The following is a 66,015-nucleotide window of genomic DNA, read 5'->3' on the forward strand; positions in this document are numbered from 1 at the left end:
TTATTTGAGATGTTTTGTTTCTGCTGATCAGGATGATTGGGTGACTTTTTTGCCATTGGCCGAGTTTGCCCTTAATAATCGGGCTAGTTCTGCTACCTTGGTTTCGCCTTTTTTCTGCAATTCTGGTTTCCATCCTTGTTTTTCCTCGGGTCAGGTTGAGTCTTCTGACTGTCCTGGGGTGGATTCTGTGGTGGATAGGTTGCAGCAGATTTGGAGCCATGTGGTGGACAATCTGAAATTGTCACAGGAGAGGGCTCAGCGCTTTGCCAACCGCCGCCGCGGTGTGGGTCCCCGACTTCGTGTTGGGGATTTGGTGTGGCTTTCTTCTCGGTATGTTCCTATGAAGGTCTCATCTCCTAAGTTTAAGCCTCGCTTCATCGGTCCTTATAAGATCTTGGAAATCCTTAACCCGATGTCTTTTCGTTTGGATCTCCCGGCATCGTTTGCCATCCATAATGTGTTCCATAGGTCTTTGTTGCGGAGGTATGTGGTACCTGTGGTTCCTTCTGTTGAGCCTCCTGCTCCGGTGCTGGTCGAGGGCGAATTGGAGTACGTGGTGGAGAAGATTTTGGATTCTCGTATCTCTAGACGGAGACTTCAGTATCTGGTTAAGTGGAAGGGCTATGGTCAGGAGGATAATTCCTGGGTTGTCGCCTCTGATGTTCATGCGGCCGATTTGGTTCGCGCCTTCCACGCAGCTCGTCCTGATCGCCATGGGGGTCTTGATGAGGGTTCGGTGACCCCTCCTCAAGGGGGGGGTACTGTTGTGAACTCTATTTTTGGGCTCCCTCTAGTGGTCACAAGCGGTACTGTGTAGTGTTGTCTTTCTGCAGGTTGGCTTCATCAGCTGGTTCGTTATCCTTGGTTGGTTTCCTATTTAGCTCACTTGGATACTCAGTTCCTTGCCTGCTATCAATGTATTCAGTGCTCTTCAGATTCCTTGTGACTACCTTGCTCCCAGTCTCTCCAAGACAAGCTAAGTTCTTGTTTGTTCATTTTCTGATTATCAGCGTTCATCATGTTTTTTTGTTCAGCTTGTTAAAATGTGATTTCTTACTTGCTGGTTGCTCTAGGGGACTGAGTTTCTCCCCCCACACCGTTAGTTGGTGTGGGGGTTCTTGAAATCTCAGTGTGGATATTTTGTAAGGGTTTTTTACTGACCGCATAGACCCCTTTTCTATTTTCTGCTATTTAGAATTAGTGGGCCTCTTTTGCTGAATCTGCTTTCACCCCTATGTATGTGCCTTCCTCTTACCTCACCGTTATTATCTGTTGGGGGGCTTCTATATCTTTGGGGATTATTTCTCTGGAGGCAAGAGAGGTCTTTCTTTCTCTCTAGGGGTAGTTAGTTCCTCAGGCTGGCTCGAGATGTCTAGGATTTTAGGCACGTTCACCGGCTACCTCTAGTGTGGTTGGATAGGTTCAGTTTTGCGGTCAGTCCAGTTTTCCACCTCCCTAGAGCTTGTCCTATGTTTAGTCACCTTGCTGGAGTAATTTGTGATCCTCAACCACTAAGGATCATAACAGTATAGCAGGCCAAAAAAGTGTTTAATGCATCGCAGAAGTGGGATTAAAAGAAGACCTGAGTACATTTTTTTTTTTTTTGTGCTGCAGTCTGTCTAGCTTCTTTCATCCCCTTGAACTCTGAGTGGTTTTGAGCTCTGCTGCAGACATTGATGTTCGGACTCTGACTTCTAGTGTGGATCATCTTGCTGCACGGGTGCAAAGTATTCAGGATTTTGCTATTCATAGCCCTATGTCAGAACCAAAGATACCCATTCCTGAGTTGTTTTCTGGAGATAGATCTAGGTTTCAGAATTTTAAGTTATTTCTATCTCTGAGACCTCGTTCCTCTGGTGATTCCGGTCAGCAAGTAAAAATTGTTATCTCCTTGTTGCGTGGCGAGTGGCGACCCTCAGGATTGGGCTTTCTCTCTGGCGCCAGGAGATCCTGCATTGCTTAATGTGGATGCATTTTTTCTGGCTCTTGGACTGCTTTATGAGGAGCCTAATTTTGAGAATCAGGCAGAAAAAGCGTTGCTGGCCCTCTCTCAAGGGCAGGATGAAGCAGAGGTGTATTGTCAAAAATTTCGGAAATGGTCAGTGCTTACTCAATGGAATGAGTGTGCCCTGGCTGCAAATTTCAGAGAAGGTCTTTCTGAAGCCAGTAAGGATGTTATGGTGGGGTTCCCCACCCCTACAAGTCTGAGTGATTCTATGGCTTTAGCCATTCAGGTTGATCGGCGTTTGCAGGAGCGCAAATCTGCTCATCCTTTGGCTGTATTTTCTGAACAGAGACCTGAGTCTATGCAATGTGATCGAACTCTGACCAGAATTGAGCAACAAAGTCATAGACGTCGAAATGGGTTGTGCTTTTACTGTGGTGATTCTGCTCATGTTATCTCAGCATGCTCTAAACGCTTAAAAAAGGTCGCTAAACCTGTCACCATTGGTACTATACAGCCTAAATTTATTTTGTCTGTTACTTTGATTTGTACTTTGTCGTCCTACTCGGTTATGGCCTTTGTGGATTCGGGTGCTGCCCTGAATCTGATGGATTTGTCACTTGCCAGGCGCTGTGGTTTTGTCCAGGAGCCTTTGGAATTTCCTATTCCTCTGAGGGGAATTGATGCTACGCCATTGGCTGAGAATAAACCTCAGTATTGGACGCAAATGACCATGTGCATGACTCCCGTTCATCGGGAGGTGATTCGCTTTCTTGTTCTGCATAATTTACATGATGTTGTCGTTTTGGGTCTGCCATGGCTGCAGGCTCATAATCCAGTTTTAGATTGGAAAGCTATGTCTGTGTCTAGTTGGGGTTGTCAGGGAATTCATGGCGATACTCCATTGGTGTCTATTGCTTCTTCCACTCCTTCTGAGGTCCCTGAGTTTTTGTCTGACTACCAGGATGTATTTGATGAGCCCAGTTCCAGTGCCCTGCCTCCTCATAGGGATTGTGACTGTGCTATAAATTTAATTCCTGGTAGTAAATTCCCTAAGGGACGACTTTTTAATTTGTCTATACCAGAGCATGCCGCGATGCGGAGTTATATAAAGGAGTCTTTGGAGAAGGGACATATTCGCCCATCCTCTTCCCCTCTTGGTGCAGGATTCTTTTTTGTGGCCAAGAAGGACGGTTCTTTGAGACCGTGTATTGATTATCGCCTTCTGAATAAAATCACAGTCAAATTTCAGTATCCTTTGCCATTATTGTCTGATTTGTTTGCTCGGATTAAGGGTGCCAGTTGGTTCACCAAGATAGATCTCCGTGGTGCGTATAATCTTGTGCGCATTAAGCAGGGAGATGAATGGAAAACAGCATTTAATACGCCCGAAGGCCATTTTGAGTACTTGGTGATGCCTTTTGGACTCTCTAATGCTCCTTCTGTCTTTCAGTCCTTCATGCATGACATTTTCCGAGAATATCTGGATAAATTTATGATTGTTTATCTGGATGACATTTTGGTCTTTTCTGATGATTGGGAGTCCCATGTGAAGCAGGTCAGGATGGTGTTTCAGGTCCTGCGTGCTAAGGCTTTATTTGTGAAGGGCTCAAAATGCCTCTTTGGAGTACAGAAGGTCTCCTTTTTGGGTTTTATTTTTTCTCCTTCTACTGTGGAGATGGACCCAGTCAAGGTCCAGGCTATTCATGACTGGACTCAGCCCACGTCTGTTAAGAGTCTTCAGAAGTTCTTGGGTTTTGCTAATTTTTACCGTCGTTTCATCGCTAATTTTTCTAGCGTGGTTAAACCTTTGACGGATTTGACCAAGAAGGGCTCTGATGTGACTAATTGGTCTCCTGCGGCCGTGGAGGCCTTTCGGGAGCTTAAGCACCGGTTTTCTTCAGCTCCAGTCTTATGTCAGCCAGATGTCTCTCTCCCCTTCCAGGTCGAGGTTGATGCTTCCGAGATTGGAGCAGGGGCTGTTTTGTCGCAGAGAAGCTCTGAGGGCTCTGTGATGAAGCCGTGTGCTTTCTTTTCAAGAAAGTTTTCGCCTGCCGAGCGAAATTATGATGTTGGTAATCGGGAGTTGTTGGCTATGAAGTGGGCATTTGAGGAGTGGCGACATTGGCTCGAAGGAGCTAAACATCGTGTGGTGGTCCTGACTGATCACAAAAATCTGATTTACCTCGAGTCTGCCAAGCGCTTGAATCCTAGACAGGCCCGTTGGTCATTGTTTTTCTCCCGTTTCAACTTCGTGGTCTCATACCTGCCTGGTTCGAAGAACGTGAAAGCTGATGCACTTTCTAGGAGTTTTGTGCCTGACTCTCCGGGAGTTTCTGAGCCGGCTGGTATTCTCAGAGAGGGAGTGATTTTGTCTGCCATTTCTCCAGATTTGCGACTAGTGCTGCAGAAATTTCAGGCAGATAGACCTGACCGTTGTCCACCAGAGAGACTGTTTGTCCCGGATAGATGGACCAGCAGAGTTATTTCCGAGGTTCATTCTTCGGTGCTGGTGGGTCATCCTGGGATTTTTGGTACCAGAGATTTGGTGGCTAGGTCCTTCTGGTGGCCTTCCTTGTCGCGGGATGTGCGTTCCTTTGTGCAGTCTTGTGGGATTTGTGCTCGGGCTAAGCCTTGCTGTTCTCGTGCCAGCGGTTTGCTTTTGCCTTTGCCTGTCCCGAAGAGGCCTTGGATGCACATTTCCATGGATTTTATTTCGGATCTTCCAGTATCTCAGAGAATGTCTGTCATCTGGGTGGTGTGTGATCGTTTTTCCAAGATGGTCCATTTGGTGCCCTTGCCTAAGCTGCCTTCCTCCTCCAATTTGGTTCCTCTATTTTTTCAGAATGTGGTTCGCTTGCATATTCCTGAAAATATTGTGTCTGATAGAGGATCCCAGTTTGTGTCCAGGTTTTGGCGAACTTTTTGTGCTAAGATGGGCATTGATTTGTCTTTTTCGTCGGCCTTCCATCCTCAGACTAATGGCCAAACCGAGCGAACTAATCAGACGTTGGAGACTTATTTGAGATGTTTTGTTTCTGCTGATCAGGATGATTGGGTGACTTTTTTGCCATTGGCCGAGTTTGCCCTTAATAATCGGGCTAGTTCTGCTACCTTGGTTTCGCCTTTTTTCTGCAATTCTGGTTTCCATCCTCGTTTTTCCTCGGGTCAGGTTGAGTCTTCTGACTGTCCTGGGGTGGATTCTGTGGTGGATAGGTTGCAGCAGATTTGGAGCCATGTGGTGGACAATCTGAAATTGTCACAGGAGAGGGCTCAGCGCTTTGCCAACCGCTGCCGCGGTGTGGGTCCCCGACTTCGTGTTGGGGATTTGGTGTGGCTTTCTTCTCGGTATGTTCCTATGAAGGTCTCATCTCCTAAGTTTAAGCCTCGCTTCATCGGTCCTTATAAGATCTTGGAAATCCTTAACCCGATGTCTTTTCGTTTGGATCTCCCGGCATCGTTTGCCATCCATAATGTGTTCCATAGGTCTTTGTTGCGGAGGTATGTGGTACCTGTGGTTCCTTCTGTTGAGCCTCCTGCTCCGGTGCTGGTCGAGGGCGAATTGGAGTACGTGGTGGAGAAGATTTTGGATTCTCGTATCTCTAGACGGAGACTTCAGTATCTGGTTAAGTGGAAGGGCTATGGTCAGGAGGATAATTCCTGGGTTGTCGCCTCTGATGTTCATGCGGCCGATTTGGTTTGCGCCTTCCACGCAGCTCGTCCTGATCACCATGGGGGTCTTGATGAGGGTTCGGTGACCCCTCCTCAAGGGGGGGGTACTGTTGTGAACTCTATTTTTGGGCTCCCTCTAGTGGTCACAAGCGGTACTGTGTAGTGTTGTCTTTCTGCAGGTTGGCTTCATCAGCTGGTTCGTTATCCTTGGTTGGTTTCCTATTTAGCTCACCTGGATACTCAGTTCCTTGCCTGCTATCAATGTATTCAGTGCTCTTCAGATTCCTTGTGACTACCTTGCTCCCAGTCTCTCCAAGACAAGCTAAGTTCTTGTTTGTTCATTTTCTGATTATCAGCGTTCATCATGTTTTTTTGTCCAGCTTGTTAAAATGTGATTTCTTACTTGCTGGTTGCTCTAGGGGACTGAGTTTCTCCCCCCACACCGTTAGTTGGTGTGGGGGTTCTTGAAATCCCAGTGTGGATATTTTGTAAGGGTTTTTTACTGACCGCATAGACCCCTTTTCTATTTTCTGCTATTTAGAATTAGTGGGCCTCTTTTGCTGAATCTGCTTTCACCCCTATGTATGTGCCTTCCTCTTACCTCACCGTTATTATCTGTTGGGGGCTTCTATATCTTTGGGGATTATTTCTCTGGAGGCAAGAGAGGTCTTTCTTTCTCTCTAGGGGTAGTTAGTTCCTCAGGCTGGCTCGAGATGTCTAGGATTTTAGGCACGTTCACCGGCTACCTCTAGTGTGGTTGGATAGGTTCAGTTTTGCGGTCAGTCCAGTTTTCCACCCCCCTAGAGCTTGTCCTATGTTTAGTCACCTTGCTGGAATAATTTGTGATCCTCAACCACTAAGGATCATAACAGTATAGCAGGCCAAAAAAGTGTTTAATGCATCGCAGAAGTGGGATTAAAAGAAGACCTGAGTACATTTTTTTTTTTTTTTGTGCTGCAGTCTGTCTAGCTTCTTCCATCCCCTTGAACTCTGAGTGGTTTTGAGCTCTGCTGCAGACATTGATGTTCAGACTCTGACTTCTAGTGTGGATCATCTTGCTGCACGGGTGCAAAGTATTCAGGATTTTGTTATTCATAGCCCTATGTCAGAACCAAAGATACCCATTCCTGAGTTGTTTTCTGGAGATAGATCTAGGTTTCAGAATTTTAAGAATAATTGTAAGTTATTTCTATCTCTGAGACCTCGTTCCTCTGGTGATTCTGCTCAGCAAGTAAAAATTGTTATCTCCTTGTTGCGTGGCGAGTGGCGACCCTCAGGATTGGGCTTTCTCTCTGGCGCCAGGAGATCCTGCATTGCTTAATGTGGATGCGTTTTTTCTGGCTCTTGGACTGCTTTATGAGGAGCCTAATTTTGAGAATCAGGCAGAAAAAGCGTTGCTGGCCCTCTCTCAAGGGCAGGATGAAGCAGAGGTGTATTGTCAAAAATTTCGGAAATGGTCAGTGCTTACTCAATGGAATGAGTGTGCCCTGGCTGCAAATTTCAGAGAAGGTCTTTCTGAAGCCATTAAGGATGTTATGGTGGGGTTCCCCACCCCTACAAGTCTGAGTGATTCTATGGCTTTAGCCATTCAGGTTGATCGGCGTTTGCAGGAGCGCAAATCTGCTCATCCTTTGGCGGTATTTTCTGAACAGAGACCTGAGTCTATGCAATGTGATCGAACTCTGACCAGTCATAGACGTCGAAATGGGTTGTGCTTTTACTGTGGTGATTCTGCTCATGTTATCTCAGCATGCTCTAAACGCTTAAAAAAGGTCGCTAAACCTGTCACCATTGGTACTATACAGCCTAAATTTATTTTGTCTGTTACTTTGATTTGTACTTTGTCGTCCTACTCGGTTATGGCCTTTGTGGATTCGGGTGCTGCCCTGAATCTGATGGATTAGTCATTTGCCAGGCGCTGTGGTTTTGTCCTGGAGCCTTTGGAATTTCCTATTCCTCTGAGGGGAATTGATGCTACGCCATTGGCTGAGAATAAACCTCAGTATTGGACGCAAATGACCATGTGCATGACTCCCGTTCATCGGGAGGTGATTCGCTTTCTTGTTCTGCATAATTTACATGATGTTGTCGTTTTGGGTCTGCCATGGCTGCAGGCTCATAATCCAGTTTTAGATTGGAAAGCTATGTCTGTGTCTAGTTGGGGTTGTCAGGGAATTCATGGCGATACTCCATTGGTGTCTATTGCTTCTTCCACTCCTTCTGAGGTCCTTGAGTTTTTGTCTGACTACCAGGATGTATTTGATGAGCCCAGGTCCAGTGCCCTGCCTCCTCATAGGGATTGTGACTGTGCTATAAATTTAATTCCTGGTAGTAAATTCCCTAAGGGTAGACTTTTTAATTTGTCTATACCAGAGCATGCCGCGATGCGGAGTTATATAAAGGAGTCTTTGGAGAAGGGACATATTCGCCCATCCTCTTCCCCTCTTGGTGCAGGATTCTTTTTTGTGGCCAAGAAGGACGGTTCTTTGAGACCGTGTATTGATTATCGCCTTCTGAATAAAATCACAGTCAAATTTCAGTATCCTTTGCCATTATTGTCTGATTTGTTTGCTCGGATTAAGGGTGCCAGTTGGTTCACCAAGATAGATCTCCGTGGTGCGTATAATCTTGTGCGCATTAAGCAGGGAGATGAATGGAAAACAGCATTTAATACGCCCGAAGGCCATTTTGAGTACTTGGTGATGCCTTTTGGACTCTCTAATGCTCCTTCTGTCTTTCAGTCCTTCATGCATGACATTTTCCGAGAATATCTGGATAAATTTATGATTGTTTATCTGGATGACATTTTGGTCTTTTCTGATGATTGGGAGTCCCATGTGAAGCAGGTCAGGATGGTGTTTCAGGTCCTGCGTGCTAAGGCTTTATTTGTGAAGGGCTCAAAATGCCTCTTTGGAGTACAGAAGGTCTCCTTTTTGGGTTTTATTTTTTCTCCTTCTACTGTGGAGATGGACCCAGTCAAGGTCCAGGCTATTCATGACTGGACTCAGCCCACGTCTGTTAAGAGTCTTCAGAAGTTCTTGGGTTTTGCTAATTTTTACTGTCGTTTCATCGCTAATTTTTCTAGCGTGGTTAAACCTTTAACGGATTTGACCAAGAAGGGCTCTGATGTGACTAATTGGTCTCCTGCGGCCGTGGAGGCCTTTCGGGAGCTTAAGCACCGGTTTTCTTCAGCTCCAGTCTTATGTCAGCCAGATGTCTCTCTCCCCTTCCAGGTCGAGGTTGATGCTTCCGAGATTGGAGCAGGGGCTGTTTTGTCGCAGAGAAGCTCTGAGGGCTCTGTGATGAAGCCGTGTGCTTTCTTTTCAAGAAAGTTTTCGCCTGCCGAGTGAAATTATGATGTTGGTAATCGGGAGTTGTTGGCTATGAAGTGGGCATTTGAGGAGTGGCGACATTGGCTCGAAGGAGCTAAACATCGTGTGGTGGTCCTGACTGATCACAAATATCTGATTTACCTTGAGTCTGCCAAGCGCTTGAATCCTAAATAGGCTCGTTGGTCATTGTTTTTCTCCCGTTTCAACTTCGTGGTCTCATACCTGCCTGGTTCGAAGAACGTGAAAGCTGATGCACTTTCTAGGAGTTTTGTTCCTGACTCTCCGGGAGTTTCTGAGCCGGCTGGTATTCTCAGAGAGGGAGTGATTTTGTCTGCCATTTCTCCAGATTTGCGACTAGTGCTGCAGAAATTTCAGGCGGATAGACCTGACCGTTGTCCACCAGAGAGACTGTTTGTCCCGGATAGATGGACCAGCAGAGTTATTTCCGAGGTTCATTCTTCGGTGCTGGCGGGTCATCCTGGGATTTTTGGTACCAGAGATTTGGTGGCTAGGTCCTTCTGGTGGCCTTCCTTGTCGCGGGATGTGCGTTCCTTTGTGCAGTCTTGTGGGATTTGTGCTCGGGCTAAGCCTTGCTGTTCTCGTGCCAGCGGTTTGCTTTTGCCTTTGCCTGTCCCAAAGAGGCCTTGGACGCACATTTCCATGGATTTCATTTCGGATCTTCCAGTATCTCAGAGAATGTCTGTCATCTGGGTGGTGTGTGATCGTTTTTCCAAGATGGTCCATTTGGTGCCCTTGCCTAAGCTGCCTTCCTCCTCCAATTTGGTTCCTCTATTTTTTTAGAATGTGGTTCGCTTGCATATTCCTGAAAATATTGTGTCTGATAGAGGATCCCAGTTTGTGTCCAGGTTTTGGCGAACTTTTTGTGCTAAGATGGGCATTGATTTGTCTTTTTTGTCGGCCTTCCATCCTCAGACTAATGGCCAAACCGAGCGAACTAATCAGACGTTGGAGACTTATTTGAGATGTTTTGTTTCTGCTGATCAGGATGATTGGGTGACTTTTTTGCCATTGGCCGAGTTTGCCCTTAATAATCGGGTTAGTTCTGCTACCTTGGTTTCGCCTTTTTTCTGCAATTCTGGTTTCCATCCTCGTTTTTCCTCGGGTCAGGTTGAGTCTTCTGACTGTCCTGGGGTGGATTCTGTGGTGGATAGGTTGCAGCAGATTTGGAGCCATGTGGTGGACAATCTGAAATTGTCACAGGAGAGGGCTCAGCGCTTTGCCAACCGCCGCCGCGGTGTGGGTCCCCGACTTCGTGTTGGGGATTTGGTGTGGCTTTCTTCTCGGTATGTTCCTATGAAGGTCTCATCTCCTAAGTTTAAGCCTCGCTTCATCGGTCCTTATAAGATCTTGGAAATCCTTAGCCCGATGTCTTTTCGTTTGGATCTCCCGGCATCGTTTGCCATCCATAATGTGTTCCATAGGTCTTTGTTGCGGAGGTATGTGGTACCTGTGGTTCCTTCTGTTGAGCCTCCTGCTCCGGTGCTGGTCGAGGGCGAATTGGAGTACGTGGTGGAGAAGATTTTGGATTCTCGTATCTCTAGACGGAGACTTCAGTATCTGGTTAAGTGGAAGGGCTATGGTCAGGAGGATAATTCCTGGGTTGTCGCCTCTGATGTTCATGCGGCCGATTTGGTTCGCGCCTTCCACGCAGCTCGTCCTGATCGCCATGGGGGTCTTGATGAGGTTTCGGTGACCCCTCCTCAAGGGGGGGGTACTGATGTGAACTCTATTTTTGGGCTCCCTCTAGTGGTCACAAGCGGTACTGTGTAGTGTTGTCTTTCTGCAGGTTGGCTTCATCAGCTGGTTTGTTATCCTTGGTTGGTTTCCTATTTAGCTCACCTGGATACTCAGTTCCTTGCCTGCTATCAATGTATTCAGTGCTCTTCAGATTCCTTGTGACTACCTTGCTCCCAGTCTCTCCAAGACAAGCTAAGTTCTTATTTGTTCATTTTCTGATTATCAGCGTTCATCATGTTTTTTTGTCCAGCTTGTTAAAATGTGATTTCTTACTTGCTGGTTGCTCTAGGGGACTGAGTTTCTCCCCCCACACCGTTAGTTGGTGTGGGGGTTCTTGAAATCTCAGTGTGGATATTTTGTAAGGGTTTTTTACTGACCGCATAGACCCCTTTTCTATTTTCTGCTATTTAGAATTAGTGGGCCTCTTTTGCTGAATCTGCTTTCACCCCTATGTATGTGCCTTCCTCTTACTCACCGTTATTATCTGTTGGGGGCTTCTATATCTTTGGGGATTATTTCTCTGGAGGCAAGAGAGGTCTTTCTTTCTCTCTAGGGGTAGTTAGTTCCTCAGGCTGGCTCGAGACGTCTAGGATTTTAGGCACGTTCACCGGCTACCTCTAGTGTGGTTGGATAGGTTCAGTTTTGCGGTCAGTCCAGTTTTCCACCTCCCTAGAGCTTGTCCTATGTTTAGTCACCTTGCTGGAGTAATTTGTGATCCTCAACCACTAAGGATCATAACAGGTGCCCCGTCCCAATTGCTATAGCACCTTACACGGTGACACACAGGAAGGTGCACAGGACATAGAAGAGGAGGTGATAGATGACCCAGTTGTTGACCCCGATTGGCAGCCATTGGGGGAACAGGGTGCCACTGGCAGTAGCTCTGAAGTGGAGGAGGAGGAGCCGCAGCAGGCATCAACATCGCAACAGCTTTCATCTGGCAGGCCCGTATCTGGCCAAAAACGTGTGTCAAAACCAAAAACAGTTGTAGGACAGTGTGGCCATCCGGTTACAGTAGCACAGTGTGCAATGCCTGAAAAGGTATTCGATAGTAGGAAGAGTGCAGTCTGACAATTTTTTAACCAAGATCCAAATGATCAGGGAAAAGTGATCTGAAGGAATGATCAAGGACCTTTAGCAGAGGTCAGAATGTCAAAAATTTAAATACAACGTGCATGCGTAGACATTTAACCACCATGCACTTGCAAGCCTGGACTAACTACCAAACGTCCCGTAACGTTATTGCACCCGCTCACAATGAAGCTAGTCAGCAACGCTATATTCCTTCCCTCGCTGTAAGCCCACCGTTTACGACACAACCTGCAGCAAATGTGGAGGTATCGTCGCAAGGCCAAAGCAGTCAGGGAATCTCCAGGTTCTTGGTAGGAAACACTGTATGTAGGCCAACAGCAAGAATACCATCACCAACCCTCTCTCAGTCTGCCATGTCCACCACCACCCCTGCTAGTACCACCATATGCAGCTCTCCAGTCCAGCTCACCCTACAAGAGTCTCTCGTTAGGAAAAGAAGTACTCATCCTCTCATCCGCGTACACAGGGTTTGAACGCCCACATTGCTAGACTAATCTCGTTAGAGATGATGCCCTACCGGTTGGTTGAAAGCGAAGCTTTCAAAGCCCTGATGGCCTACGCAGTGCCACGCTATGACCAGTCGACACTTCTTTGTGAGAATAGTCTTCCCAGCCCTCCACCAGCATGTCAAACACCGCATTGTCCATGCACTCAGGCAATCTATCAGTAGAAAGGTGCACCTCACAACAGATGCATGGACCAGTAGGCATGGCCAGGGACATTACGTGTCCATCACGGCACACTGGGTTAATGTGGTGGATGCAGGGTCCACAGGAGAAAGCCATATTGGGACAGTTCTGCCTAGCCCACGGTCTAGGAAACAGTTGGCTGTAGGCATTCGCCACCCCTCCTCCTCCTCATCCTCCTGCAGAAGCGAGAGCTCGTCCACAGACTGCAGTCGCACGACCACTCCATCCGCAGCTGCCAGTGTTGCACACGAGGTGTCCCATTATGGAACAGCTAGTGGTAAGTGTCAGCAGGCTGTGTTGAAAATGAAGTGTTTGGGCGACAACAGACACACCGCGGAAGTTCTGTCCGAGTTCTTGCAGCAAGAAACTCAGTCATGGCTGGGCAGTATACATCTTGAGGCAGGCAAGGTAGTCAGTGATAACGGAAGGAATTTCATGGCTGCCATAGCCCTTTCACAACTGAAACACATTCCTTGCCTGGCTCACACCTAGAACCTGGTGGTGCAGTGCTTCCTGAAAAGTTATCCGGGGTTAACCGCCCTGCTGCTGAAGGTGCGAAGACTTTGCGAAGACTTTGCTCGCACATCCGCCGTTCGCCCATACACTCCAGCCGTATGCAGAACCATCAGTGATCTTTGAAGCTTCCCCAGCACCGCCTAATAATCGACGTTGCAACAAGGTGGAACTCCACACTGCACATGGGGATGAATATTTATGGGAGGAGGAAGCTTCTCAGGGGGCTATAGAAACTGGTGGCGTTGCAAGGTCAGGTACAGGGTTTTTGAGGGAGACAAGTGATGTTGATTTGCCAGAAAGTGCTCCTCAACCCAGCACAAGCAGTGAATTGACACCTGGAACATTGGCGGATTATGCCTTGCGTATCCTAAAAAGGGACCCCCGCATTATCAAAATGATGACCGATGACGATTACTGGTTGGCCTGCCTCCTGGATCCACGCTATAAAGGGAAATTGCAAAATATCATGCCACATGAGAACTTTGAGCAAATATTGGCTACCAAACAAGCAACTCTTGTAGACCGCTTGGTTCAGGCATTCCCAGCACACAGCGGCGGTGATGGTTCTCACACGAGCTGCAGGGGGCAACATGGCAGAGGTGTTAGAGGTGCACAAATCAGAAGTGGCGTTGGACAGAGGGGTTTTATGACCAGGTTGTGGAGTGATTTCGCAATGACCGCAGACACGACAGGTACTGCTGCATCAATTCAAAGTGACAGGGGACAACATTTGTCTAGTATGGTTACTAACTATTTTTCCTCCCTTATCGATGTTCTCCCTCACACGTCATTCCCATTTGAATACTGGGCATCCAAAATAGACACCTGGCCTGAATTGGCAGAATATGCTTTACAGGAGCTTGCTTGCCCAGCTGCTAGTGTGCTATCAGAAAGAGTATTCAGTGCTGCTGGTTCAATACTGACCGAAAAAAGGACTCGTCTGGCTACCCAAAATGTTGATGATCTAACCTTCATTAAAATGAACCAATCATGGATTTCTAATTATTTTGCCCCACCTTTCCCTGCTGACACCTAGCTTTCCTGTAAAAAGATCATCTTTTTGGCTCGTCTTACTGACTGGTCCAATTTCTCCATTTGCAGCTGCTGTATGTCCACCATAGGCCATTTTTACACCTCTCTAAATGGGCTGACTCCCCCCACGGGGCTGTGTGCACCACTTGGCGCAAGCACCCGTGCGAGTGCCGTTTGGCTGAACAGGTGGGTGTGCCCACTTTTGGGCGACGGCACTGGCACAGGGTCCCTCATAGTACAATGAAGTGTCTCTGGCGGTGGAGGTGCACACCCAACGTCAGACACACCGTCGTAACATGAGGGGCCCTGACCAGTACCGCCACCCACGAGAGAGTGTTCCCCCCCACCCAGCTCAAACAGTGCTCTACCTCTTGCAAAATTACCTCTCACTGCTCCACCACTGTTTAGTCTGTGCTGTTAAATTCTTCAATGGCACTGCCAATACCAATTTGTAGACATGATTGATGCTAGTAAAAATATTCAGGGGCCCTGTCCTACATTTACACCAGTTAATACTTTGCGCCAGCTACCACAGTCTGCAAGTCAGCAGAGGAGCCCACCCCTGTACCTAGGTATGCCACCTGTTTATTTGTGAATTTTTTTTTTTGCCAGACATTAACCTCACTTTATTATTTTGGCCTACTAACTGTATCAGACACTCCTTACAGTTGTCCTCCACTGAACAAAGCTAGGCCGCCTGCGTACTCCTGTAACCTATTTTTAACTGCATTTTGCCTATTACTTTTTTGGCCCTACTAACTGTGTCTGCCCCTCGGTGCAATCGTCCTCCGCTGACCACACCAATGCTGCCTGTGTACCCCTGTAACCTATTTAAACCTGCATAGAGCCTACTTTTTTATTTTAGGCCTAGTAAGTCTGTCTGCGGTCCCTCCTTGCAATTGCCCTCCGCTGACCACACCAATGCTGCCTGTGTACCCCTGTAACCTATTTAAACCTGCATAGAGCCTACTTTTTTATTTTAGGCCTACTAAGTCTGTCTGCGGTCCCTCCTTGCAATTGTCCTCCGCTGACCACACCAATGCTGCCTGTGTACCCCATAACCTATTTAAACCTGCATAGAGCCTACTTTTTTTATTTTAGGCCTACTAAGTCTGTCTGCGGTCCCTCCTTGCAATCGTCCTCCGCTGACCACACCAATGCTGCCTGTGTACTCCTGTAACCTATTTAAACCTGCATAGAGCCTACTTTTTTTATTTTAGGCCTACTAAGTCAGTCTGCGGTCCCTCCTTGCAATCGTCCTCCGCTGACCACACCAATGCTGCCTGTGTACCCCTGTAACCTATTTAAACCTGCATAGAGCCTACTTTTTTTATTTTAGACCTAGTAAGTCTGTCTGCGGTCCCTCCTTTCAATTGTCCTCCGCTGACCACACCAATGCTGCCTGTGTACCCCTGTAACCTATTTAAACCTCCATAGAGCCTACTTTTTTTATTTTAGGCCTAGTAAGTCTGTCTGCGGTCCCTCCTTGCATTCGTCCTCCGCTGACCACACCAATGCTGCCTGTGTACCACTGTAACCTATTTAAACCTGCATAGAGCCTACTTTTTTTATTTTAGGCCTAGTAAGTCTGTCTGCGGTCCCTCCTTTCAATCGTCCTCCGCTGACCACACCAATACTGCCTGTGTACCCCTGTAACCTATTTAAACCTGCATAGAGCCTACTTTTTTATTTTAGGCCTAGTAAGTCTGTCTGCGGTCCCTCCTTGCAATCGTCCTCCGCTGACCACACCAATGCTGCCTGTGTACCCCTGTAACCTATTTAAACCTGCATAGAGCCTACTTTTTTATTTTAGGCCTAGTAAGTCTGTCTGCGGTCCCTCCTTGCAATCGTCCTCCGCTGACCACACCAATGCTGCCTGTGTACCCCTGTAACCTATTTAAACCTGCATAGAGCCTACTTTTTTTATTTTAGGCCTAGTAAGTCTGTCTGCGGTCCCTCCTTGCAATCGTTCTCCGCTGATCACACCAATGCTGCCTGTGTACCCCTGTAACCTATTTAAACCTTCATAGAGCCTACTTTATTGTTTAAAGCCTACTACCTGTGTCTGTCTGCGCCACTCAATACAGCTGTCCTCCTCTGAAAAAAGCTGAGCTTCAATTGTCAGGTTTTCAGCCTATAGGAATTTGAAAACTGCATTTGGCCTACTAGTTTGGTTGGGGCCTACTAACGGTGTCTGCCGCTCCGTGGTGTTCTCCTCCACTGAACAAAGCTGAGCTTCAATCTTCTGGCTTTCCACCTATATCAGATATTAAACTGCATTTGGCCTACTAGTTTGGTTGGGGCCTACTAACGGTGTCTGCCGCTCCTTGGTGTTCTCCTGTGCTTTTCTCCTGAGCTTCAATCTTCAGGCTTTCGGCCTGTATTTAGAATTTTAAACTGCATTTGGGCTACTAGTTTGGTTGGGCCCTACTAACGGTGTCTGCCACTCCTTGGTGTTCCCCTGTGCTTTTCTCCTGAGCTTTAATCTTCAGTCTTTCGGCCTTTACTTAGAATTTTAAACTGCATTTGGGCTACTAGTTTGGGTGGGCCTACTAACTGCCACTCATTACAGTTGTCCTCTACTGAACAAAGCAATGCTGCCTGGTTATTCCTGTTACCAATTTTCAACTGCATTTAGCCCACTTTATTATTTGGGCCTATATCTGTGTTTCCTCCTCATCCTGCCCATTGTGCAGCCACTGCTACATGAGTCTGCTGGTACATTAACCCAGACCACTACATTCCCCTTGCACTCTACACAGCCAGAATCTGACCCTGCTGAAAGTCAGGTTCCCCTTCCCGCATACTATACCACCTTACACGGGGACAAAGAGGAAGGCGCAGATGAAAGTGCAGGTTCCTTCATCAGGTGGGGAGGGCATACTCGTTGGCGACATCACTGTCACAGAGCCCCTCATAGTACGCAAAAGTGTCTCTGCCGGTGGGAGGCGCCCCCGCCGTCAAACACAACGCCGTACTTTGAGGGGCCCTGTGCCAGTGCCAATGGGAACGAGTGGGCCCCCCCGCTTGCTCAGGATCACAGCAAAGTTGAAATACTGACCTCTCCCAGCTCCACCACCGTGACGTAGTCCGCGATTCCTGGGCCCACGAAAAACTTGAGCCAACCCTACCCCCCCACAACTTTAGCCAAATGACCCCCAATTTTCAATGCCTAACTATTATTGTAAGGTAAATTAAGATTCACAAGCTTAAGTGATATGAATTGATCTTTTTGACATTAAAATGGCCACTGTAGGTGTTTTCCTGTCCTCCACTCACTGCCGACTTTGCTCCCCCATTGACTTACATTGGGTTTCGTGTTTCGGTCGATCCCCGACTTTGCGTGATAATCGGCCGATTTCACTCGACTCGACTTTTGACAAAGTCGGGTTTCGCGAAACCCGACTCGATCCTAAAAAAGTAAAAGTCGCTCAACCCTAGTGTTGAGAAGTCTGGCCCAATCCTTTTTATTTTTTATAAGACTCAGCCTGTCAACATTTTCAGTTGACAGGCGGATGCGCTTATCAGTTATAATTCCACCAGCGGGACTAAATACCCGCTCTGACAAAATGCTAGTGGCAGGGCAGGCCAGGACCTCCAAGGCATAGAGAGCCAGTTCATGCCATGTGTCCAGCTTGGATACCCAATAATTATAAGGCAAAGAGGAATCATGGAGGATGTTGGTACAATCAGCAAGGTGCTCCCTCAGCGTCTTCCAAAACTTTGCACTCCTTGTGAGAATACCCCGCGCCTCAGGGCCAGTGCGATGGGAAGGTCTGAGAAAAGTCTTCCAGAAAATTGCCCATGTTCCCCTGCTGGATTGGAGTTGTGTCTCTCTCACCTGTACTTGATTTTCTAATGCACTGTGACCTCTGCCACCAGCATTTTCAGGTGGGAATTTTTTTAATAATTCCGCAACAAGGGCCCTCTGGTACTACAACATTTTAGTAGACCTGTCTGCCTCTGGAATAATAGATAGAAAGTTATCCTTGTAGCTTGTGTCTGGAAGTGTCACCAACCAGTAATGACTATCACTCAAAATTTTGAGAACGCGAGGGTCACGGGAAAGGCAGCATAACATAAACTCAGCCATGCATGTCAGACTGCTAACAGGCAAGACTTCCTTGTCCTCACCAAGAGGACGACTGACCATGCTCTACTCCTCCTCCTCTTTTTCCTCCCTGTCCTCAGGCCATCCACACTGAACAGACGGTATGACAGTTGTGCATGTAGTACCGTTTATAGCGCATGAAAGTAGCTCCTGTTCTTCCTCATCCTCCTCTTCCTCATTGTCACCCAATCCACATTGGGATAAGATGAGACTGGGCTGTGTGTAATAATCCTGTATGTTTCCTTGCTCTTTGATTGTGAGCAGAGAACATTTCAGAACACACAGAAGCGGGATGGTGATGCTAATTATGGCGTCATCACCGCTCACCATCTTGGTGGAGTCTTCAAAGTTTTAGAGGGTAGTACATATGTCTGACATCAATGTCTACTCTTGAGGTCTTATGTGTGGAGTCTGAACTGAATACCAACGGCCTTGTTGCTGATGGTAGTCAACAACTGCCCTCTTCTGCTCACAAATAAGGGCAACACTGATTGACGTAGGGCCCGCAATCCTCAGCGTCGGGAAGACGTGTTCCATCCCAGTCTGACTGGGTCATTGTTAGAATCTGTTTAGTTTGTTACTATCCGCCATTTTCTTGTGGAGTTCTGGCTGCTGGTCTTTTTCCTCTGATGCTGGATTTTTCTTGGGTCAGGTGTTTGTTTCACTCTTTATTAACCAGCACCTGCCTCCCAATCCTTGCTGGACAGCAGTGTTTATCTGCTTGAGCTCTAGCTTGGTGCTTTGCTTTGAGTTCTGTGTGTGTTATTTGAGTAGTACTGGTACATCTGGTTCTGCTAGCCTTAGTTTCTGTTTTCTATTGACTTCTGCAGCCTTCTCTGTGTTTTCTACTAGGAGGTGGCACATTTTTTTGTACCCAGTCCTTAGTTCTTTTAGGGAACTCCTTCTGTTGTGAACTCTATTTCTGGGCTCCCTCTTGTGGTCACAAGTGGTACTGTGTGAGTGCTGTCTTTGGGCTCCCTCTGGTGGCTCTTTGTGTCTTTCTGCAGGTCTGTGGCTGGGATCAGCTGTCTCGTTATCTGTTAGTTGGTTTCCTATTTAGCTCACCTGGACTCTCAGTTGTTGCCTGCTGTCGATGTATTCAGTGCTATTCTGATTCCTTCTGACTACCTTCGCTATCAGTCTCTCCAAGAGAAGCTAAGTTTCTGTTTGTTCATTTTTTGATCATCAGTGTTCAATATGTTTCTTGGTTTATTTTTGTTTCTTGTCCAGCTTGCTAATATGTGATTTCCTTGCTTGCTGGTAGCTCTAGGGGGCTAAGCTTCTCCCCTCACACCGTTAGTTGGTGTGGGGGTTCTTGAATTCTCAGCGTGGATATTTTGTAGGGTTTTCTGCTGACCGCACAGTTTCCCATCTGTCTTCTGCTATCTAGTATTTAGCGGGCCTCATTTGCTGAATCTGTTATCATTTCTACGTTTGTATTTTCCCCTTACCTCACCATTATTATTTGTTGGGGGCTTCCTATATCTTTGCGGTTATTTCTCTGAGGCAAGTGAGGTCTTACTTTCTCTCTAGGGGTAGCTAGTTCCTCAGGCTGCGTCGAGACATCCAGGAAATTAGGCACGTTCACCGGCTACCTTTAGTGTTTTTGGTTAGGATCAGGTTTGTGGTCAGTCCAGTTACCACCTCCCTAGAGCTTGTTCTATGTTCAGTAACTTAGCTAGTCTGATCTGTGATCCTCAGCCACTAAGGATCATAACAGTACAGCAGGCCTAAAAAGTGTTTAATGCATCGCAGAAGTGGGATAAGAGAAGTCCGGACTCCGGAGTACAATTTTTTTTGTTTCCTCTCCCTTTGCTGCAGTCTGTCCAGCTTCTCTCATCCCCTTAATCTCTGGGTGGCTTTGAGTTCAGCTGCAGACATGGATATTCAGAGTCTGACTTCTAGTGTGGATCATCTTGCTGCAAGGGTGCAAAACATTCAGGATTTTGTTGTTCATAGTCCTATGTCAGAGCCAAAAATACCTATTCCTGAGTTGTTTTATGGAGATAGATCTAGGTTTCTGAATTTTAAGAATAATTGTAAATTATTTCTTTCTTTGAGACCTCGTTCCTCTGGTGATTCTGCTCAGCAAGTTAGAATTGTTATCTCCTTGTTACGTGGCAACCCTCAAGATTGGGCTTTCTCCCTGGCGCCAGGAGATCCTGCATTGCTGAATGTGGATGCGTTTTTTCTGGCGCTTGGACTGCTTTATGAGGAACCTAATCTTGAGAACCAGGCAGAAAAGGCTTTGCTGGCCCTCTTTCAGGGTCAGGATGAAGCAGAGGTGTATTGTCAAAGATTTAGGAAATGGTCGGTGCTTACTCAGTGGAATGATTGTGCCCTGGCTGCAAATTTCAGAGAAGGTCTTTCTGAAGCCATTAAGAATGTTATGGTGGGGTTCCCCACGCCTGCAAGTCTGAATGACTCAATGGCTTTGGCCATTCAGATTGATCGGCGTTTGCGGGAGCGCAAATCTGCGCACCATCTGGTGGTGTGTTCTGAACAGAGACCTGAGTCTATGCAATGTGACAGAATTCTGACCAGAATTGAGCGGCAAAGTCATAGACGTCAAAATGGGTTGTGCTTTTACTGTGGTGATTCTACTCATGTTATCTCAGCATGCTCTAAGCGCTTAAAAAAAATCGCTAAACCTGTCACCGTTGGTACTATACAGCCTAAATTCATTTTGTCTGTTACTTTAATTTGTTCTTTGTCATCCTACTCAGTTATGGCTTTTGTAGATTCAGGTGCTGCCCTGAATCTGATGGATTTGTCGTTTGCCAGGCGCTGTGGTTTTGTCCTGGAGCCTTTGGAATTCCCTATTCCACTGAGGGGAATTGATGCTACACCATTGGCTGAGAATAAGCCTCAGTATTGGACTCAAGTGACCATGTGCATGACTCCTGTACATCAGGAGGTGATTCGCTTTCTTGTGCTGCATAATTTGCATGATGTTGTCGTTTTGGGTCTGCCATGGCTGCAGGCCCATAATCCAGTTCTGGATTGGAAAGCTATGGCTGTGTCAAGTTGGGGTTGCCAGGGGATTCATGGCGATGCTCCTTTGGTGTCAATTGCTTCTTCCACTACTTCTGAGGTCCCTGAGTTTTTGTCGGACTACCAGGATGTATTTGATGAGCCCAGATCCGGTGCCCTGCCTCCTCATAGGGATTGTGATTGTGCTATAAATTTGATTCCTGGTAGTAAGTTCCCTAAGGGACGACTTTTTAATTTGTCTGTACCAGAACATGCTGCAATGCGGAGTTATATAAAGGAGTCTTTGGAGAAGGGACATATTCGCCCATCCTCCTCCCCTCTTGGTGCAGGATTCTTTTTTGTGGCCAAGAAGGATGGTTCTCTGAGACCTTGTATAGATTATCGTCTTCTAAATAAATCACGGTCAAATTTCAGTATCCTTTGCCATTGTTGTCTGATCTGTTTGCTCGGATTAAGGGGTCCAGTTGGTTCACCAAGATAGATCTTCGTGGTGCGTATAACCTTGTGCGTATTAAGCAGGGGGATGAATGGAAAACAGCATTTAATATGCCCGAAGGCCATTTTGAGTACTTGGTGATGCCTTTTGGACTCTCTAATGCTCCTTCTGTCTTTCAGTCCTTCATGCATGACATCTTCCGAGAATATCTGGATAAATTTATGATTGTGTATCTGGATGACATTTTGGTCTTTTCTAATGATTGGGAGTCCCATGTGAAGCAGGTCAGGATGGTGTTTCAGGTCCTGCGTGCTAATGCCTTATTTGTGAAGGGCTCAAAATGTCTCTTCGGACTACAGAAGGTTTCCTTTTTGGGTTTTATTTTTTCTCCTTCTACTATTGAGATGGACCCAGTCAAGGTCCAGGCAATTCATGACTGGACTCAGCCTACATCTGTTAAGAGTCTTCAGAAGTTCTTGGGTTTTGCTAATTTTTACCGTCGCTTCATCGCTAATTTTTCTGGCGTGGTTAAGCCCTTGACGGATTTGACCAAGAAGGGTTCTGATGTGACTAATTGGTCTCCTGCGGCCGTGGAAGCCTTTCGGGAGCTGAAGCGCCGGTTTTCTTCAGCTCCAGTCTTATGTCAGCCTGATATCTCTCTTCCTTTTCAGGTCGAGGTTGATGCTTCTGAGATTGGAGCAGGGGCTGTTTTGTCACAGAGAAGCTCTGATTGCTCTGTGATGAAGCCTTGTGCTTTCTTTTCAAGAAAGTTTTCGCCTGCCGAGCGGAATTATGATGTTGGTAATCGGGAGTTGTTGGCTATGAAGTGGGCATTTGAGGAGTGGCAACATTGGCTCGAGGGAGCTAAGCATCATGTGGTGGTCTTGACTGATCACAAAAATCTGATTTATCTCGAGTCTGCCAAGCGCCTGAATCCTAGACAGGCTCGTTGGTCATTGTTTTTCTCCCGTTTCAATTTCGTGGTCTTGTACCTGCCTGGTTCGAAGAACGTGAAGGCTGATGCTCTTTCTAGGAGTTTTGTGCCTGACTCTCCGGGAGTTTCAGAGCCGGCTGGTATCCTCAGAGAGGGAGTGATTTTGTCTGCCATTTCCCCAGATTTGCGACGAGTGCTGCAGAAATTTCAGGCAGATAGACCTGACCATTGCCCACCAGAGAGACTGTTTGTCCCAGATAGATGGACCAGCAGAGTTATTTCCGAGGTTTATTCTTCAGTGTTGGCAGGTCATCCTGGGATTTTTGGTACCAGAGATTTGGTGGCTAGGTCCTTCTGGTGGCCTTCCTTGTCGCGGGATGTGCGTTCCTTTGTGCAGTCCTGTGGGATTTGTGCTCGGGTTAAGCATTGCTGTTCTCGTGCCAGCGGTTTGCTTTTGCCTTTGCCTGTCCCGAAGAGGCCTTGGACGCACATTTCCATGGATTTTATTTTGGATCTTCCAGTATCTCAGAGAATGTCTGTCATCTGGGTGGTGTGTGATCGTTTTTCCAAAATGGTCCATTTGGTGCCCTTGCCTAAGTTGCCTTCCTCCTCCGATTTGGTTCCTTTATTTTTTCAGAATGTGGTTCGCTTGCACGGCATCCCTGAAAATATTGTGTCTGACAGAGGATCCCAGTTTGTGTCCAGATTTTGGCGGATTTTTTGTGCTAAGATGGGCATTGATTTGTCTTTTTCGTCGGCCTTCCATCCTCAGACGAATGGCCAAACCGAGCAAACTAATCAGACCTTGGAAACTTATTTAAGATGTTTTGTTTCTGCTGATCAGGATGATTGGCTGACTTTTTTGCCATTGGCCGAGTTTGCCCTTAATAATCGGGCTAGTTCTGCTACTTTGGTTTCGCCTTTTTTCTGCAATTCTGGTTTTCATCCTCATTTTTCCTCGGGTCAGGTTGAGCCTTCTGACTGTCCTGGGGTGGATTCTGTGGTGGATAGGTTGCAGCAGATTTGGAACCATGTGGTGGACAATTTGAAGTTGTCACAGGAGAAGGCTCAGCGCTTTGCCAACCGCCGTCGCGGTGTGGGTCCCCGACTTCGTGTTGGGGATTTGGTATGGCTGTCTTCTCGGTATGTTCCTATGAAGGTCTCCTCTCCTAAATTCAAGCCTCGCTTCATCGGTCCTTATAAGATTTTGGAAATACTTAACCCGGTGTCTTTTCGTTTGGACCTCCCAGCGTCGTTTGCCATTCATAATGTGTTCCATAGGTCTTTGTTGCGGAGGTATGTGGTGCCTGTGGTTCCTTCTGTTGAGCCTCCTGCTCCGGTGCTGGTTGAGGGTGAATTGGAGTACGTGGTGAAGATCTTGGATTCTCGTATTTCTAGATGGAGGCTTCAGTATTTGGTTAAGTGGAAGGGCTATGGTCAGGAGGATAATTCCTGGGTTGTCGCCTCTGATGTTCATGCGGCCGATTTGGTTCATGCCTTCCATGTGGCTCATCCTGATCGCCCTGGGGGTCTTGATGAGGGTTCGGTGACCCCTCCTCAAGGGGGGGTACTGTTGTGAACTCTATTTCTGGGCTCCCTCTTGTGGTCACAAGTGGTACTGTGTGAGTGCTGTCTTTGGGCTCCCTCTGGTGGCTCTTTGTGTCTTTCTGCAGGTCTGTGGCTGGGATCAGCTGTCTCGTTATCTGTTAGTTGGTTTCCTATTTAGCTCACCTGGACTCTCAGTTGTTGCCTGCTGTCGATGTATTCAGTGCTATTCTGATTCCTTCTGACTACCTTCGCTATCAGTCTCTCCAAGAGAAGCTAAGTTTCTGTTTGTTCATTTTTTGATCATCAGTGTTCAATATGTTTCTTGGTTTATTTTTGTTTCTTGTCCAGCTTGCTAATATGTGATTTCCTTGCTTGTTGGTAGCTCTAGGGGGCTGAGTTTCTCCCCTCACACCGTTAGTTGGTGTGGGGGTTCTTGAATTCTCAGCGTGGATATTTTGTAGGGTTTTCTGCTGACCACACAGTTTCCCATCTGTCTTCTGCTATCTAGTATTAGCGGGCCTCATTTGCTAAATCTGTTTTCATTTCTACGTTTGTATTTTCCCCTTACCTCACCGTTATTATTTGTTGGGGGCTTCCTATATCTTTGGGGTTATTTCTCTGAGGCAAGTGAGGTCTTACTTTCTCTCTAGGGGTAGCTAGTTCCTCAGGCTGCGTCGAGACGTCCAGGAATTTAGGCACGTTCACCGGCTACCTTTAGTGTGTTTGGTTAGGATCAGGTTTGCGGTCAGTCCAGTTACCACCTCCCTAGAGCTTGTTCTATGTTCAGTAACTTAGCTAGTCTGATCTGTGATCCTCAGCCACTAAGGTTCACATAACACACTTCCTCTTATCTATAGGTCTTCGCTTGAGATTAACCTAGGATCGACAGTGGTTCTATTCACAAGGGATGGGTCGCCCACTCCATCGTAGGGTTTCAGCCTAGTCATAGTTCAGGATCAGTTTTCCCCCTTCTACCTTAGTCCTGTGTTGCAGATCCATAACAGTCATGGCTTCCACTATGTTAACCCAGTGTGCCATCAGCGAGATGTACCGTCCCAGCCCACAAGCACTTGTCCACGTGTCCGTGGTTAGGTGGACTTTCCCAGTAACCGCATTGTTGAGGGCACCGCTAATGTTGTGGGATACGTGCTTGTGTAATGCGGGGACGGCACACTGGGAGAAATAGTGGCAGCTGGGGACTGAGTACCAAGGGACTGCTGCCGCCATCAGTATGTAGAAAGCTTCCATGTCCATGAGCCTAAAAGGCAACATTTCCAGCGCAAGCAGACGAGAAATGTGTGAATTTAGTAGTGTGGCCTGTGGTGCATTGGCTGTGTATTTGCACTTGCTTTCCAAAGACTGGGGTGCGGGCAACTGAATGCTTTGCTGTGACAAGGATGTGGACGTGCTTTATGATGGTGCTAGTTGAGTGTGTGCAACGACAGGTGCAGGGCAGGAGGCTATTTCACATGCACCATAGAGAGGGGATTGGCTTTCCCGCACAACAGCAGAAGAAGCAGTGGTGTCACCCGCAGACACTGTTCGTGGACCCTGGAGTTCGGCCCACAAAGTCGGGTGCTTTGCTGCCATGTGCCTGATCATGATGATGGTGGTCAGGCTGGTACTTTTGCTACCCCTGCTGATGCTGGCATGGCCGGAGGGTAAATGGCCTTTTTGGGGTTATCTTCAGAGTCTTTAAGAAACAAACAGACTCAGGAAGGCCTAACAGTTGGACTGGCAAATTCCGTCTTGTTGGTGTTACGGGAAATGGTTGCCCACCTTCTGTATGCAGCCACCACACTGCTTCTTCCGGCCTATTGGGTTGCTACGCCTCCCTTCCCCTGTGTGCTGCTGTCCTCGCTCTGCATGTCCTCCTGCCAGCTTGGGTCAGTTACTATATCATCCATCACCTCGTCTTCTACTTCCACACCCTGGTCCTCCACCTGACTTTCTAGCAATTGTGTCTCATCATCGTCCACCTCTTGTGACACGTTCCCACCGTCGCCTTCCTGTGACCGTAGCTGTTCAAATGTTTGGGCATTGCTACATGCCATCTCCTCTTGCCCCGCTTCAAGTGGATCGGGCGGGAGTTCTGAATCAATAAATGGAAAAGTGTACAGCTCTTTGGAGTGTTCAAGTGCGGGATCAGTTGTCTCCGGGCACTCGGCATGGTGGGAGGTAGGAGGAGCAGGGTGAGGAATATGCGGTCCAGACTCACGGCTACTCAGACTTGACTGTATGGAAGACAGGGTGGTGGTGGTGGCAAAGTGATTGGAAGCATTATCCTCTATCCAACCAACAACGTTTTGACACTGCTCTGTGTTCAAAAGTGGTGTGCTGCTGTGGTCCCCTAGTAATTGGGACAGCAAGGTTGGGCCAGAAGATGTGGATGTTTGTTGTGGCACAATTTCAGCGTGTCCACGGCCTCCGGCCTCTGCATGCACCATTACCATCACATCCACTTCCCCGTCCCTTGCCACACGCCTTGCCAATATTTTGTAAATATAAGTAAATATAATATCACCGCACACTCTAATGAGAACGTGTTGATTGCTTAAACATTTATTATCAATAAATCTATATTGGGGAGCAAAACAGAAACACAGAGTCTGGAAGCGATATGTACAGACGTTTCGGCTCTACCAGAGCCTTACTCATTGTATCGCTGTAAACATAAAAAATAATAAAAAAATATATCACCAAACAATATAGAATAACAACATGATGACAATATATGGTGAGATTCTTTAGTGACCCTAAAGGTAAAAAAAGGGAGGGAAATAATACATCGTGAAAGAACAAATATGTACAAAATATACAGTATTGGCTAACAAGTACTGGTATCCCTATGAGTATATACATTAGAAAGCGCATATTACCTTTTCCACAGTGAATATTGAGATGTAGCGGATAGGATAGAGATCCCACAGTGCCCAGTTACGGCTGCAAGGAATGGTATTACAATTAGTAATATATATGCCAGAGTTCTCTATATCACGGAGAGGTGGAATGCTAGGGTAATACCTATGACTGTAGTGCTGCTCATAAATTTTATGTAGGTGGTGGCCCAGCAGTTATAGGGTAGCCTGTGGAGAAATGGAGACCGTATGGAGATGTATGCATCGTATGGTTTAAAAAAAGGCAATATTTTGCATGGTCACTACAAATTGCTGAGTTTAAAATAGCTGGCCTGTAGGTAACATTTTTTTTCAGCAAACTGGTGTCAATAACTTGTATAAGGGTACTGTCACACAGTGCAATTTTGATCGCTACGACGGCACGATTCGTGACGTTCTAGCGATATCGTTACGATATCGCTGTGTCTGACACGCTACTGCGATCAGACATCACGCTGAGAATCGTACGTCGTAGCAGATCGTTTGGAACTTTCTTTCGTCGCTTGATCACCCGCTGACATCGCTGGATCGTTGTGTGTGACAGCGATCCAGCGATGTGTTCGCTTGTAACCAGGGTAAACATCGGGTAACTAAGCGCAGGGCCGCGCTTAGTAACCCGATGTTTACCCTGGTTACCAGCGTAAACGTTAAAAAAACAAACAGTACATACTTACATTCCGGTGTCTGTCCCCGGCGTCTCAGCTTCTCTGCACTGTGTGAGCGCCTGCCGGCCGGAAAGCGAGCACAGCGGTGACGTCACCGCTCTGCTTTCCGGCTATGGTGCTTACACAGTGCAGAGAAGCTGAGACGCCGGGGACAGACACCGGAATGTAAGTATGTACTCTTTGTTTTTTTAACGTTTACGCTGGTAACCAGGGTAAACATCGGGTTACTAAGCGCGGCCCTGCAGTGATGTTTTTGGCTTTTCGCTTGGCAACACGGACTTTCAACTCCCTCCAAAGGTTTTCTATAGGGTTGAGATCTGGAGACTGGCTAGGCCACTCCAAGACCTTGAAATGCTTCTTACGAAGCCACTCCTTCGTTGCCCTGGCGGTGTGCTTTGGATCATTGTCATGTTGAAAGACCCAGCCACGTTTCAACTTCAATGCCCGTGATGATGGAAGGAGGTTTGCACTCAAAATCTCACGATACATGGCCCCATTCATTCTTTCATGTACCCGGATCAGTCGTCCTGGTCCCTTTGCAGAGAAACAGCCCCAAAGCATGATGTTTCCACCACCATGCTTTACAGTAGGTATGGTGTTTGATGGATGCAACTCAGTATTCTTTTTCCTCCAAACACGACAAGTTGTGTTTCTACCAAACAGTTCCAGTTTGGTTTCATCAGACCATAGGACATTCTCCCAAAACTCCTCTGGATCATCCAAATGCTCTCTAGCAAACTTCAGATGGGCCCGGACATGTACTGGCTTAAGCAGTGGGACACGTCTGGCACTGCAGGATCTGAGTCCATGGTGGCGTAGTGTGTTACTTATGGTAGGCCTTGTTACATTGGTCCCAGCTCTCTGCAGTTCATTCACTAGGTCCCCCCGCGTGGTTCTGGGATTATTGCTCACCGTTCTTGTGATCATTCTGACCCCACGGGGTGGGATTTTGCGTGGAGCCCCAGATCGAGGGAGATTATCAGTGGTCTTGTATGTCTTCCATTTTCTAATTATTGCTCCCACTGTTGATTTCTTCACTCCAAGCTGGTTGGCTATTGCAGATTCAGTCTTCCCAGCCTGGTGCAGGGCTACAATTTTGTTTCTGGTGTCCTTTGACAGCTCTTTGGTCTTCACCATAGTGGAGTTTGGAGTCAGACTGTTTGAGGGTGTGCACAGGTGTCTTTTTATACTGATAACAAGTTTAAACAGGTGCCATTACTACAGGTAATGAGTGGAGGAAAGAGGAGACTCTTAAAGAAGAAGTTACAGGTCTGTGAGAGCCAGAAATCTTGATTGTTTGTTTCTGACCAAATACTTATTTTCCACCATAAAATGCAAATAAAATGATAAAAAAAACAGACAATGTGATTTTCTGGATTTTTTTTTCTCAGTTTGTCTCCCATAGTTGAGGTCTACCTATGATGTAAATTACAGACGCCTCTCATCTTTTTAAGTGGTGGAACTTGCACTATTGCTGACTAAATACTTTTTTGCCCCACTGTATATACACCGTAATTAGTCCTCAGAAGGACTGTTGGTTTAGATGGATTTGTGTATTTGATATGGTATACCTACTCTAACTTATACACCACCAAATCTGTCTCTTTCTCTGCAGCAACTATCCCTACACTGCCTAAGTCTGGAGCTGACTGTGACGAGTGGGGTGGCACCAGTTCTGATATAGACCTGATGAAGCTGTGCGGCCAGCCAATCACTGTAATGCCACAACCAACATGGCTGCGGTATTACAGTGTGTGGCAGATAATCCCTGCATGTTGATTGGTGCTCTAAAGAGTGCCAAACATGCAAGACAGGGACCGGAATTCCCACCCAGCAACCCCGGAAATGCTCGCAGCTCGCCGAGCATCGCGAGCAGCGAGATTCTCGGGCGAGCAATTCGGAGCATGCTTGCTCATGCGTTTACATCTCCTAACACTTTTTTTAAATATATATTTTTTAATTGTATGTTTCAATAAAAATTATTATTTTATATGCAAATTATGCTTCAAGGACTTTTTCTGTTCTGTTTAGGTGTTTGTTTGTAAGACAGTAAACATGGAATAGCATAGGTGTTTGTTAGTGTCACGGTCCTCCGTGTTTACAATTTAGGGAATTTTTTGTTCATGTAATGTACTCGAAAATGGGAAAAAAATTCCAAGTGCGGTGAAATTGCAAAAACAATGTGCAATTCCACAACTGTTTTTTGGATTTTTTTTTACCATGTTCACCAAATGCCAAAACTGACCTGCCATTATGATTTTCTAGGTCATTATGAGTTCGTAGATACCAAACATGTATAGGTTATTCAAATAGTGAAAAAAACAATAAAGTTTGTTAAAAAAAAAACAACCTGTAGTGCCTCCATTTTTCAAGATCTTGGGTTGGGTGAGGGCTTATTTTTTGCATACCAAACTTTTTAATGATATCATTTTGATGTGTATATGATCTTTTTATCGCCCATTATTGCATTTTAATGAAATGTTGCCGTGACCAAAAAAAACGTAATTCTGGCGTTTTGGGTTTTTTTTTATCAACGCCATTTTCCTATCAGATTATTTTTTTTATAGCTTGATAGATCAGGTGATACCAAATATATGTATATATATATTTTTAATTTAATTGTTTTAGTTTGAATGGGGCGAAAAGGGGGTGATTTGAAGTTTTATATTTTTTAAACATTTTAATATTTTTAAAAACCTTTTTTTTTTCTTTTCACTTTCTTCAATAGTATCCATGGGAGACTACAACGAGGGGGACAAACCAAAAGAACACAATCATGTATTCCATAGGTACAAAAGACAATAACTTTATTGGTCAAATGAACAAGTAAAGGCAGATGAGATAAAAAGTGGGCAAACAAAAACAGCCATGCAGTGCGGAGGGCAGGTAAGACCAATTATATAATATATTTAGAAGTCAAAGTCATAGACCATAATAGCATCAGATCCACTGATAAACATACATTGCAATAGATATTCTGCGTATCATGGTATTAAAGTAATGGTATTTAAGGAGGCATCCGATGGGCAGGATTAGTAACGCGCTTTGGGCGCAATCAAATTAAATGCCGCTATCAGAGATTGACAGCGGCAGTTAACGGGTTAACAATGCAGGTGAGTCGCGATTCCACCCGCGGCTGTTAGAGGCACATGTCAGCTGTTCGAAACAACTGACATGTACTGGGAAAGATGTGGGCTCAAAATGACCTTGCAGCTGTTTTTCATTAGTTCCATTTACCTTTCCAGCCTTTTGTTAACCCTCTCCCAACTTTTTTTTGAGATGTGTTGCTGACATTAAGTTCCAAATGAGTTGATTTTTCAAGTGAAATGGATAAATCTTTAAATATCAACTTCTGATTTGTGTTCTATGTTCTGCTGTGAACAAAATATGGCTAGAAGGGATTTCCAAATCATTGTATTCATGAGTTCTTCACATTTTACACAACATTTGGGGCTTGTGTTACTGAATACATCTCCTAAATCTGAAGAGAATGGTGATCTTGGAAAATCCAGATTAGAATCACTGAATAACTCTGCACCAGACACACAGCATACAAAGCAAAACATAAAAATGAAATTTAATTTCATGTACTAAACAATAAGCAATACTATAAGATAACGAATGCGATCAATTATAAATAAATTATATTACAAGTAAAGACTGACTTTTTTTTTGCGATGATGGGTAATATATTAAATTATGGTATTTTGGTTCCAGTTAAACAACATAGTTTGTGTGTCCTTTTAATTTTCAATATATCATACAATAAAAGAGCATTACTGAAAAAATTATAAAGAGAAAAAAACAAACAAAACAACTACCATTTAACTAAATCTGTCACCGAATATTAATAATATAAACTGCATACATAATGTAATCGCTTTATTTGTCTTGAAGAGGATGGTGTACTTACTTTCATATGATCGTGTTATCCTGATAATCAAATAAGCATTTTATGAGATCACCTAGAGCTGGTCTCATAAAATTCTATATTTGAATATAAGAAAACTTATATAACAAATATTGAAATCAGGTCAGTCTAATATGGATTTATAAAATAAGTACACCACCCCATCAAGGACAATACATGTATTTAAGATGATATATAGCTTATATTGTGAAATCTGAGGAAATACAAAACATGTATGTATATATATATATATATATATATATATATATATATATATATATATACACTCACTGGCCACTTTATTAGGTACACCTGTCCAACTTCTTGTTAACACTTAATTTCTAATCAGCCAATCACATGGCGGCAACTCAGTGCATTTAGGCATGTAGACATGGTCAAGACAATCTCCTGCAGTTCAAACCGAGCATCAGTATGGGGAAGAAAGGTGATTTGAGTGCCTTTGAACGTGGCATGGTTGTTGGTGCCAGAAGGGCTGGTCTGAGTATTTCAGAAACTGCTGATCTACTGGGATTTTCACGCACAACCATCTCTAGGGTTTACAGAGAATGGTCCGAAAAAGAAAAAAAATCCAGTGAGCGGCAGTTCTGTGGGCGGAAATGCCTTGTTGATGCCAGAGGTCAGAGGAGAATGGGCAGACTGGTTCGAGCTGATAGAAAGGCAACAGTGACTCAAATCGCCACCCGTTACAACCAAGGTAGGCCTAAGAGCATCTCTGAACGCACAGTGCGTCGAACTTTGAGGCAGATGGGCTACAGCAGCAGAAGACCACACCGGGTACCACTCCTTTCAGCTAAGAACAGGAAACTGAGGCTACAATTTGTACAAGCTCATCGAAATTGGACAGTAGAAGATTGGAAAAACGTTGCTTGGTCTGATGAGTCTCGATTTCTGCTGCGACATTCGGATGGTAGGGTCAGAATTTGGCGTAAACAACATGAAAGCATGGATCCATTCTGCCTTGTATGGAGCATCTTTGGGATGTGCAGCCGACAAATCTGCGGCAACTGTGTGATGCCATCATGTCAATATGGACCAAAATCTCTGAGGAATGCTTCCAGCACCTTGTTGAATCTATGCCACGAAGAATTGAGGCAGTTCTGAAGGCAAAAGGGGGTCCAACCCGTTACTAGCATGGTGTACCTAATAAAGTGGCCGGTGAGTGTATATATATACATACATACATATATATACTGTATATATATATACATATATAAAAGTACATTAGCGACTTCTGTCCTTTGTTCTCATCGGAGGTAGAAATCCTGTACATATCATCAAGTCCAAGTTGTCACTTGCTTGCAGTCAGTAAACCACAACCACAACAGTTGAGTACCACACACGTCGGTAAGCTGGATTGCAAACCACGTTGTGTGAAATTATAGGAAGCTTTTTCTCATCATTTATCTTTCACACCTCAAACCATTTTCTTAGAGTGACGTGACTTTGCATCCACCCTAAAGAGAATATAGTAAATAGCATAGTACAGTAGATATAGTAATAATAAAGATAAAAATGACAACCAAATACATAAAAGAGAAGAATATTCTCCCACAAAGACGGAAGAGAATGATGTTGCATGCCATGGACAAGTAAAGAAGAGGCCAGAAGGACCAGTGGAGACAACTGGATATGGCTTCAGTGGTGGGACAGGTGAGCGGCAAAGTATTATTTTTTACATTTTGTTAATCTCTTTCCCTTCTACAAATAAAGTCACAAAACTTCAGATTGGGGAGAATTAGAATTTTTGTATGATTCAAGGTGAGTACAATTTGTCCTGAACCATTTTTGCTTATCTTTAGCAAACATTCATTTAGAAGAGTAATTCTATGCAGATGCTTTTAGTTCTACCGATCCAGGAATAAGGAGAAATATTGTTTAAATAATATAGCTCACTAAAATTGAGCTTGTCACTTATGTTATATGTAAAAATCAAGTATTTAGATGGAAATTAGCTTACATTGTGAATAGGTTTTGACTCTTCTTTGTCTTTCTTTTTATCTGTAACAGAAAAGGAAAACATAAGCATTATCCTGAATGTGTTCTACTCTCTCTCATTATTATACATGACCATAAGTGGCAATTAACCTGAGCCTCAACCATCTTCTTCATGCATTAGTGGGTTTCAACTATTACATTCTCATCAAACATTTCCCACTTAAAGAAGCTCTATCATCAAAGTTTTATCCTCTAACTATATTGCAATCATCATATTATGTAGTATTGTGTAATTACAATTGCTCATTTTGCCCTTTTACCCTGCTCATTCTTCTCTTTCTTTGCTCTAGGTAGAAACAGGACGTTTCTTGTCCTTGCATTTATCAATACCCTTTTTAAAGGGAACCTGTCAGCAGGACTGTGCACAGTAAAACTACACACAGTGTCAGGTTGGCCCTGCTGTACTAATTAAAATGATACCTGGGTTGATGAAATCCATCTTGTGGTTGTTATTTAATTTGCATATTCAGTTTTAGGTTAATGATATGCTCGTGCTCCGGGGCGGCCTGTGGGGGTCTCTATGTGGTGCTATGATTAGGCATTCATCAGTATGGCTTCTGACAGGTCACTGATCCCTCTTTGACCTGCCCCCTCCTATTTTATATAATGAATATTATACAACCCCTGGCAAAAATTATGGAATCACCGGCCTTGGAGAATGTTCATTCAGTTGTTTAATATTGAAGAAAAAAAGCAGATCACAGACATGGCACAAAACTAAAGTCATTTCAAATGGCAACTTTCTGGCTTTAAGAAACACTAAAAGAAATCAAGAACAAAAATGTGGTAGACAGTAATAGTTACTTTAATTAACCAAGCAGATGGGAAAAATTATGGAATCACTCAATTCTGAGGAAAAAAATATGGAATCATGAAAAAGAAACAAACAAAAAAACACTCCTAAACATCACTAGTACTTTGTTGCACCACCTCTGGCTTTTATAATAGCTTGCAGTCTCTGAGGCATGGACTTAATGAGTGTCAAACAGTACTCTTCATCAATCTGGCTCCAACTTACTCTGCTTGCTGTTGCCAGATCGGCTTTGCAGGTTGGAGCCTTGTCATGGACCAACAGGTCATTTATATAACATAAATAACCACAAAACTCATAGTGAGTATACCAAGTTGTTATTATTGAAGCGGGTTGTCATCACTGTTCCACAACATAACTAATGTGAATTTAAATTTATTTAATTAGTGGGAATCTTTGTGGTCCAAAGGAGCAATACTCAAAAGTAGGGTTGAGCGAAACGGGTCTGCCACTTTCAGAAGTCGCCGACTTTTGGCAAAGTCGGGTTTCATGAAACCCGACCCGACCCCTGTGTGGGGTCGGCCATGAGGTCGGCGATCTTCTGAATCTGGTATCGTAATTCCGATACCGAGTTCCGATATGTTTGTTATATCGGGAATCGGTATCGGAATCCATATTTAAGTGTAAAATAAAGAATCAAAATAAAAAATATTGATATACTCACCCTCGGACGCGCCCTGGTACTAACTGGCAGCCTTCCTTCCTAAGAATGAGCGCGTGAATGACCTGCGGTGACGTCGCGGCTTGTGATTGGTCGCGTGAGCAGTCACATGGGCGGTCGCGACCAATCACAAGCCGCGACGTCATCTAAGGTCCTTCACGCGCTCATTCTTAGGAAGGAAGGCTGCCGGAAAGAACCAGGGCGCGTCCGAGGGTGAGTATATACCTAATAGGAATATACTCACCCTCGGACGCGCCCTGCTTCTTTCCGGCAGCCTTCCTTCCTAAGAATGAGCGCGTGAAGTACCTTAGATGACGTCGCGGCTTGTGATTGGTCGCGTGACCGCCCATGTGACCGCTCGCGACCAATCACAAGCCGCGACGTCATCTAAGGTACTTCACGCGCTCATTCTTAGGAAGGAAGGCTGCCGGAAAGAAGCAGGGCGCGTCCGAGGGTGAGTATATCAATATTTTTTATTTTGATTCTTTATTTTACACATTAATATGGATCCCAGGGCCTGAAGGAGCGTTTCCTCTCCTTCAGACCCTGGGAACCATAGTATCCCATTGCACTGCATTGGGTTTCATGTTTCGGCCGACCCCAACCCCGACTTTTTTATAGGATCGGCCGATTTCACTCAACCCGACTTTTGAGAAAGTCGGGTTTCATAAAACCCGACCCGATCCTATAAAAATAAAAGTCGCTCAACCCCACTCAAAAGGTATCGCGTTTACCACAAACAGACTCCCTGCACGGATTCCTAGCAACACACAACACGAATACCAATGAAGTGAGTACAACACCAAAAAATTATCCATATATACCACTTATATTAGTTCAATCCATGTTAGTTCTGTTATAATCAGCGCGGTGACTATCCTTTATTATTATTAATTTTTATTTTAGCAAAGTTTGGAATTTTTCTCACCACCTAGATTAAAAAGAACCTAGACATGTTCGGTGTCAATGAACTCTTAATGACCTGAAGAATCATAATGGCAGGTCAGTTTTAGAATTTAGTGAACCTAGCAAAAAAGCCAAGCAAAAAACAAGTGTGGGATTGCACTTGTTTTTGCAATTTCACTGCACTTGAAATTTTTTTCCCGTTTTCTAGTACACGACATGGTAAAACCAATGGTGTTGTTCAAAAGTACAACTCATCACGCAAAAAATAAGCCCACACATGGCCATAATGACAGAAAAATAAAAAGTTATGGCTCTGGGAAGGAGGGGAGCAAAAAACGAAGACGCAAAACCGAAAAAAGCTTCGAGGGTTAAGGGGTTAAGTGAGAAAATCTATGCCACATGTAATATATGCAGTAGCATACATGAGGAGCTTGAGAAAGGCTCCATATAGAGAGCTGAAACATAGCTGGTATTGTTGAATAAATAATCTTTACTTTTTCACTATTTTGGATGTGCTATCTCCTTTTCTGGATTGTTATACCTTTGATAGTAAATTTTGCTAATTTCCTTGTGTCAGTTTTGCACCGATTTAAGATGTGCTGCTGTTTTTCTTTTTTATGGATATATATACAGCCGATGGAATAAAAATTAAACACATCACCAATTTTCTAAGTAAAAATATTTTTAAAGATGCACAAAAGAAAAAGAACATAATATAAGAATTATGTCCTGTCTCTACTCTTTTGATGTATATACAGTTGAAACTAAAAGTTTACATGCACTATATAAAAAGACACATATGCATGTTTTTCTCAATATCTTGCATGAAATCAGAATAAACCTTTCCCGTTTTAGGTCAATTAGGATTACCATAATTATTCATATTTGCCAAATGCCAGAATAATGAGAGTGAGAGAATATTATAAGGCATTTTTATTACTTACTGCAAAGTCAAAAGTTTACATACATTTTACTAGTATTTGGTACCATTGCCCTTAAACTGAATGACTTGTGTCAAACGTTTAGGATAATTTTCCACAAGCATCTCACAATAGTTGGTTGGAATTTGGGCCCATTCTTACTGACAAAACTGGTGTAACTGATCCAGGTTTGTAGGTCACCTTGCTCGCATTTACCTTTTCAGCTTTGCCCACAAATTTTCAACAGGATTGAGATCAAGTGTTTGCGATGGCCACTCAAAAACATTGACTTTGTTATTCTTAAGCCACTTTGTTACCATTTTGGCATTATGTTTCTGGTCATTGTCAATTTGGAAGACCCATCTCCACCCAAGCTTTAACTTCCTGGCTGATGTCTTGAGATGTTGCTTCAGTATTGTCATATAATCTTCTTTTCTCATGATGCCATCTATTTTGTGAAGTGCACCAGTTACTCCTGCAGCAAAACAACCACACAACATGATGCTGCCACCCTCACAGTTGAGATGGCATTCTTAGGCTTCCAAGCTTCTCGCTTTTTCCTCCAAACCTAACGATGGTCATTATGCCCAAAAAGTTCAATTTTAGTTTCATCAGAACACAAGACATATCTATAAAAATTAAGGTCCTTGTTCCTGTGTGCATTTGCAAATATTAATCTGGTTTTTTTATGCTTCTTTTGGAGTAATGGCTTCTTCCTGGCAGAGTGGCCTTTCAGCCCATGTAGATACAATACTCGTTTCACTGTGGATATTGAAACAATCTTACCAGCTTCGGACATCATCTTCACAAGGCCTTTTGCTTTTGTTCTTGGGTTGATATGCACAAGTCGGACCAAAGCACATTTATCTCTAGGACATAGAACTCATCTCCTTCCTGAGCTTATGATGGCTGGAAATTTTCATCTTGTTCGTACTTGTGTATAATTGTTTGTACAGATGAACAAGGCACCTTCAGGTATCTTTAAATTATATCCAAGGATGAGCCAGAATTGTGCACGTCCACAATTCTCTTCCTGATATCTTGGCTGATTTCTTTAGTCTTACCCATGATACTACGCAAAGAAGCCGTGTGTTTCAGGTATGCATTCAAATACATCCACAAGTGTGTCTCTAATTAACTCAGGTGTTTCAAAAAAATAGAAGCTTGCAAACATATGACATCATCATATGGGCAGTCTTTGACTTTGCAGTAAGTTAAAAAATGATTTAAAACATTCTCTCTCTCTCATTATTCTGGCATTTGGCAAATATTAATAATTATAGTAATTCTTACTGACCTAAAATGGGAAAGGAAGCTATTTACGTGACACGCGCGTCGGGGCTTGTGTGTTCACTCCCTGCCTCCCCACATGGGTAAGCATTAGATCACTTCTTAGACCGGATGAGCAGTATGTTTCTTTTCTTTTTGGACTTTGCCTAGCACTTGCTGGAATAATGGTTTTCTTTCTATGGAGAATTGCACATGCACTTGTTCTGCTCCTGGTCATTATTATTTTTTGTGCTATTTTGCTGCTAACATTTAAGTGGAGGTCCCTTGAGAGTTTGTGGTGGACAAAGACGTGAGCACTGCTATAGTGGTGCCCGGGTAGGTTCCCGCACCTTAAGACCATATGTGTAAATAAACCCGGCACTCAACTTTATGCTAGTAGCTTGGAATTTTATTGTGTAGAAGCAACAAAACGTTTCGGTCTCACATGACCTTCCTCAGTTACGTGTTTAGAGTAGGTAGCCTGTCACTTTGTGAGCGTAGTAGGTAGGTCGACGTGGACTCACTGGGGTGCCAGTGCCCTGTTAATGGAAGAGGCTATAAGATTTATTAATCCAGAGCTGGACGCGGTGTCCACCGCTAGTCTATGCGGCATGCACGCATAGACTAGCGGTGAACACCGCGTCCAGCTCTGGATTAATAAAGCTTGTTCTTTGTAGGATTTAATCATCTATACATTTTGTCTGTTCCATTTGCACAACAGCAGGAGAAGTTGAATCGCAGTGGGTGTAGCTTCATAACTGGACAGGTTGATCTCACAGAAGTGTGATTGACTTGAAGTTACATTGTGCTGATTGTATTCCCTATTTTTTTGAGCAGTGTACATATTTTTCAGAGAATATGAATGATAACACCAAAACTTTTTCTCCACTCATGGTTAGTGGTTGAGTGAAGTCATTTGTTGTCAAACTACTGTGTTTTCTCTTTTTAAATCATAATGACAACCCAAAACATTCAAATGTCCCTGATCAAAAGTTCACATACCCCATTTCTTAATACCATATATTATTCATATTTTCTGGAAAAAAGGCCAAAAAAGCAAAAATTCTGCCTTGGTATGTAAACTTTTGAGCACAACTGTATATATTATATATAAAATGGTGTACACAGAAACATCTTCAATCAAGACTCTGATGTAATTTTTACCAACTTATGTGGCAAACATACAATACTATTACATAATTTAAAAAAAATGGTAGTTATTGCACAATCTAGAGTTCTTGGTACCCCACAGATAAAAATACACTTTTAACTATGGATTTTATAGGAGTATGAATATCCCTACCCAAGGAACCATTTTATCTGAATCCTTTTGAAGATAAAGAAGCCCTTCTAATAGTATATGCTGTTAATGGATAAATATTACCTTTCTTGCCCAGCAGCACCCAGTAGATTAAACCAAGAAATATTAGCAATACAGCTATCCCAGCACCTACTCCAAGAGCGATCAACCACCAAAAAGATCCTGCTGGGGATCAAAAAGAGGGTTAAAGCACTTGAATAAAGATACACAATTAATTATTGTTGCTTGTTCTTCCTCCTTAGTAATAATTATGCTAAGAATCTGTTATTAAGTTACTTACTTGCTACCACAATAATATCAATTTGAGGACTCTTTGGTGATAGCAATAAGCGTCCTTTAATATCTGCTGTGTATTGGCAGATGTATTTGGTAGCGGAAGTGCTATTGGATTTCCTCATATTGATGGTTACTGCTGCTGTTTTCTGATTTTTGTAAGATGATACACTTATTATTTCATCTGTGGCATTGAGAAAATGGAATTTAGTTCTCTCATACTCTTCAGGAGCTACACAGTATAGTGTTACATTGCCTCCAGCCCGAATCCTACCACTAGGAGGATCTGCAAAGAGCAACGGAGGGCGTAAAGGTTCTGTCAAAGAAAGCAGAAAAAGAAATATTAGAATACCTATTAATCATGTATTACTATAAAATGTAACCATTATCACTTTTATATATTTTTCTATAAACAGTTTTTAATCAGAATGTCTGGTTTTAGGGTAACAAACCTTAATCTCTTCGTAAATAATTTTTTTTACAATTTCTTAATATATTTTGCGTGTATTAAATATTTTAAGACATGTTTGCAGTCAGTATATTACATTATTGCTTTTTAAATGTAAGGTTTTTTTTTTTACTGTTGGGCAACCCTTCTTAACAGCTAATTTGGCAATCCTAAAATAAAAAATACATATTTTTACCCCCCAAAATGCACTATTCCTGTGATGTTGGCACAGTGTGGAGACACGGTGCCAACATTGTAGATAACGCTAGCCCAGGAGGAAAATATATGTTTTTATTTATGATAGGCAATTTTACATTTTAGAAGGTGTTGACTAGAGATGTGCGAACCTTTCAAGACTCGGTTCGGATTGGCGAACATCCCAATGTTCGCTGAACAGTTCACCAAACAGTTTGTCGAATATATCTGAACCCCATTGAATTCAATTGGAGGCTAAACCAAACGCATAGACAACACCATCAAGTGAGCCAAAAAGCTGCCAAAACAGCTCAAATTAGGGGCAGACACCAAGAAAAGTGGCATCAATTAACACAGAGTACAAATAGTAAAATTACGCAACATGTATACATGGGACAGGGCCTGAGACAGAGCTTGGACATGCATTTGGAGCTTAGACATTGATCAGTAACAGGTGGATGAATGACAGGTGCACTGAGATACCTGCCAAATTCAGGCAACACACATGAAGGAGACGCAACTTGGAGTCCAAACATTTCAAAAAATTAGTGGCAGACACCGGAAAAAATGGCATTATTTTACCCACAGTAGAAATTTGATAATGGCACAGCAGTAATCAGCCATGGGCCAAGTATGATGTATCAGAGTCTGGGCAAGCATTTACATGTTGGTTGCTAATTACTCTCACCTTCCTTTAAATAGTCAAATGGGACAGGCACAAGTTGGTGTCAGGAGGTGTCCAATCTCTTGCTCACTACTGTTAGGGCCTTCCTCTCCCTTTTTCATTCCATCATATTTGTATGCTGTGTTGTCCATTAGACTTACCCGTGTCTGAGCATAACAACGTGGTGGGTGAGGGACTGTGTAAGTCAGATTGTTGAGAGCCCTGATACCTCATGCAACAGCTCAAACTTCTTTTTTGCTCAACCACACTCAGGTGGCACAAATATCAGCTTGCTAGTCCAGTAATCTTTGAAAATGTAAAGATATTAAAACAGGTAGTTGACTGATAAATTCACCCACAGTAGAAAAATTTAACTACATCAGCAGTCAGCCATGGGCCATGCATGAGGTAACAGGGTCTGGGCAAGCATTTAGAGCTTTGAATTTAAGTTTAAATTAAGATGAGGTGGGTGAGAGACCGCTGTAAGCCTGCTGTGCTGGGAGCCCTAATACCTCATGCAACAGTTCAAATTTTTTTTGCTCAGGCACACTCAGGTGGCACAAATATCAGCTTTGTAGACTACTATTCTTTAAAACATTTAAGGATAGTAACACAGGTAGTTGACTGAAAGTAAGTGCAGGCCTGCCAGTCTGGGATCCCTACTACTACAGGCAGCACACATGAAGGAGACCCAACTTGGAGTCCAGACATTTAAAACAATTATTGCCACACACCACTAAAGAGGCATCAATTTCCCCAGATTATAAATAGTATAATGGTGCTCTGACACCGCTTCCACTACAGGCAATGCACCAGATGGAGACCCAACTTGGAGTCTCAACATTTCTGTTGTCTATAACCGAGAGAGAATAATTATCCTCTTGATCTCCTGACTGTTGCACACCCATACCTCTTCTTTCTCATCCTCCTCCATTTGTTCCACGCCTCCTGCACCTTCACTAGAAGTTAGTCTAGTACTATGAAACCCCCTTTATTGCTGTAATTCACCTTCCCTTAGCAACCGCCTGTGCTACAACTTAGAGATATTGTTATCCCTTCCACATCCTCCTCTGCTTTCACCTCTTCCTCTGGGATCACCACCTCCTCACGCAGAAAATTCAAAGTATGCTCCAGCATGTAGATGACTGAAATAGTAATGCTGCTGACTGCATCATCAGTGCTATCCATCTTAGTAGCCATTTTGAAACTGAGCAGAAAGGTGCAGAGGTCCTTCATCTGTGCCCACTCTGCAACGTGATTTGAACCACATCTGTATTGTGTTGACCCAAGCTATGTTCAAGGACATACAGCACCAGGGCTCGTGGCTCCTGCCACAGTCACTGCAATATATGCAGGATGGAATTCCACCATGTCGGCACATTGCATGTCAAACAGTTAACAGGTAGGCCGGAAGACCTCTGTAGCGATGCAAGTCAATGACATGAGGATTGCGAATGTGAGCACACAGCAACTGTGCTTTCTGCAGCAATGCTTTCAGGCTGGGACAATGATGGAGAAAAATTGCTGTACCACCAAGTTGAGGATGTTATCCATGCAAGGTACAAGATTGAATTTGCCCCAGCGTATGGCAGCAACCAGGTTTGCAGCATTATCACACATGGCCTTCACTGGCTCCAGGTTCAGTGGAGACAGCCATTACTGAAACTTGGCCTGGATAGCTCTCCATAACTCTTGAGCTGTGTGACAGCGATCTCCAAGGCATATCAATTTACACACTGAAGGATTGCGGTGAGCCCTGGCTGAGCAGTACAGAGGTAAGGGGATTCTCTATGCACTGTTGGATCACATGTCTCATTAAGGGACAGGTTGAGCGCGCAGGAGGAGGACCTAAAGAAGGTGGAGAAGGCAGAAGCAGTGGATGAAGTGTTAGATACAGAGGTATGTCCCACAAGCTTTGGAGATTCCAAGACTTGTGGAGCAGCCCCTTTCCCACCTATCCCACAGCCACCAGAGCCCCCCAGTGCTCAGTCAGCAAGATGTAACACCCCTGGACATGTTTGTTCATCCAGGTGTCAGTGGTGAAATGCACCCTGCAGACATAGATTTTTCATGGAATGGGTGATGTTGTCTGCAACATGCTGATATAGGGTAGACACAGCTTTCTTATATAAGTAATTATGACTGGGCATCTGGTACTGGGGGACTATGACGGGCATCAGCTTTTAGAAACTGTCTGCACCCACTAGGCAGGTAGGCAGCATTTCCTTGGCCAATAGATTGGAGATGGTGGAGTTCAAGCTCTTACCTTTGGCATGTGTAACAGGAAAAATTATTTTATGTGACCACAATTGTGGGACCAAGGGCTGGCTGCTGTGCTGAGAAAGGGTTGAGTAGGGTGAACATGACAAACTGCTATACTGTGAAGGAGGTGCAGGAGATGTTACGGTAGATTGAAAAAATTGTGTTTTGTTCAGTGAAATAAAAACAGCAGGCGACTCCCTGTGAACTGCAGAACTGGGACCATTGCTGAGGATGCAGTGCTTTTCATGGTTGCATCACTCTGTGTCTGTGCATCAAGCCGCAAAGTAACCTTCTCATCTTCCTCCTCCTCCCACTGCTCAGCTGAGCTACTCAGGTGGATGCCTTGTTCTCCCTCTTTTTGCCCAGAGAGTCACCCTCCTCCTCTTCCAGCCCTAACAGCACATTTCAGTCCGCTTGCTTCTCAGGTATCTGAATTTCATCAGGGTCAACTCCATTCATCCAACTGAAAAAATGTAAGGAAATTGGTGCAGATGCTTTCCTGCTCTTGATACTATGAATCTTTGGAGCAGACCTCTGATACCCATGGTATAGAATATGTGAACACTGAACAGCTCTGCAGAATGGCCCATCTGTGGTTCCACACAGTCAGTTGAGCAGTTGGAGAGTTATGATATGGGGGAAACAAAGTTAGTTGGGGTGCCATCTCTGAGGATTGTACTGTGTGTGATATTAAGGTGGAGGAAGGGGAGGAGAGGCAACTTGATGCAGCACTTGTCATCCACTGGAACACATGCTCTTTCTTGCCCTCATCTACAAGGCGTACTTCTGTGTTGCTGCTAAAGAAAGGGAGTAGAGTAGCACGTCCAATAACAGATATTGTCAGTTATCTTTGGATAGGATGAGACGGTGCTTGTTCAGTAGAGCTTTCAGTAACATTACCACCTAACCCATGTACATCTTGAAAACCCAAGCCTATTCCCCCTTCAACCACAACCTCGCTTTTTCCCACTCATGTTGAATGTACCTTCCCCTGATATCTGGCCCAAACCATTAGAACAAACGATATAGATTCTAAAATGTGGCCTGGTGTATGGCCCACACTAATAGCAGAAAGGATTTAGATTAGAAAATGTGGCCTGGTGTCAGGTCTACACTATTAGCACAAATGATTTATATTCTGAAATGTGGGCTGGTGTATGGCCCACACCACTAACAGAAAGGATTTAGACTCTGAAATGTGGACTCCTGGCTGGACCACACTATTAGCATAAACGACTTAGATTCTGAAATGTGTCCTGGTGTCAGGCCCACAATATTAGCACAAACGATTGAGTTTCTGAAATGTGGCCTGGTCTCTTGCCCACAATATTAGCACAAACAATTTAGATGCTGAAATGTGGCTTATTAACACAAACAATTTAGATTCTGAAATGTGGCCTGGTCTCTGGCCCACATTATTAGCACAAATGATTTAGATTTTGAAATGTGGCCTGGTGTATGGCCAACACCATTAAAATAAAGGATTTAAATTCTGAAATATGGACTCATAGCTGGCCCACACTATTAGCACAAACAATTTACATTCTGAAATGTGGCCTGGTGTATGGCCAACACTATTGGCAGAAAGGTTTTAGATTCTGAAATGTGGAGTCCTGGCTGGCCCACACCATTAGCATAAATTATTAAAATTCTGCAATGTGGCTTGGTCTCTGCCCCACACTATTAGCACAAATGATTTAGAGAACTTCTCTGCGCTGTTTACTGACAAAATGTGTAAAAACAATAAGTCTGCTTTTTATATGGAGAGGAACATGTGACTTCAGCAGCCAATGACAAAAGTCCTTATGTTTGGATGTTGTGGATCATTTCTGCACTCTGATTGGCTGCCCTTATCTCCACACATTAAGTTATTTGAAAGAAAAAAAAGAAAAAGAGTCTGCCGCTGCACTGACTTATCCCCACCCCCTCCTTTCATCAAACAAATTCCCCCTGCTTATCATACAGCATCACTATCCTAGCCAAAGTCCAAATAAAAGCATTAGTGGAAACTTGATCATTTACTGAAGTTTGAGCGAATTGTACCAGTTTTGAGAAAAATGCTCGGGAATCCGAACATGAATCCGAATGTGCAATGTTAGTGCCCAATTTGAGATTGGCAAACATTTTCCGTACAAGTTCACTCATCTCTAGTGTTGACCACTTCAGTTTTAAAGAAGACCTTTAATGAGTTTTTACATGTTAAACTGACTACATAATGGAACAGTGGTTAAAAAGCTGATTAAAACATAGTTTTTGTTTTTTAACTTCTCATCTCGGTTGCAGAGATATTCGATATTAGCTTGTAAAGCTTAGATTTTTATTGCCTCTTCAACCAAATGTTTGTAGTTATATATATTTGTCTCTAGGGACAGTTTCTTTTTCCATGCATGATGATAAGCAGGAATTTTCATGCAGGGAAAATAAAAGAATATCCTCACCTCCATAGAAGCTTAAACCCATCTACTGTACAGAATAGAGCAGACCTCTGTGTAATTACAAACAATTCTTGTAACTTACATCACAGAGCAGTCAGTGTGGGAGAGAGGGAGTACAGCTGAGAGGATAGTGCCATGGAATGAGATCTGCAGATGCTGAGGTGTTTGTAATGATTGCTGTGAGATGAAAGCTGCAAGATATGTTTACAGTATATTGACACCTAATTCTGCAGTACTCTCTCTCGATCCCACACTGACAGCAGTGAGATGAAAGCTACAAGATATCTTTAGAATGACACATAGCTCTTCTCTATTCTATATAGTGACTGTACAGATCACAGTGGAGAGGAGGGCTGTTTGTCATTACATATGTTACACAGAGAAAGCCTACTAAGATTCTCTAAGGGCATGTTCATTTTTTTCTTCCTGTTTGATGCCTTCTGCTTCTGATTGGTCATCATCATACAGGGGAAGCTTAACTACTCCAAGACAAATCACTACTAACACCCTGCTAGTTGAAGATTAAATTAGGGTACTGTCACACTCTGCAACTTTCCAACGATCACGACCAGCGATACGACCTGGCCGTGATCGTTGGAAAGTCGTTGTGTGGTCGCTGGGGAGCTGTCACACAGACAGCTCTCCAGCGACCAACGATGCCGAAGGCCCCGGGTAACCAGGGTAAACATCGGGTTACTAAGCGCAGGGCCGCATTTAGTAACCCGATGTTTACCCTGGTTACCATCGTAAAAGTAAAAAAAAAAAAACGCACATACTCACATTCCGGTGTCCGTCAGGTCGCTTGCAGTCTGCTTACCGCTCTGACTGAGTGCCGCCGTAAAGTGAAAGCAGATCACAGCGGTGACATCACTGCTGTGCTCTGCTCTTACTTTCCGGCCGGCAGTCAGTCAGAGCGGGATGCAGACGGCAAGGGACCTGACGGACACCGGAATATGAGTATGTACTGTTTGTTTTTTTTTACTTTTACGATGGTAACCAGGGTAAACATCGGGTTACTAAGCGTGGCCCTGCGCTTAGTAACCCGATGTTTACCCTGGTTACAAGCGAACGCATCGTTGGATCGGTGTCACACACACCGATCCAACGATGACAGCGGGAGATCCAGCGACGAAAGAAAGTTCCAAACGATCTGCTACGACGTACGATTCTCAGCAGGGGCCCTGATCGCTGCTGCGTGTCAGACACAGCGATATCGTATGGATATCACTGGAACGTCACGGATCGTACCGTCGTAGCGACAAAAGTGCCACTGTGAGACAGTACCCTTAGAACCTAAACTTAACTACAAGTTAATACATCTGCAACTGAAAAGAGGGATTAACGAACAAAACAATTACACATTTATTCAGCTCTGCAGCTACTATTACACGATGTGGAAAGTTTAAAATGCTAAAACTTGTGAAGGGTCCTATTTAAAAGTAAAAAAGTAATCTAACACATATCTTGAAATATTGAATCTGCGCAAAATATTTTATAAAATTGTAGAACTGCTTATTTATACAGAGCTAAACGTTTATTAACCAAAAACCAGACAAAACTATGAAGCAATATTTAGAGATAAACTTACACTTCTAAATATACAGTGCCTTGCAAAAGTATTCGGCTCCCTGGATCTTTTTAACCTTTTCCCACATATCATGCTTCAAACATAAAGATACCAAATGTAAATTTTTGGTGACGAATCAACAACAAGTGGAACACAATTGTGAAGTTGAGCGAAATTTACTGGTTATTTTAAATTTTTGTGGAAATTCAAAAACTGAAAAGTGGGGCGTGCAATATTATTCGGCCCCTTTACTTTCAATGCAGCAAACTCACTCCAGAAGTTCATTGTGGATCTCTGACTGATCCAATGTTGTCCTAAATGCCTAATGATGACAAATATAATCCACCTGTGTGTAATCAAGTCTCCGTATAAATACACCTGCTCTGTGATAGTCTCCGGGTTCTGCTTGAAGCACAGAGAGCATCATGAAGACAAAGGAACACAACAGGCAGGTCCGTGATACTGTTGTGGAGAAGTTTAAAGCTGGATTTGGATACAAAATGATTTCCAAAACATTAAACATCCCAAGGAGCACTGTGAAGCGATCATATTGAAAGGAGTATCATACCACTGCAAATCTACCAAGACCCAGCCGTCCCTCTAAACTTTCATCTCAAACAAGGAGAAGACTGATCACAGATGCAGCCAAGAGGCCCATGATCACTCTGGATGAACTGCAGAGATCTACAGCTGAGGTGGGACAGTCTGTCCTTAGGACAACAATTAGTCGTGCACTGCACAAATCTGGCCAATATGGAAGAGTGGCAAAAGAAAGCCATTTCTCAAAGATATCCATAAGAAGTGTTGCTTAACATTTGCAACACGCTACCTGGGAGACACACCAAACAAGTCAAGTGGAAGAAGGTGCTCTGGTCAGATGAAACCAAAATCGAATTTTTTGGCTACAATGCCAAATGATATGTTTGGCATAAAGGCAACACAGCTCATCAACTTGAACACACCATCCCTACTGTCAAACATGGTGGTGGCAGCATCTTGGTTTGGACCTGCTTTTCTTCAGCAGGGAGAGGGAATATGGTTAAAATTGATGGGAAGATGGATGGAGCCAAATACAGGACCATTCTTGAAGAAAACCTGTTGGAGTCTGCAAAAGACCTGGGATTGGGACGGAGATTTGTCTTCCAACCAGACAATGATCCCAAACATAAAGCAAAATCTACAATGGAATGGTTCACAAATAAAGTATCCAGGTGTTAGAATGGCCAAGTCAAAGTCCAGACCTCAATCCAATCGAGAATCTGTGGAAAGAGCTGAAAACTGCTGTTCACAAACGATCTCCATCAAACCTCACTGAGCTCGAGCTGTTTGCCAAGGAAGAATGGGCAAGAATTTCAGTCTCTCAATGTACAAAACTGATAGAGACATACCCCAAGCGACTTGCAGCTGTAATCGCAGCGAAAGGTGGCGCTACAAAGTATTAAGTTAAAGGGGCTGAATAATATTGCACGCCCCACTTTTCAGTTTTTGAATTTCCACAAAAATTTAAAAGTACCAATAAATTTAGTTCAACTTCACAATTGTGTTCCACTTGTTTTTGATTCTTCTAGAAAAATTTACTTTTGTTATCTTTATGTTTGAAGCATGCAGTCTAAAGGGGCTGAATAATATTGCATGTCCCACTTTTCAGTTTTTGAATTTCCACAAAAATTTAAAAGTACCAATAAATTTAGTTCAACTTCACAATTGTGTTCCACTTGTTTTTGATTCTTCTAGAAAAATTTACTTTTGTTATCTTTATGTTTGAAGCATGATATGTGGGAAAAGGTTCAAAAGTTCCAGGGAGCCGAATACTTTGGCAAGGCACTGTATGCCTATGGTTAAACTGTGCTTGGCAAAATGTATAGCAGTTGACAGGATAATTGTCATCTCACCTATTATGTAAAGCTCGTTTATAGGACTCTGATTGGATGGAATCTCCCTGTTACTCTTTGGACTCCAGTACATACAAGTATACTCAGCTTGATCCTCTTTTGTGACATTCTGCAACGTGTAGATTCCTCTGTGTGAGGATGGCCCTTTCAATTCTTCTCCATCCTTGTAGAAACGATGGATGGTAACATGAACTGGAGTAGGTGCTTCACATTCCATGGTCAGATTTTCTCCTTTGATAAATGTTATGTAAGAAGGCAAGAACTTCAACAATGGGGAGGTAGATAAAGCTGTAAAATGAATAATACTTTGTTTCAGAAACAAGCAATAGTATTAATAAAGCACAAAGGAATTTAAACTATTCTGCCTTTATATTTCAGAAAAAGTAGTTAACATGATTATTGTATTATTTACCTATAGAAAATTTTTAAAAAGTGCTCACCTTACCCATATGCTAACCTAAAAATAAAAAAAATAAAAAGTTTCCTTGTCAATTTTCAATCACCAATGGTCCGATTTTCATAAAAACAATCCACCACTCCAAATAAGTACATTGAAACAGCGGCCATACTGCAGACCTACTACATTTTCTGTTGCTTTACAGTCTATACAGGAAAAAAGGCATTGCATGAATAGAAATTAATATTATTTGCATGGAAATATTTGGCTAATGAGATTTTTTCAAACTAACAAAAAATGTTCAGAAAAATAAATAAGGCAAAAAGCAGAATGAAAATAAAGATTGTGAATCTCAAATCTGCATACAAATCGTGAAAAATAAACCCTGTGAAAAATAAACCCTGCTAAAAAAACAAACACTTTTACCTGGGCTTTGCCACAAATCTTGTTGTGAATTTTATTCAAGAAACAATTTAGGAAATGTGCTTAAAAAGTTTCAATGAAAAACCACAAAAACAGTATAATACGTGGTGCATTTACAGTTTTTAAATGCTAAAAACAATGGTGAAGAAATTAACAAAATTAACAATAAATAACATATGTTTGGGTTTTCAAAGATCACGCTTTTTAAGAATCCAAATTATATTTTGTTCCTAATTACAAGGTGATTCTAAAGTCTCCACAATTTTGAAAGGGTACCTCTAGCAACAAAAGTTAGAATTATAGTAAATGACTTATGCACCTTTATGTCATTTTTGCACAAAATGTAGCTAAAATACAGCCATATGAACGAACAAGACCTAAATTGATGCTAAGATAGAATTTAGAATGACAACATTACTCAAAATCTATTTTAATTTGATTTCAACTGAGGATGATTGGCTTGGACCCTAGATTGGGGATCTTTGGTGTCCATCTACTGTGACTAATAAATATGCCACAAATATTCTTTTAGATGCATGTTAAAAATACTAATACTAGTTACCTAGTAGGACGGCATTTTCTTCACTATTGTAATGTCATACCTGTTACAGCAATTGTTTGTTGCATGCTTTTGCCAGATGGGATTGTCCTCTGATGACCTAATACCAAGTATTCACAATTATAAGTCCCAGAGTCCTTGGTACTTAAGCTAGAAATGTGATATTCAGACCTTGTTGAGTCCAGGTAACTATGAACTTTGGTTGTATCTTTGTAAAAATGATAGGAAATTTGGGAATTTACAACTGGATGTTCACATTCCAAAGTCACAGTTTCTCCTTCAAAGTATAGGGTTTGCTGTGGCTTCACTGATAGAGATGGTGTAGATGGCTGATCTAAAAAGAGCAAAAGAAAGTCTGAAAATCTCAAACTACACAATGCTATAAGAACAAAAAATGCCCTAAAGTATAAACATGGAGGACCTTTATACTGACAAACACCTATGCAGAGCAGAAAAAAGTCTTCCAAACATGGTTTGCATATTAAATGAATAATTTTTATTAGAACATACAGTTTAACAAAAGAATGCTTAAAGAGTGTTTGGAGATGAAAACAGACAATACAGAAAAAGCAAACACTGGAGCCAAAGTAGATGGATGGTGTCCAAAAATTAAAAAATAGAATATATTGCATCCAAGGTTATACAAAGTTTGTTGACACCTGCACAGTAAATTCTAGTTTTAAAGTGTACATATATGAAATAACTAGCAATAGTCTTTTATTAAGTAAAATAAAGTGCTGAATGCAAAAAATTTAAGTGCAAAGATAGGATACAAATGAGTTAGTGGATTTGTAACTCGGAACACTGCTGGGGTTTTGTCTCTGGTAACCCCTATTGAGGCATACATAGAGTGTGTGATAAATTAAATATAATAAATAAATACCATATTTTCCGGCATATAAGACGACTGGGCGTATAAGACGACCCCAACTTTTCCAGTTAAAATATAAAATCTTCTTAAAAGTCAGGGGTCTTCTTATATGCCATGAGTCGTCTTATAGGGCGGGTGAGTAATGTGCCTTTTGGGGGAGAGTGGTCCTGATGAGGAAGAGGGGGGAAACTCACAGGAAAGTGTGAGTGGAGTATCCCCCTATTACCTCATTGTGGCAGTGTGAAGTCTCTGTGCTGGGGAGCGGCGGTGGCGGCTCTTCTTTGTTCTGCGTGGGTGCTATGTGCTGTGGGGCAGTGGCGGCGTATCTTCGTGCAGCATTGGGGCTCTGTGCTGTGAGCGGCAGTGGCATATCTTCATGCAGCGTCGGGGTTCCGCCGGCATTTCCTCAAAGCCCGGAGGCATCGGCAGCTCCATTGCTGCGATGCGGTGTCCTCCGGGAAAATGGCCGCTGGGGGCGGCGCATGCTCAGATTCAGATCTCGCCTCCCGAGATCTCGGGACGAGATCTGAATCTGAGCATGCACCGCCCCAGAGGCCATTTTCCCGGAGGCCACTGCATCGCAGCAATGGAGCTACCGGTGCCTCTGGGCTTTGCGGAAATGCCGGCGGAGCCCCGACGCTGCATGAAGATATGCTGCCGCCGCCCCACAGCACAGAACACCCACGCGGCACAAAGAGGAGCCGCTGCCACCGCTCACCAGCACAGAACCCCCACGCTGCCACAATGAGGTAATGGGGGGATACTCCACTCACACTTTCCTGTGAGACGCCCCCTCTCTTCGTCATCGGGACCACTCCCCCTCACCCAGCATATGCACATTGGTCTGCACCCGGCGTATAAGACGACCCCCGACTTTTAAGAAGATTTTCAGGGGTTAAAAGGTCATCTTATTCGACGGAAAGTACTGTACCTCATAGGGGAAACCAGGGACAAGAAATGCATAACATGGGTCAAGGTAAAAAGGTAATAAATCAATCATGAGCATATAATAATAAGCCAGGGAGATTCATAAATACCCAGAATGCCGGAGGTCCCAGTGTAACCCCTTGACACGCATTTCAATGTCTTTCTTCCTCAGAAGGGGTTTATAACCTCTTTATGCATTTAATATTTTACTTAAAAGACTATTGCTAGTTACTTCATTTATGTGCACTTTAAAATAAGACTTTACTGTGCAGGTGTCTACAAACGTTATACTCTTATGCCTTATAATGTACCGGATCCTCTTGGCCACCTGTTTAGCTTGTCTCTATGCCATCTCTCATATTATCACCTATGACCTTCATTCTATATTACACCTATATTGACCTTTGGTGATCTGATGTTCAGTGCTTCCTCTTTTTGGTTTTCTGTTCAATTCCAAATGGTCTGCCAATTATTTCGCAGCTTACAGACGTAACTATACTGTGTCATTTGATGTTTGTTGGATACGACCCCACGCCCTTTGTTTGTGTTTGATATATATCATTAGCTAAGTCCAGTTTTTGTTTCTATAACTGTTAATAATACATATCAAGAATCATCTTTCATAATTTCTACAGCTATCATACAAGTAATGGCTGAATTAATGTGTTTACAGAGGGGAGAGAGGAGAAAACTGCTGTCAGAGTTTGTCAGAGGGCAAACTGCCCAATCATTATTTCTGTGACCTATTTTTTAGGAGCGCAAATAAGTCTTTATACACATTAGATAGTTTGCTTATCCCACTGATACTGGTAGTTAAGGCCAAAATTTATTAAATACAATGGTTTCCCTTTGCTCCTTTCCTGGGTATTACAACTGTGAGATGGTAAGTAACATAATTATACACATAATTTACATATGAATATATACTACTCAGTGGATCAATAGTATTTTTTTTGTTAACAGATGCTCTTCATTAACCCATACAGTCAGCCATTTGCCCACCACTCGTCACTTGAGGTGAACAAGGTTCAGTCAAAACTAAAGTTTTGACTGATTTTGCTTGACATGAAGTTGCAAAAGTTGATCTTGCCCAATTGAGTCAATATTCATAAATAATGAGAGTCATACGGTTTTCCATTTCACTTAAAATTGAGCGGTTATTTCTGACAGCAACATTGCAGTCCTTAATGCCATGCAAAATAGACTTAAAGAAGAATATGGGGATAGATAGATAGATAGATAGATAGATAGATAGATAGATAGATAGATAGATAGATAGATTTGTATAAGTGCATGTACACGGAAGCGTGTCACAAACCCTGCCCATTGGCGCCAGTGTCATATGACTGTGGGTTGCCGATGGGTTTGTATGACAACCCGTGGTCTGCAGGAGACCCCTGTGGTTGTCATAGCCGATCTGCTATGAGTGCCACCCAGTGGCCAGCATTCATAGCAGATGAGCATTTCTGCTACACAGAGCAGAGCTGCAAAAGTGATCAGAAGATCGCAGCAAAATCAAATAAAAAATGAACAAAAAAAATATTTTTTTTAAATTAAAAAAATATAAAACTTCAAATCACCCTGCTTTGCCCCATTCAAAATAAAACAATTTAAAAAAATCTAAAATACACATATTTGGTATCGCCACATTCAGAAACGCCAGGCCTGTCAAAATATAAAAATGATTAATCAGATCAGTAGACGGCCTAATGAGAATTAAAAAAAAAAAAAAGAGGAATTACATTTTTTTGGGTTGCCACAACATTGCAATAAAATGCAATAACAGGCAATCAAAACATCGTATCTATCCCAAAAACGGTATCTATAAAAACATCAGCTCAGCACGAAAAAAAAGTGCCCTAATCCAGCCACAGATCCTGAAAAATGGAGATGTTACGTGTCTCAGAAAATGGTGCCTTTTTTTGTTAACAAAACTTTGGATTTTTTTTTGCTGAGAATGCCTGTTTGTTAGGGAATCCCCATATGTGTTGAGGATGCCACAAATCATGCAGTCACAGGGAATCAAATATAATATATGAGCACTCCCAGATGCTCGGATAACACCCAAGCAAGCTCGGATAAGGTGTTAACCAAGCACGTTTGCTCATCACTAATGGCAATCCATTTTTGTCTAATCAGTGTATGGTGATTATTACACTTTCTGTGTTTTTATTTTCCACATGCTCTTTTCTGAATTAGCCACAGGTTCTCAAATAAATTGCAATCTGGGGATATTCCTAGCCATGGTCTCAAAATTTCAATGCCTCTTTCACCAAGCCACTCAGTTATCTCTTTATATTGTGACATCATGTTGGAAAACCCAACTCCGCACATGAATGGTTTCAGGATGCGTAACTGTTGACATGACACAGGACTCAAGGCTGTGCTCATCTTTTATTCTCCAGACCATCATTCTTTTAGATGTCCCAAACAGTCTGAAGGTTTCATCAAAGAAAATATTTTTACATAAGTGCTCTGTAGTTCAATCCCTGCACTTCTTGAAAAGTTAATTTCTTTGATTTGTTATTTTTTCAATCATTTTACTCGATTATATAGCACAATTAATTCCACAGCATTTTGCAGACATTATCAACACTGTTTCCATCTGGACTCACAATCTAAATTCCCTAACAGTATGTTTTTGGAGTATTGGGGAAGCCGGAGTACCAGATGGAAACCCATGTCAACACATAGACAACATACAAACTCCTTACAGATATTGTTCTTGGTGGAATTTGAAACTTAGAACCCCAGTGCTGAAATCTGCTTCAGGCTGTTTGGGTCATCTGGAAGAATGATTATCCAGAAAAGAATATGTAAGCACTACCATGAGTCAAATGTCATTCCAATAGTGAAGCATACGGAGCCCATTTATCTGTGAAAATGTGTTTTACACAAGGTTGTGGGCTCACTCACAATTTGTTAGCACTGGCGGAACGCACCGAGTAAATAGTGAGATGATATTTGGGCGTTCGCAGTCTGGGGTCCACCGTGCAGGAGAGAACCCGCTGCTGGCAAATGGCGGCACTATATGGCGATGGAAGCGAACTCTGTTACGTCATAGAGCCGCGGTACCGCACAAAGAGCGCAAGCAAGAAGTCACAGAATTCAATTCCAAGACTCAGGATTGAGTTCGTCTAGACCACTCGCGCTCAACACTGCTACTGGGTTTCAGTATATAACTAAAGGTGATTTTAAACACAATAGTGTGAGCAGTGCTGCTCTGGCGGATGCCACTAACCACCCAGACTTGGGTTAGGAAAGCTCTCTAATAAAGCACGGCGCCGCACTGGCGGTCACAGCAAAAGACGCTGTAACGTATGTTTTAATGCTGATAGCTCAGCTGGGCGCTAGATAGCATACATCCACCTTTTGCAAACAGTCATACACAAGGGAGGGGATGTTTAAAGAATGACTTACACTCATCAACATACACACGTTTCCAAATGTACACTAGCGCATGGCCGTGCGGCCATGCGAACCTTTTATAGCTGCAGCAAGTACAGGACCTTCCCAGAAGGACCAATGGGAGGCTGCCACAGAAGTTGAGCACCTTCAGTACCTTCCTAGAGGACCAATGGGATTTGCTGCAGTATCTAAGCATGTGACCCTTGATCTCCAACGAGAGATCTTGCCCTGGGCATGCTCAGAAGGGGAAAAGCAGGACTTAGTCCCCAAAACATCTGCTCGCCGCTGCCCAGTACTGGCTACAATGGCAGAAGCTGGAAAGTCAGCAGTAACCCATTTGCACAGAGTCAGACTAAGTGAGACATTGGAACGACGTCTCCGCTGAGCAGCCTCCACTGTGGCAGGAGAAGAATGGGAGACCGCAGCGTAGATGGACCAAGATTCCCCCTGTGCAGAGGCGGGAACTCGACCCCTAACACAATTTTTCCTAAGAACACTACTATGAATAAAAAATGGCATCTAAACAACCTCCGAGAGCAACTTCTATTAATGATCCAGAAGCAATTTGGTGATGAACAATGCTTTTTCCAGCATGATGGAGCACCATGTCACAAAGCAAAAGTAATAACTAAGTAATACAGTGTTTAAAACATTGAAATTTTGGGTTCATGGTCAGGGGATTCCTCAGGTCTTAAAACCATTAAGAAGCTGTGGTCAACCCTCAAAATGCGGGAGGATAAACAAAAACACAGAAAATGTGATAAACTCCAAGCACTGATTAGACAAGAATGATTTGTCATCAGTCAGGATTTGGGCAAGAAGCTGATATCCAGTATGTCAGGGCGAATTTGATAAGTCTTGAAAAATAAGGGTCAATGCTGTAAATATTTTGTATTTGTATAAACTTGATGTAGCTGTCAATAAAAAAGTTTAAAAACTTACAAATTTCTAATAATTGTACATTAGAAACCATAGAAACGTCTGATAAAAGACCTAAAAACACTGAAGCGCAAACTTTGTTAAAAACAAAATTTGTTTCTGTTTCAAACTTTTGGCCATGACTGTGTATGTATATATGCACACATATATATATATATATATATATATATATATATATATATATATATATATATATATATATATATATACACACAGCACATATGTAGAATTTGACCTTTTTAAGAAAAAAGACTGCTAAGAAAATGCAAAGTGAATGAGCAAAATCTAATAAATATATTAATATATATATATATATATTTGGTGTGACCGACCACCCTTTGCTTTCAAAACAGCATCAATTCTTCTAGCTACACTTGCACACAGTTTATGAAGGAACTTATCAGGAAGGTTGTTCCAAACATCTCAGAGAACTAAACACAGACCTTCTGTGGATGGAGGCTTTTGCAAATCCTTCTGTCGCTTCACACAATCCCAGATTATATTTATCACTGCACTCCTCAAGCTACTGCAGCAACCATCTTGGAAGTAGGATAAATGAGACATCAATCTGAGAGGAGGAGGCAGCACAAGGCAAACAGAGTGAGTAATGGTATAGCCAGACTAATAAATGTATAGCCACTAGTGATGAGCAAGTGTGCTCATTACTCGGGTTTTCCGAGCATGCTCAGGTGGTCTCCGAGTATTTTGGGCGTGCTCGGAGATTATGTTTGAGTCGGCGCAGTTGCATGATTTGCGGCAGCTAGACAGCCTGAATACATGTGGGGATTGCCTGTTTGTTAGTTTGTTTGTGCTGTCTAGATGCTGCAAATCATGCAACTGCGACGACTCAAATATAATCGCCGAGCATGCCCAAAATACTCGGAGACCACCTGAGCATGCTCGGAAAACCTGAGAAACGAGCACACTCGCTCATCACTAATAGCCACTTTAATGTCCCAGGGTGGAGGGTTGCTTTAACTGAGAATACATCATTGAGTTCATTATCACTGGAAAGTTTATAATCTCTATTATCTGTATTTTCTGAGCTGGTTTCAGCTGATTTAATACCACAGACCACATTAAAGTTGTATGTGACTGAAAAAGTTAAACAGTTCAAAATTTTTTAATGAAACACAATTGCAAGAATTATTTGAGGCCCCAAATAAATGCATTTAAGTAAAAGAAAATGTCCCCATAGTTGAACAATCCCTTTAAGCAGCAGTAATTTCTGTAATAGGGAGATTACAGGATCAACTAGATAGATAGCTGATTATCTGAAGGTGGCAGAATTAAAGAATAGTTTTTCTTTTTAGAAGATTTCTTTGTATCAAGGTGTATTGTCCTGCTGAACACTTGTAGATATACTGTAGTAGGTATAAATGCAAGTCTAGCATAGTATTTAGGGCTATTCACACAGAAATATAAACTATTCCCTGTGAGCCGATGGGTGTAGAATATGGGATCAATATAATATTGAATATATATATATATATATATATATATATATATATATATATATATATATATATAATGAGTTTATAGCCCTCTATTTTGTAATATTCAGTGTTAAAATTTTCAGATTAGACAAACACATTAAGTTGGAAGATACTGAAACTTCCCCCTATCTATACTGTATATTATATTTCATTGTTTCTAGTTGCATTTTTTTCTGCATCTGTATATCTATTTTTTTTAAATGGTTCCTGCCGTAACTTGAAAAAAAATTCTAATGTACCAGTATGTAGAAAATAATAAATAAGTATTAATAAAAGAATAATCCCAAAATACAGGAATTAAATTCCTGAGCATGTATAACCCTCTACATAACCAACAGCAATACAACAGGATCATCATTATATGGAGATCCTAGAGATCGACTTGACTTCATATTACCTAAGCAATTATGAGATCAATTAAAAGGGGGGGGGGTATTCAAGTCAAGATTTCTTTTGTTCCAATATTTTTCCAGACATCTTACTAAAGAAGTGAGTTAACCAGCACCACAGTTTATGACTTGCCCAAACACCAAAATGACTATTTCTGAGTTCTCGTAGCAAAGCATAGCTATAAAGACACAGTAGCTTCTTACCTATTACAGACAGAGACACAGGTAAGCTGATGTCTGATTCTTGCCTTCCTCTGGCATCTGATATCCAATAGAGACAGGTGTAGGACCCACTATCACTTCTTTTTGCTGTCCTTATCCTGTATTTGTTCACAGTGCTTGATTCCATCCCGCCACGAACTTCTACATTGTTTTTGAAGAACTTGTATCCATGTATTGTAAAGTCCATGGTGATTTGACATTCTAGAAACACTGATTCCCCAGTTAGGTATGTGGCATACCTGGCGGATATCATGATGCTTGGCCTCTGAAGAATAGCTGAAAAAAGATATATTTTTGGAAACTTTTTCTCGGAACGGCCTGGCATAAGAAAACTAACATTTTGTGCTGTAAGCATAGTTCAAACAATCACAGTTAATTGCTGCATAGAAATGGAAGATGAAAAGAAAACTGTGACCTGTAAAGGTTAAGATGCATTGGTTAATCACTGAAAGTAGGAAAACGCATTATTCATAATGCTGAAATTTATTGCATTGTATGACTATAGCAATACTATATAAAATGCTACATGATTTGTCTGAATATGTTTTACAATATATTAAACCTAAACTGAGAGTATCAATACTATGATATTGTAATGCTTAATAGGCTTTGGGCCCATAACCAAATTGAGAGCTATGGCCTTTATAGTTATTTTGCATAGTCCCAATGATACTGTAAGAGCTTTAGAGTTGGAGTGGAATCATTCAAGATCTACAATATGGATCTAGAACACTCTAGATAAGAAACCTACTGGTGAATAACATTTATGATACCCAAAGTATGGACCAAAGTGTGGATTACAATATTGTTTTCAATGCATTGGCGTACTTTTAGTCATTATGTAAGGAAATAAAAGGCATAGTGAAGTGTATTCACCCACTCACCTTCACACAAATTGAGCTCTGATAGAAGGCAAAACCATAAATGAAAGCATGTTATGAACACGTTATGCATGGCGTAGGAATAAGGCAGTGTCCAGACTAGTCAAAACATCTTTGGGGATACTTAAAATATTCAGTCATTTATTGAAGCCCTGTAGTTGGAAGAAGTATAGGTTAGAAGAAAAGTAAACAAGCATTCTATATATTTTGCAAAAAAATAACATTGTATTTATAACTATAAGCCAAACTTCCATCGATTTTGCATATACCGAAACAACTTAAACGGATTAAAACATTTATTTGCGGCATTACCTCTGTGCTTGGTATCTTGCACACCGTTACGTTATTCTAGGATGATGTGATATTTCTTTGGGGCTTTGGTCACAGTCCCTTTCCTCTTTACACATCTGGGAGTGTAGCCAGGAGCAAGGGAGATTCAGGAGAAGCTGAATTGTTACAAAGGAATCTCCTGCTGGCAGCTTCGCCGGTGAAACAAAACAGGAAGGGAAGAGCAAAAGAGGAAACTTGATAATAACAAGAGTAACACGGAAAGACACACTTGTACAGCATTTACTTTTAATATTCCCTTATACCAAGCAATATCATTCCTAATGGCTGCAGAACAAGAAAGAACACAATCATATTTTATACCACTAGAGATAAGCAAAATGTTTCTTCAGCTTTGACATTTGCCATAAACTTCACTTGTTTCAGAGAACAGAACATTTTTACATATAACCACTTTCAAATGTGGAAGCGAACTTGCATTGTTCTGGGGCAATAGTGGGTCCAGCAGCTATGCCAATTAATGCAGTCTGTCAAATTTCTAACATTTTCAGTGTACAGAAACCATGCCTATGCCATTTTATGCATATACTTATATTTGCTTATACTAGTAGCTTTTGTAATTAGTAGCTTTTTTAAGTTTTTAACTTTAGTGTAAAATAAAAATGTTCTAGATTTCTGAATTTCAGCACCAGTCTAAAAATTCCAACTTGTACCCTAATCTTAATTGATTACAATACTGGGCCATTAAATAAAAGTTTATAACTAACATTCTAGATAAAAGTAGCCGCACGACCAAATTGTTCTTTAATTCCCATATTGTCTGATATTTATCTGTGCTTCTACAATGTATTACAGGTCAATTTCCTGTACTGAATAAACTTCAATTGTCTGGCAAAATATAGCTCAGTACAGGAAATGTTTCTCTGTCAGTTCAACCTCAGCCCAAAAGACACTTCAGTATCCAGGCATTTCATGTATCTCCTGGTGGCAGTAATATCACAAATAGTTGTACAAACAAGGCGCTAAATCCAACTAAATATAATTTTTGAAGGCAATTTGCTTAGTCTAAATAATTCCACGGATTTAAAAGGTTTTACTTAACTAAAAAAAACACCTTTTTTCTAGAAACAGTGCTGTATTTGTCCATGGGTTTTGTTTGGCATTTCATTTCATTTCTACTGAAGTGGATAGAATTGAGTATCAATATCATACCCAACTTATAAATAGAAGTGACATTGTTTTAGGTAGAAAAGAGCCAAATTTTTCTAGTTCTTTTAACCAGAAAACAACAAAGACCCATAAATTTAAAACTTGGAATTAAAACTCCATACTCCTGCAATCTAGTGGGAGAAAGTCTAGTTCACAACTGGCAGGACAACCTGAGGACACTGGAGAGAAGATAGATGCAATTTATTAAAGGTTCTGTCTTCTCTTTTCATAGCTACATAGAGAACTTAAGCATTGTTACTGCTGATGCTTCTGTAGGACCTAGTGTTCCCCAGAGTACTTTCATGATATCTTGATGGAAAAATGACATAAGCAATAAAAACATGAATAAAACATGTTAATAAAATAAATATGTCCTCTTGACAGAAAATCTATTGTGTTTTATATATATACACTACCGTTCAAAGTTTATGGTCACCCAGACAATTTCGTGATTTCCATGAAAACTCATACTTTTATTAATCAAACGAGTGTTATAATTTGGCGGAACGCACCAAATATTTACTTATAAAGTAATAGGTGCGTTCGCAACCCGGGTTCCACAATGTAGGAGAAAAAACCCCTGCTAGTAACTGATGGTACTATATGGCGGTATAAGTGAACTCTGTTACTTCACAGAGTCACTTAAGACAAGAGAACACTTTGCCCTGTTAACCTCACAGAGGAACACAGCTACCAAATAGAGCGAACAGTGGTCATGCAGTCAGAATAGCACACGCAAAACTCTCCAGAGGTGCCGGTATTCTAGGGGCTTATTTCAGCCGAACCCTGAAACCACAAACAATGACCATACTGGCGCTGAACACACAACTTAGTTGATACTAGCGCATGGCCGTGCGGTGATGCAAACCTTTTATAGCTGCAGCAACTTCAGGACCTTCCTAGAGGACCAATGGTAGCTGCTACAGTACCTGAGCATGTGACCCCCGACCTCCAATGAGAGGTCTTACCCTGGGCATGCTCAGAAGGGGAAGCGCGGGACAGTCCCAGAGATGTCTGCTCGCCGCTGACCAGTACTGGCTACAGTGGCTGAGCCTAGAAAGGCAGCAGTAACCATTCGCACCGTATCAGATGCTGGGACCGAGGTCTCTGCTGAGAAGGCTACACTGTGGCTGGAGAAGAATGGAAGACCGCAGCGGAGATGGCTCAAGATTCCCCCTGTGCAGAGGCGGGAACTTGACCCCTAACATTACCCCCTCTTAGCGCCCCCCCTCCTTGGACCAAACTATGCTCTAAGGCCGCAATGAGCTGCGGAGCTCGAATGTGCTCAGCAGGCTCCCAAGACATGTCCTCTGGGCCATAACCCTTCCAGTCCACCAAATAAAATTTCTTGCCACGTACCACCTTGCACCCCAAAATAGCATTCACCTCGTAATCGTCCGTAGACGAACTCAATGTCCCAGCAGATGACTCGGAAAACCGGGACATGTATACAGGCTTCAAGAGGGCCACATGAAAGGTGTCGGTGATACCTAGGCGTGGAGGAAGGGCCAGACGGTAGACCACAGGGTTAACCTGTTCAAGGACCTTGAAGGGACCCAAGTAGCGAGGTGTAAACTTAGTGGACTCAACACATAGCCTGATGTTACGGGCAGAGAGCCACACTAAGTCGCCAGGAGCAAAGGTCGGGGCGGGGCGCCGATGAGCATCGGCGGAGGACCTCATTCTCTCTGTGGAGGCCCACATGGCATCCCGAGTGCTGTCCAAAATGTCCCATGCCTCCACAGCCCAGTCCGCCACCTTGGAGTTGACGGAAGACACGGGCATGGGCACAGGGACATGCGGATGCTGGCCGTAATTAAGGAGGAATGGAGTCTGACCGGTGGAGTCGGCTACGGCATTGTTTAGCGCAAACTCCACCCATGGTAGCAAGGATGCCCAGTCATCCTGCCTAGCAGAAACAAAATGTCGCAGATATGTGACCAAGGACTGGTTGGCCCTCTCTACCAACCCATTCATCTCGGGATGGTATGCTGAAGAGAGATTCAGCTCGATGCTGAGTAGACGACAAAGCTCTCTCCAGAACCGAGACGCAAACTGGGGACCCCGGTCACTGACGATTTTGTCCGGCATACTGTGTAGACGGAAAATGTGTTTAATAAACAACGCTGCCAAGGCCCTGCAGAAGGTAGCCGTGGAAGAGGCAGCAAGTGCACCATTTTAGAAAAATGGTTGGTGACTACCCAAATGATGGTGCAGCTACAGGACTTGGTAAGCCCACCACAAAGTCCATCCTGACCCTCTCCCAGGGCCTGTTTGCCACCAGCAGGGGGTAAAATAACCCAGCTGGCCGTTGTCGAGGAGACTTATACTTGGCGCAGGAGACACACGCCCGAATATAGTCTCCAACGTCATGGGCCATATGCGGCCACCAGTACGTCCTCGCCAGAAGCTCAGATGTCCTTTTAGTTCCAAAGTGTCCAACCACCCTGGACAAGTGAGCCCAAGAGAGAACTTCTGGTCGCAAATTTGATGGCACAAAAGTCTTGCCCGGGGGCACAGACTCTAGCAAAAAAGGAGCCACGGTCCTCAGGCTCTCAGAAAGACAATAAGCTGAGGTTCCTGCTCCTCCTCCTCCGCTGATGACACTACGGAGCGGGAGAGAGCATTGGCATGAATGTTCTTCTCCCCGGAGAGAAAACGGAGGGTGAAATGGAACCGGGAGAAGAACAGGGACCATCTGGCCTGGCGAGATTTTAGCCGCTGGGCAGTCTGTATATAGACCAAATTCTTGTGGTCGGTGTAAACTTGGAAGGGAAAGCGAGCCCCCTCCAGGAGGTGTCTCCACTCCGAGAAAGCCAACTTCATGGCTAGCAACTCCCTGTCCCCAATGTAATAATTCCTATTCAATGGAGTGAAGGTCTTGGAGAAGAAGAAGCAAGGATGCTTCCGACCTTGACCTGGAAGAGGACTGCTCCAGCACCGACGGAAGAGGCATCCACCTCCATTATAAAAGGTTTATCAATATCGGGGCGATGTAAAATGGGAGCGCTAGTGAAGTGTGACTTAATTGAGAGAAAGGCTCTGGAAACTTCCTCCAACCACAATTTGGGATTTGCTCCCTTTTTGGTGACGCTATCAAGGGAGCTACCAAAGTTGAGAAGTGGGGAATGAACTGGCGATAGTAATTAATGAACCCCATAAAGCACTGCACCGCTTTGAGAGAATGGGTTTCCTGCCAGTCCATCACAGCCTGTAGCTTGGCAGGATCCATAGCCAATCCCTGGGCAGAGATGATATAGCCAAGGAAAGGCAAGGACTCCTGCTCAAACACACACTTCTCCAACTTGGAGTAGATGGAGTTAGCCCGTAGGAGGTTGAAGACCTTGCAAACCTCTCTACGGTGGGAGTCAATATCTGGAGAGTAGATGAGAATATCATCCAGATAAACTATGACCGAGGTGGAAAGCATATCCCGGAAGATGTCATTTACAATGTCTTGGAAAATGGCTGGGGCATTACAGAGCCCGAAGGGCATCACAAGATATTCATAGCGCCCATCCCTGGTGTTAAAAGCCGTCTTCCATTCGTCCCCCTCACGGATGCGAATCAGGTTATAAGCACCCCACAGATTTAATTTAGTAAATACCTTTGCTCCCCATAGCCTATCAAAAAGCTCAGATATCAGGGGTAGTGGGTACTTATTCTTAACGGTGATGGCGTTAAGACCCCTGTAGTCTATGTATGGACTTATTTCTCCACTCTTCTTCTGCACGAAGAAGAACCCAGCCCCTGCAGGTGACACTGACTTCCTAATGAATCCTCTTGCCAGATTCTCTCGGATGTACTGTGACATTGCCTCCATCTCTGGGAGAGACAACGGATAGACTCGACCCCGGGGAGGCTCAGCATCAGGCAAGAGGTCAATAGGACAGTCATAGGGTGGTGAGGCGGAAGGGTCTCCACAGCCCTTTTGGAGAACACGTCCGCATAGGGCCAATATTGCTTGGGGAGAGAGGATAGATCTGCGGGTACCTCAGTTGTAGCAACCTGAATGCTTTCCCTCTGACATCTACCCCCACAAGATTCACCCCATCCTAAAATTCTGCCTGTGGACCACTCGATATAAGGAGAGTGATACCGTAGCCAAGGCATCCCTAACAGGACCTCATCAATTTCCTCAGGAATGACGAGCAGAGATATAATCTCCTGATGAGAGGGCGACAAAGACAGAGTGAAAGGGATGGTCTGGTGTGTTATCTGTGAGGGCAGTGTCGACCCATTCACCATTCGTACAGTTACTGGTTGAGCTAGCATTACCAGTGGTATTTCATGATGTTGGGCGAAGGCAGAAGACATAAAATTGCCCTCCACCCCAGAATCCACGCAGAGCTCTACCGAGTGAGTGAATGAGCCTATTGTATTTGTCCCCTTAAAGGACAATTTGGAGGCAAACATCGCTGTGTCTAGTGTACCTCCACCTACTACCACTAAACGCTGACATTTCCTCGACTGCTGTGAACATCTGGTGGCAAGATGTTCTGACTGCTGGCAATCATGGCAGACCTTGAGTGCACGAGCGGTCCGGGACTTAGATCCTGCTCGTGACACTTCCATGGCCTCATGTGACTCAGGGACCAGGACTGGAGATTCCAAAGGTTTGGCGAAGGTGGGAGCCAGCCGAAACCTCTGCCTACACTGGGCCCACTCTAACCATCCTTTTGTTGCTCGGATGGACCAGCGCATTGGCAGTGATGTCATATGCTGGTGACATATGCCAACATTAGCTGCCGGCCTCAGATAGGCCAGTGGCTATTTTAACTATTGTGGTGCAGGATGATGGCTTTATACTCTTATCACTAGTGTTGAGCGATACC

The 66,015-nt window shown here is 43.3% G+C and overlaps 1 protein-coding gene across 2 annotated transcripts; it reads right to left on the reverse strand.

The window, feature by feature from the left end:
- Positions 1-32,372: 32,372 nt before the first annotated feature.
- LOC143793977 (immunoglobulin superfamily member 1-like) lies at positions 32,373-60,139 on the reverse strand. 2 transcript variants are annotated; one of them, XM_077280897.1, is made up of 9 exons: positions 59,996-60,139; positions 59,687-59,835; positions 58,785-59,078; positions 50,594-50,884; positions 49,172-49,459; positions 39,716-40,024; positions 39,499-39,597; positions 33,510-33,550; positions 32,373-33,006 (listed from the first exon to the last, which is right to left on the reverse strand). In XM_077280897.1, exons 2-9 carry the CDS (start codon positions 59,754-59,756, stop codon positions 32,980-32,982), a joined length of 1,419 nt encoding a protein of 472 aa, XP_077137012.1. In that variant the 5' UTR covers positions 59,757-59,835; positions 59,996-60,139; the 3' UTR covers positions 32,373-32,979. The 2 variants fall into 2 exon arrangements, with proteins under 2 accessions (XP_077137012.1, XP_077137011.1); XM_077280896.1 differs by having other exon boundaries at positions 39,499-39,600; positions 59,996-60,138.
- Positions 60,140-66,015: the final 5,876 nt, after the last annotated feature.

This window comes from Ranitomeya variabilis, chromosome 1, assembly GCF_051348905.1.
Source record: "Ranitomeya variabilis isolate aRanVar5 chromosome 1, aRanVar5.hap1, whole genome shotgun sequence".
Lineage (NCBI taxonomy): Eukaryota > Metazoa > Chordata > Amphibia > Anura > Dendrobatidae > Ranitomeya > Ranitomeya variabilis.

Bases quoted from the DNA above. Each gene is read 5' to 3' on its own strand.
- LOC143793977 (XM_077280896.1), bottom strand. From the start codon at position 59,756: ATGCATAACGTGTTCATAACATGCTTTCATTTATGGTTTTGCCTTCTA. The intron at 40,025-49,171 runs GTGAGATGACAA...TTTCTTTGACAG, and splicing joins AAACGAGCTTTACATAATAG to AACCTTTACGCCCTCCGTTG. The intron at 33,551-39,498 runs GTAATATTTATC...TTTCTGTTACAG, and splicing joins GGTGCTGCTGGGCAAGAAAG to ATAAAAAGAAAGACAAAGAA.